At 38.7% G+C, this 71519-nt stretch overlaps 3 protein-coding genes across 14 annotated transcripts; 1 reads left to right on the top strand and 2 right to left on the bottom strand.

The window, feature by feature from the left end:
• Window positions 1-26966: 26966 nt before the first annotated feature.
• Window positions 26967-39120, bottom strand: mfsd8l1 (major facilitator superfamily domain containing 8-like 1). 4 transcript variants are annotated; one of them, XR_014888641.1, is made up of 13 exons: window positions 38688-39120; window positions 34603-34788; window positions 34359-34421; window positions 33069-33188; window positions 32879-32958; window positions 32436-32766; window positions 32061-32134; window positions 31685-31898; window positions 31294-31416; window positions 30993-31123; window positions 29044-29158; window positions 28704-28906; window positions 26967-28655 (listed from the first exon to the last, which is right to left on the bottom strand). XR_014888641.1 is itself a non-coding variant. In XM_085247467.1 (12 exons), the coding sequence occupies exons 1-11, from the start codon at window positions 38761-38763 to the stop codon at window positions 29078-29080; spliced, it is 1479 nt and encodes a 492-aa protein (XP_085103593.1). In that variant the 5' UTR covers window positions 38764-39120; the 3' UTR covers window positions 26967-28906; window positions 29044-29077. The 4 variants fall into 4 exon arrangements, 3 of the variants coding, with proteins under 3 accessions (XP_085103593.1, XP_085103595.1, XP_085103596.1); XM_085247467.1 differs by having other exon boundaries at window positions 26967-28906; XM_085247469.1 differs by having other exon boundaries at window positions 26967-28901.
• A 1416-nt stretch (window positions 39121-40536) lies between these two features.
• On the bottom strand, window positions 40537-43972 carry polr2h (RNA polymerase II, I and III subunit H). Of its 2 annotated transcripts, none has more exons than XM_085246416.1 (6): window positions 43865-43972; window positions 42295-42387; window positions 41882-41965; window positions 41333-41426; window positions 41084-41167; window positions 40537-40861 (listed from the first exon to the last, which is right to left on the bottom strand). In XM_085246416.1, exons 2-6 carry the CDS (start codon window positions 42365-42367, stop codon window positions 40744-40746), a joined length of 453 nt encoding a protein of 150 aa, XP_085102542.1. In that variant the 5' UTR covers window positions 42368-42387; window positions 43865-43972; the 3' UTR covers window positions 40537-40743. The 2 variants fall into 2 exon arrangements, with proteins under 2 accessions (XP_085102542.1, XP_085102541.1); XM_085246415.1 differs by lacking the exon at window positions 43865-43972 and adding an exon at window positions 42818-43127.
• armc9 (armadillo repeat containing 9) lies at window positions 43325-70136 on the top strand. Of its 8 annotated transcripts, none has more exons than XM_085246409.1 (26): window positions 43325-43514; window positions 43742-43939; window positions 44143-44268; window positions 44481-44651; window positions 46503-46658; window positions 46774-46866; window positions 48268-48289; window positions 48820-48977; window positions 49288-49386; window positions 50073-50108; window positions 53078-53112; window positions 53214-53325; window positions 53626-53718; window positions 54747-54837; window positions 55053-55176; window positions 55310-55449; window positions 56903-56979; window positions 57479-57553; window positions 58187-58277; window positions 58513-58565; window positions 59237-59335; window positions 60170-60285; window positions 60987-61147; window positions 61905-62010; window positions 64828-65053; window positions 68977-70136. In XM_085246409.1, exons 2-26 carry the CDS (start codon window positions 43865-43867, stop codon window positions 69022-69024), a joined length of 2583 nt encoding a protein of 860 aa, XP_085102535.1. In that variant the 5' UTR covers window positions 43325-43514; window positions 43742-43864; the 3' UTR covers window positions 69025-70136. The 8 variants fall into 8 exon arrangements, with proteins under 8 accessions (XP_085102535.1, XP_085102534.1, XP_085102537.1 ...); XM_085246408.1 differs by having other exon boundaries at window positions 43326-43514; window positions 43776-43939; window positions 48265-48289; XM_085246411.1 differs by having other exon boundaries at window positions 43326-43514; window positions 48265-48289; window positions 64866-65053.
• Window positions 70137-71519: the final 1383 nt, after the last annotated feature.

Below are 71519 nucleotides of genomic sequence, written 5' to 3'. Positions count from 1 at the left end.
TGTGTGTGGGTGTGTGTGTGTGTGTGTGTGTGTGTGTGTGTGTGTGTGTGTGTGTCAGCATGAAATGCACTCAGTTTCACCTCTCACCTCACCAGCTGAACCTTGTAACCTTTTCCACCAGACAGAAGGCCAGCACGTACACCACTGAAACTATATGTGTAATATATTGAATAAATGTTTTAATCAAATGATTCTACTTAAAACTTAATAAAAGAATATGAACAAATAAAAGATAATAAAGAATGACCTAATATAAGTGTTTTGTAAGCATGTATTGCAATTCCGTCCACAGCTCCAGTCGACCTCACACTGGATTGGCCAGACATATCGCTGGCCAAAGCTCTTGACCTTCAATTAATGGACTTAGCCACAACTCTTTAAAATGCACAAACTGCAAGGTGTATAAAAATAGTTATAACTGCATCTGGAATACAAGGTTAATATGATAACAGTATGCATAAACATTTTAAGGCCATCTTAAAGCTATCAGTTACATTGTTACGGCAATGATCATACTGCAGATTATATTGTACTGATAAATTACTTTTGTTCAATCCCACAGTATCACCTGACATTTTGACTGTAAAAATCTAGTAGCTTCTCCACAGATGAACCACCAAAGCCCCTGTGTCGATGTATTTTCTGCTGTCAAAGACCTGCACTGGTAGAGTATAATCAATAGAATGAACAAAGCTCCTACTGTGAGGGTTTCTTACCACAAGGAAGAAGAATCTGTGTTCTTTAATGTCTGTGAGGTCTAGAAAGCCAGACCACCTAGAGCCTGACCCACACAGCATGCAGACAACTTTAATCTTTTACTACTACCGAGACATAAAGATAGAATCAATCTGGACTCTAAAATGGAGTGTTCAGGACAGAAGATTTAAGGTGTTTTATCCTCCCTGCTGAGGTTCAGAGTTAAATGTCTGTTTCCTTGATCTCCCTAAAGTGCTTTATAGACCCCTTTTTTTATTGCTTCCACAAATTGTTTCCAATAGGTTAGCCGGTCAGAGATGTTCATGCATAAAACTGTCCCCTCGTCATCTTTATTCATTGGCTGTCTCACTATTTGGTTGCTTTGTGGAGGCTTTAAATGCCTCTTCAAAGAAGTCGTGTTTTCTTTCAACGAAAACGGTTCCAACTGATGCGTTGAGATGCAGTGGCAATTGAAGGTTCAAAGACACAAGCTTTTCACCCACACAAAAAAGTCACGAATATCTGAGATTGGAATGTGAAGTAAAAACATTCCTCTTTGACCTGACAAATAATACTGCACCATCATTCAGCGAGACACTCGGGACCTATACACAGTGGCTTTTCTTTTCTTTCTACCTGTATAATTTAAAAAATGGAAAGATTTTCATGACTTTGTAAAGAAAAGAATTGTTTAACCTGTTCAAAAAATGTCCTATTGTGCTGTGTTCTTTTGATGGGTTCACCCTTCTGCTCCAGCAGAAAAACCAAAGAGGGAATATAAAATACATTTTCGTTTCTTTTTATAATCAATAGAGAACAAAAATCTGAAAGTTTTAAATCACAGTTATTAATTAATTAAATTCAAATGCATGTATACAACAATTACAAGAGTGTAGCATCTGTTTGGTCTGTTGAAGGTGAGAAGCTTGAGCACTTTCTAAGTGAAGAGCTAAAGCAATTTCCTGAGAGGAAAGCTTCAAGACCTGACGTGGGATTTTTTGGGTTTGTTTTGGGTTTTTTTCCACAGTTTGTTAGGTTTTTAACTCGGGGATATACTCCACAGAGATCTCACAGATCTCATACAGCTGTCAAACTGCTGTCTCCTGGCCATATTTATGCTGGTGTAATTACTAAAGCCAGATGACAAGTTGCTGACAGATGGTGGATAGATGGGCTGTGCCCTTGAGTTTGGACTGCGCCCACATGGCTGGTTCATCAAAAACATAATAATACAGTAGGTGGATGTTGCAGAGTCACACATACGAGTTCCAAACCCAAGGACACAGGAGCGTCTGGAGGTCTGTTCTGAAATTGGATGGTAATTACACATGAAACGCGGAAGAAAAATGCAACTTTAAATGTTCACACCGTTTTTCCTCCCCGGGAGAAACATACTGCCGTAAGTGCCATAAATATATTGGCACATAAGTATTTTTGACAGCAAGTTCCCTCTTCTGGGAGCACTTCAGTTAATGCCTGTTGGGCGAGAAAAAGGAGGACTTTTCAGATGTTGCTGCCATCAATCCACAGCATAGTTTTCATCTGAGAGAAGAGATGGTGGGGGGAGCCATAACGTTATGTCATCTGTCAATAAAATACTTTCTTGCTCCCAGAGCAACCATGCAGCGCCATCCGGTTTTCAGCAGATTGAAATGTGTATCGTCTTTCCCATAATTCAAAAAGTATGTGGTGGCGAACACGTCACTTCAGCTATGTTTAACGGAGACGAAGGATAGGCACAGGCACACACAGCAGCGTTTGCTGTCTGGTGAGAAAAAGAAAAGCTCATTTGTAGATCCTCATTGCAATCGTGTAGTCGGGTTTGCCTTGCATTAGGCCACAATTACCCACCCTGGGTTCACTGCAGGAACTAGGCCATAAACCCTTCATAATTCTGTCAGTGCCGTATTATTTCAGCTGCTACGGCCACTCGCAGCAGAGCCAGGAGGACAGTTGATGTTGGCGTTCAAGAACAACGAAAGAGTGCATTAAAAAAATTGCAAAGTATGGTGCCAAACAACTTCACCAGCTCATCACCATCTGTTTTGCCCTTGCATAACTCGGATTGTCCAGCATGGAAACTTAAGGCTTTTTAACATGCGGTTGCCTAGCTGCGACGGTTTTGCGATGTCACAACCAAAAACAAAATGTGCTCTTGTGTTTTTCGCAGCTGCCAAGACTTTGTTGACAGCCAGTGAAGGAACACAGAGCAAATCCAAACACGGCAACCGAGCAATTTCGTACATTTAGTCACTCGAGTCACCTAATAATGCGCCCACATTGTCTTTCACACTGATTTCCAGACGCTCTAAATACAATTTAAGAGGATGGAAAATATATATATATATATATATATATATATATATATTGCTTTTGGTATTATGAGCATCTAATGGAGAATATACGGCTCTGTCAAGCATGGCAGCATCAAGCCTATAATCTGTGATTTGTTGCGTTATACAGATAAAGACTGAATCGGCCGTTTGATTATATTACCTCCTGGAAGTCGAGGAGATGAATTTTTTACGAGTGCACATTAGTTTGCCTTTTATTTATTTGCAGGCAAGCACAACAAAAATATTTACTGGAGGCCTTTTCATCTCCAGCCTTTTTTCACCAACAGCTGAATAATAGTTGGTTTGATTGGTATTAAAGATTGAGGATTTTGTAGCTGTTTACAGAGAAACACAATTATAATGTCAGAGCAACACTGAGTTTGAAAAATTAGAGATAGTTAGCAGAGGACATGCAGTCATTCAGTCTGTGTGAATGAGTGTGTGTGTGTGGGGGGGCCAGGCCACGTACCCGTCTTCCTGTCTCCAGAAGGATTTAATCTAGTCCCTCAGGCCTTGCGCTCAAAGGCAATGACTGACAACTGGCAGAGGGTGTGAGAGATATGCATGACTCGGTGTACTGTAAGTCTGCAAGTGTGAGTGTGTGTGTGGTGATTCGGCATAGCTCTGAATGCTATTTGATTTACTGTGTCTGTTGCATCGATATGTGCATTTGCAGAGTATGAATGAGCATTCAGCCATACATGAACATGATTTAAATGTGTACTTGCATGATGAGTGGTTAACACCCAGCTGCAGCGTTCCTGCATAACCATATTAATCTAGAGTGCAAGTCGCCCTTGTTGAATGCCTTGTATGCTTTACAGCTCGCATTGAGATGCCAGGCAAAGGAGCTCATGTAGAATTACAGTTTCTCACACAGAGTGAAATGTTCATTTTCAATTTGAGGGAGGTTAGAGACAGTTTTGAGAAATTGGCAACACGTCATTAATAAAATAGTAGAAATAAAAAAACCAGTAATAATGGAAGTTAATAAACCAGTTACCCCCAGTACATAACAGCATATAATCATGTGACCACCATTCCATCCTTACTGTAGACTGTGTGATGACAACTGAGCAATCTCCATAACAGATAGCCCATCTGCAGTTAGACCGTGAAATGCTTTTTGACAGCTCTGGAAAAAGCCAGCATGTGAACTGTGATTTAAGATTATTTCTGTGAACACTGCTTTAATTTGCCTGGGATATTATTTTACTGTAAGTTTCTGTAACTTAATTTGCTGATTTATTTACCTAATGTACCACTTCAGGAGAATGTATTTGCAGTTTCTTCAAAATCTGATTGAGATTGATCTGCAAGCATGGCTACCACACGTTGTAATCAAATGTTTATATATTTCAAATGAAAACCTGCTGGATACGCTTGTCACTTGAAGGCTGAATAAAGATTTGCTTTTCATATTGAGGCCATGCTGTTAATTATAACAGTGTACAGCTGCAGGTTACTGTTGGCTACAAGAGCGTTATCAAGCTTTGAGGCTGTGAATGGTTGCACTGTATGAACAGTAGTCTCATATGTCAATCTTCAGGGGGGCTACTGTTGCAGCGCTAAGCCTTGTCATTGTTACAGTTGCTACTGTTGGATAGGGGACACACTTGTACTGCTGGGAGCTGCTGTATATGTGTATGCTTGTGCGTGTCTCTTTCTACCTTATGCCTGTGTGCATACCAGTGTGTCCTCGGTCATCTGTGTGCTTTCCATTGTGAGACTGTGTAAGTGTGTGTATTTTGGCATAAGATTAGATACTGTGCCGACGACAACAGGACCACAGTTTGGTGCCAAGACATACAGTGCCCCCTAATTCCTCCGTAATCCAGTCTGTCTCCATGCAGGTGATCCCTGTGTGTCTTAGTGCGAGTGCATCCGTACATTCCCAGTGGCACTCTGGTGACAACAGCAAACTGTGGCTACTTACTTAATGCTTTGGAAACTCATTTTCCCATCAGTCTGTCACTCTTCCCAGTAACCAGCAGGCAAAGCCTGTCATAGCCCTGGTTGATCGTTATCATACCCTTTGTCTTTCACAGAGGATCATTAGGGCTATTAAATATCAAAACAAGGCTACTTTGGTACTACCATCACTCAATCTGTCAGCTTTTAGTGTATTACAAGGGCGGTATTGCTATGTAGACTTTGTAAATGTCTTGCTAACTATAACTTTGTTTGGGTAATTAGGCACTTTTTAGACAAAGTGTGATTTTTCCATTGACGAAATGTCTTTGTCCTTGCAGTTTTGGCCCAGCTGACCTTAAAGTTAGATTTATCACAAATTAATAGTGGTCACGTCTAATGGAAGACATGCATTAAGCCTTTTTTAAACATACCACTGTGTCAAATAAACAGCATATTGTTACTGATCGTCACTAAAAATCACTTCAGAGTACATCCTAAATGAGTACATCCTGACTCCACCACCGGTGTGGCTTGTCGTCTGCCAGTTGGATGATCCGTGGATTGATCCCCAGCTCCTCCAGTCTACGTGTCAAAGTATCCTTGGACAAGATATTGAAACCTGAGTTGCCCCGACGCATCTATCTGAGTGTGCATGTAAATGTTAGTGTAGGCACAGATAAAAGCACGTGTGTCTGTGAATGAGTAGGAAAGCACCATATAAGACCACATATAATATGCATTATAAGTTACTTTTACTTTAAAGATCACAAAATAGCTCTTTTAAACTATATATGATTAACATTTCTACATGCACAGTTTCATCATCTCTTTATCATTATGCATTTCTCCTCCTCCTCTTCATCTGCATCTTCCACCACTGCTCTCTCCACCCTTACTTCCACCTCATCCACTTCCTCCTCACCTCAAGCCTCATCTGATGACCTAAAGTCAGAGCTCTAACATATGAAAACCAGCATAAACTAAATCAACAGAAGAGTTATTGTCAGCAGATTGGAAATGTGATTTTCCCATCTCTGGACAGCTCCCCGAATGGCCCAGAGGAAGAAGCCGTTTGTCAGTCTGGAGCTGAGGGACCTGATTGACCTGAGGTGTCTTACAGAGTGCAGCGGGTCAAACAGGTGGTGGGCAGGCTGCAAGAGGTTACCTATGATGGCACTGGTTTTCCTGAGACAGGAGGATCAGACGACTGTCTCTAGGGGTGGCAGAGGGCAGCCAATGATTTTTTGGGCGGTGTTAATTACCCTCTGCACAGCCTTCTTGTTCTCAGTAGTGGCCCCTGTGTACCAAACACCCAGGCAGTAGGAGAACACTGAGGAGTGGCAGAAGGCCAGCAGCAGCTTCTGGGTGTTGGTGTCGTGGGTTCAGGCGAGATAGGCGGAGACATGGGTGCCCAGAAACCTGAAGGTGGAGACAGATTCCACCCGTTCTCCATTTCTAAGGAGAGGGGAGTGAAACTGTGTGTGCCTCCTGAAGTCCATTATGGGCTCTTTTGTTTTAAGGACGTTCAGCTTCAGGTTATTTTCTGAGCACCAGCGAGACAAATTCTCTACTTTCGCTCTGTATGATAATTACAGATGAATGACAGCCAGAGTCATTTGTCCTACAGCAGCCACCATAGCTAGTATTATGCACTTGAATTGCAAGGGGATATTAAACAAAATTCAGCTGACTGCAGTCTACTGACAGTCACATTACAGGGCTTATTTGACCGACTGTCGAAACCCAATACATTTTCAGTTTTGAGTTTGTTGCATATTTTGTTTTTACACTCATAGGCGGTATTTTTTCTTCAGAATTTCAAAAAGAAAACAAATAAGCATATTTGCCAATATGCTGCAGCACTAATAAATCAAATTAAAACTGACTAACACTCAGTATCACTGTTGCATCAAGCAGAACGTGCAGCATTACCTGAGGTTTCTCCCTTTCAAAAACAAGTCCAGATGTGGATTGGAGAAGCTGTGATTCATGAATGTATTGGGTGAAATACATGCGCTAGAACATATGTTCATACTCCAGCAAGCTCACACACACATCTGTTCATTTTGCTCTCGTAGAAATGCCCAGGACACCAACAATATCTTTCCACTCACAGACTTTAACATGCCCACTGCATTTGTCAGTCATCCAGTCAACTCTACCAGGTGTCAATCACCATCCTTGCTGACCAGCCATCACTGTGTGCAGTCAGAACGAATACTGGCCCCCCTGCTGCACTCCAGCCTGAACTCCTCACCCTAACCATAATGCACTTGGCCTCCCTCCAGCCTCCCTTCGCCCTCCCAGCTTTTACCTTTCGCTCTCTATTCACAACACCAGCATTTATGGACTCCCAGGTCCATCACTCAGGGTACTTTATGTACCCGCACCCCCCGCTCTTAATGCCCCCACCGTACAGCATCCCCTCATCCTTGTGTAGGCTCTTATCCAACTATTTCTGGTATTTAACCTGAGTGACAGTGTTTAATAACATGTTCAAGAATAAAAGGGCATTATTAAAAGGGTGAAGGGGGAGGGGGCTGCTAAAAGGCCAGTTTGTAGGGCGGCCAGGTGAGCAAGCGTGTTTGCACGATGGGCACTCATTCGACGGTGCACATGGGTCAACCTCGTAGCATTGTGCGCTGGCTTGGATTGTGGTACACAAGAAGGTACCAGAGCTTGTTCAATAATTAGACAGCAATTATCTCAACCCCACCCCCACCCCGGTGTGTTTTGTTTGACAAGCTCAACATTGATAATGTATGGAGTAATAAGCACGCTCCAAGTGCAATTTGGTGTGTAATTCTACGTGAAGTTAGCATTAACTGAACATCACAAAAGGCATTACCGGCATGTCTAGGAATGTGTGGTGCACGACCGATCCTGGCCAATGATAAGGCGCCATCTGTTACCCATGAGTGTAACTGGTGAGCTGTCCACATACACAAATGCAAATGCACACCAGTCACTTTCAAAGCCCTTCTTTTTCTCTGTTATTATAACATCTTTGGGCACCAGGCGCTGCCCTTTCTTCTTCTCTTCGGTTTCTACTGGGGATTACTGGAAGTAATGGGGGTGAAGGGATGGCTATAAACTCCCAACTCCGCTCTTTCTCTTTCGTTGAATTTAGAGACGCAGGGCCTCATAACAGCAGTTCTCCTCACCTCCATGCAGTTATAATTGAATTGGATGTGCTAGCAGGGAAGAGGGAGAGACTTACACTGGGGGGTGGGGGGGGAGAAGAAGTGACAAGAAAAACAGAAAGATCAGGTTATACCATTATTACCTTCATGGTCCCTCAACCAGTCCCTGGTTGTTGTACTTGGAAGAGACTCAGAGTGCAAGAGGACTGCCATGGGGTACGTGACAAAAAGGAAAGACGACTCAGGCTAACCAAAATGGCTGCAGGATTGTATTTCACGCGAAAGCTTTTAAAAAGTGGCACTGCAATTACTCTTACAAGACTATGGTTTAATTAAAGAGCAAGTGAAATGAACGTCGGTCAAAACAAATGAAAACGATACATTTCCACAAGTCCCCTTTTTCCTACTTGTCTGCCATGGAGTGGGGAAAATGTCCATTCAAATTAAAGTTAAAGACTCGTACTTTTCGGTTATCTGATAGTGGGCTAGAATTAAAAGCTGGCCAAATCAGTTGGGGCCAGTCACTGTTGCAAATAACCATATAGCTCATAGCTCTTTAAAACTGTTCGATTGCAGATATTAGGAGCAAAATGTAACATTAAAACAAATCCCAGTTTCTTCTTTTCTGCGTGCAGTGACGAGGCAGATATAGTGTTGCACTGGGCAACAGTCACCATCTCAGTCGATATTGAATCACCAACAGAGTTGGTTTTCTCTCTCTCTTCAACTCTTTTGAAATGGTTGGGAAAAAATCATAAGACATTACAACAAAAAATCTGACAAAACATCCAAACGCTACAGTTTGGAATAAATTTAATGGAACAAAAGATCTCTATCTGACTTTGAACAAGAAGAAATCTTTTGTCTGTTTTCTGTCTTTAGTTTTTGGATGCGTGGATTCCCCATCCTGTTTGTCCAAAAAGTCTTCTGCTCCTTAAATTTTTACATCTGTCTTGAAGCATACGTCAGCCCATCTCAGCCCTTCCCAGTTCAACTGTAAATCACTTTCAAGTCCTCTCCCATTACTTGGAGCTTCACATTCTGCTCCCCAGGGTGGTGGCTGCCATCACCTACTGACAGTGGAACGATAAGTAAACGGAGGCGGAGCAACAGGAAACTCAGTGAAAACTGAGTTAGGGGAAGTAGTGGGAAACAGCAGCAAAGCTGCAGGAAAGCAGTAAGAGGTCTCCACATTGATAGGAAGATGCCTGGAGAATACTAGCAGGGGGTGTAATGAGCGAAATCTGAGATGAGATAGTTAACAAGAAAGTTGTCAGGTCTACTCATCCAACTAACTCGAGAGCTCTGCAGAATGAATAAGTATTGCGCTCTGCTCTCACGAATGAATGCTAAGTTATTTATGACTGCTATCAGCCAGCATGGACTGCAACACTGCTAGAACTTTTCATGACCTGCAAAGTATTTTGATATAATGTAGACTCTCTTTTTGCCTCAGTATTTTTTTAGTTTTAAATTGTTGTCAGGTTTTCTATTTTCTAATTAGTTTTCTATTTTATTTTGACATTTTGTATTTAATTCAGTTCGGTTTCAGTTAGTTTCCAGAGCAGCCTTCCCCATTTCAGTTTATTTATTCCTTTTTTTTAGTCTTTTTTAGTTTTTAGTGTATGGAGGGAATATGTGAGAGCTAATGTTTAGGAAAACAAGTATTACAATAAAAAAAAACATAATTTTTTGAAAGCAGTTGATTCTCAGTCTTGTAGACATCTGGAGTCTCAACAAACACATTAATCAAAGCCTTTGCAGGCAAGATGTGATAAAACTGTATTAACCTAACAAAAACATCCACATAAAGAAATAACATTTCTACTATATTTTAATTTTATTTTAGGTTTCCCAAGTTCATTTCAGTTGGTTTTAATGTCTTACAAGACAGTAGTTTTTATTTTTATTTAGATTAACTAAAATGTTTTTGTCACATCCAATTTTAGTTTTTAGTTTTAGTTTTATTTAACTATAATGACCTTTATTATTTATGGCACCAATGGGATATGCTTACATTGAAACAATACAAAGGCAAGCGCATGTTGATTATGTTATGGGCCTCTCCATACAGTATTATATCACAAATTTACTAAAACTTCACTGAAAACCTTTCACTATTATCCCTTAGATATCAGCGTAGCACTCTCCCCAACCAACCAGTCATGGACCAAGCACTGGAAATCAGAACTAGTGCAAATAGACTTTGGGCTTGCCCTGGATCTGCTGCTACTTTCATGCTACTTGACAAGATTTGGTATAATAGCACAGCTGTGTGTCCAGTCCTGAGCCCTGCACTCACCTTCACAGGCCCCTTATGATAAACAAACATGGATTCCTGGTGAACTTGTCAGGTTAAATAAGGGGTTAACCAAAGAGGGGTGGGCAGAAGCTGTCAGACTATTGGCAGGAAACCCCTTGTGGCTTGCTCATATCCAATGGCAGGGTCCCAGGAGTTTACCGTGTGCTGTCGTGAGCATACTATCACTCCACTAGCTTAATGGTCACAAATCATCCTTTAGCCACTGACAACACGCTAGGTAAGTGTTTTGTGGGTCAAGGACGTCTCTCGGGGAAGACAGATGCGTTACGTGAGCATACACATGTCCCCATGTTCTGTTCTTTTTCCCCTCTTCATTCTCGTTTCCTTGCTACTGCCATCACTTCTGCGCAACATTGCAGTCCACCCCAGGCCCCAGCCACTGCCCTCCACTGTCTGCCAGCTCATGCCGAGGCGATAAAGTCAAAACAAACTGCAGTGCCTTGCCAAAGCAAATTCGGTGGCACGAAGTCGTCCTTCATTTCACAAAAACACACCGAAAACACGAGGCACACTTACAGAGCGCATTAGTGCCAACAAGTACGAGTGTGCGTGCCTGAATTTTATGTTTATATTTTGTGTGAGAGTCTGTGTATGCGGGTTTCTATGTCTGGGGGCTATGAATGCAGGAAATATGGCAGACCCCCTGCTCCCTAATCCCCATGTCGACCCCGCCTCCGTTAACCACAGCTTTCCCTCCACACCGGTTGGTTTCTTCCCGTCACACTGCAGCTATCTCAGCTGTCCTGTTTCTTCACTGTCAAGGTGCTAACAGACCATGAAAGGTGTCAATATGGAGGTCCTCTGATCAGAGTTTGGCTTGCACATGAAAGCTCCCATACGTGTGTGCTTGGAACTCGCGCTGGCCCCTAGCGCTGTGCGCGATGGCAGGCCTATGACTCTGAGGGGAATCTGATGGTTGGCCAAACAGCTTGACACACTCAGGTTCTCAGCGACCCGCTCTCTGTGCAGATGTAAGCAATACATCGACTCCAGCCAGCACAGCGCCAATCCAAACCTGTGAATCTGATACCAATTAGTGGGGGTCTAATCATGTGCCTCGCAGTCCTGGCTTTTGTTAGGATACGAAATAAAACGATGGAAGAAAAGTACAGGAGAGAGCCAAAAGTGAGATGCAAAAGACAGAATCCCCTCCATAAAGTGAACAGAGAAAAGAGGGGCCAAGGAATTGTTTAGAGAAGTGATCTGGCAGCAAAAAGGCTTCAATAGTCTTAATTTAATCTGTGAGGGAAATGTTCCCTGGCCTTCACGTCTAGGAATGAGTAGAGATATCACGGTGGACACATCTGAAATGTGGGGGATGTGGGGGACTTTGTGTTTGCTGCACTGCTGGCGGCATGTTAGCATGATTAGCCACACCCAAAATCTCACCAAACACTTGTGTAAGCGCCGGCCGACTCATGCAAACACACACTCAGAGACATAGGCTCGCGGCGCTCACACGCATACAGATGCATCATTGTCATTGTTCTCTTCTTGCAGGTGGAGCGTTGGCATTTAACCAGTCAGCAATGCCCCGCTGAGCTCCCAGCAGATTTGCAGTTCATCAGAGGGTCATATCTCTCTCACTCTCTGCTCTATTCATTCATTACTCTGCTCTTAACAGCAGCTTCTGCTAAACTGAGGTAATATACTGCCCCCTAGTGGAAGTTGTCTGTCATAGTTTTTTTTTAAAAAATAGCATCAGTTTGCCCTGCAAATCTTTCAGCTAATTTGAACCAATAACCTCTCTGTGAACTCGATGTCACTCAGAGTTCATAGTGTCTGCGTTAACAGCTAACTTCTTTTTTATTCCCTGATAAAAAAGCTTAAACACTCTAAATGAGACGAGAGTTTCTGTTTGTTAGCTTGAAGCATCCTATCCAGTTGGTGGTGATGTCAGTGGACGGTGTTTTCTTAGCTGAAGGGTTGAAGCTCAGAGAAAAATAAAAGCTATTTTATCTATGTGAAGAAAATGTAAGGGAGTAATTGTTTCCTTATCTACCTTCTAACCTCAGTGGTCATTCTGGGTGTCCTCTCTCATTTCCACCAACAGTACAGCTGAAATGTTTTTTTCATAATCGTAAAGAGACGTTTACTGTTTCTTTATTCCTTTAACATAAAAATAAAAAGTTATATTAGAAGAAAATATGACTGCTTTTGTCCAGTCAAGATAAATGTCTACATACTGTCTACATGTGAACCGCTACCAGTAAATTCATGATAGATTAAAATAAACTAAATAAATTAATATTTGTATATTTGTGTCAAGTGGGGACAGGGAGAGTAGACCCATGCACAAGCCTTTGTTTAGGGACTGTAATTACTGCTTAATTCTTAACAGCATTATTTTTTATTAATGTAAACATAGTCCACGAAATTAAGAAAATCTATTTACCTATATTTAATTTATGGATTATTATTATTAGGGAAAACTGTTTGCTTCAAATATTTGTGGAATACAAAGCCTGAAGTACATTTTACATTATTTTATTACAATATGAAGTTGAATATTGACCTATGGATGCAAAATGTAAATGGAATATAATGTAAAAATATCACATCATGATTTTATTTAATGTTTGCTGGAAAGTTTGGAAAGCACATAACGAGCACATGGATTCTTGAGCTATGAGCAAAAGTGTGTTTTGAGAGATTCCAGCGACCTTTATTTTTGACCATCATAATCTAATTTGAAGAAATTCCCTCAAAGTGTCCCTGAGACACCACATTCATGGAAATGAAACGGACAAAAAAATATAGTCTAAAGCCTCCGGTCACGGATTTTACCAGCGCTGAGGTTTAAGAAGTAAACTGTATAAAATATACAACAGAGACTCTGAACAGGTCTTTGAAAGTGCAGAAAAGAAAAATAATCTCAACTTGAAAATATCTGGTGGTAAATTTGCTTCTATTTTTTTTTACTTCCTAAAGGCTGACCATGGCAAAGTGCAGCTGTCAGCTTGTAAAATGTAACAGAAAGAAGACTGAAAGCAGTCTGAAGAACTTTACTTTAGGGAATACACGACTTTCTACTGAAGGTCATGAATTATTTTGTCACTTTTTACAGAGAAATTTCTCCTTTTAAATCTTCCTTGAAACTTTAATTAACAAGTCTAGAGATCAGTTTGATTTGTGGGTCTTAGTCAGCATAACTTTTTAATTTGTGTTTTTCATGCCAGCAGTAAAACAAGCAAAGCGGTCTTATTCAAATAAGGTTTTTAGAGTTATTATATTTGGAGATTTTATGTGTTGTCTATGCTTTTTTTCTTCTTCTTTTGCCTTTTTTATTTATTAGAAAGTGCTTTTTTAAACCATGCGAATGCTTTATTTTGAAAGAGCATTTGTTATTCATTTTTTTATCATTTTATTTTAAAAGGGAGTCATTTAACAGAAATTGCAACTGTGTTCCCTGCTGCCCTTAAAATAAATAAACAAATATATTGAACATAAACAAAAAGAATAATGATTCAAACTAAACACTTTGGTTCAAATAAAATAAAGAAACGTCACAAGAAAACAGAAGTCTGTTGATGTTTTAAATCAGCACGCTGCAATGTTATTCTTTTTTTATTATTGTTGTGATGCTTGAGCTGAGCCAGAACACAAAATTTTCATTTTTACTATCGTTGAATTTGCAGGAAAATGTATTTTTGGAATATAATTTGCTGTGTCCAGCCTCCTGGTATCACTTCTGCTCTGTGGAACATCAGCCTGGGCTGTTTGTCAATGTTGATTATTGTTTTCTTTCTCTTGACATATCCACATGACCGCCAGCAAGATGGACTTGATGAAGGGGAATGGAGGGAAGATGCTGATGAGCATGCTCAGTACATGCATATAATGCAGTGGAGGGGCACGCACTGGGGAAAAAAACAAAAAAAAAATGGGCCATTGCCTCTCAGCGGCCTCCTTGACAGCATGTTCACTTAAGAACTAGCCTGCTTTTGTATACACTTGTAAGTTAATGAGACCAAATCCTTTGTTTAGCCCACAGTGGATACACAGCTACGATTGTTTTTAAATAGATCCCCACCCCCACCCCCGTCCCTCTTATACGTCTGTTGGCTTATACCCTCCAGTACATCAAGTCTAGGCAGTCCGCCTTCCACGTCTGTGCTACTGAAACATCATACAACAGTGTCAAAGTTGTCATCTATTCTGGGCTCTAAGAGCCTGTTAGGGAAGCTGTCTCTGCTTGTCTTGAGGGACTGACAAATAGATTTGGCATAACTGCCCCCCTTAGCCATCTTTGTACGTACTGAGAAACAGAATATACATCAAGGCGCAACAGCGCGGTGAATGTGCTGCGAAACCAAGCCAACTCACTTGGTCGTTTGTGATGCTGCACATAAGCAGGAGTTTGTCAGATCTTGTGTTGATCTGTGTTATGTGCTGAAAAAAGTAAGAGACAGCCGGGCAGAAGCTCAAGAGCCCAGCGAGCAGAATGGCAGAGGTCAGGAAAAGGTTGCACAGGCTCTGCTGACTTTTACTGTGAGTCTGAAGGCCCGGAGGAGTTCCTCGGTGGACATCCAGATGTAACTGGGGCACACAGTCATGCATTAGAGGCACAGTGAGCCCAGTTTTGTGGGGGTTTGTGTGTGAGTGTGTGTCCTGAGTTGCCACTTTCACCTTGGCACTGCTGCCCACTGATCCCAGACCTAAATGCTGGCATCCATTTTTATTCATTTTGGCATGTAAGGGTTTAGCTCCATGTGTTTTACATTTAACTAGAAAGGCTATACAGCATCAGGTCAATCAGAGAAATTACTGTTATTTAATAATTTGCTGTGGCTGTTATGAATTTCTTTATGTGTATAAAGGGTCAGGTGTCATGAAAAATGCACAGCAAATTGGAGCTTGAACAGTTTGATGTTAAAATATTAAAATATTGATATGATGTACAAGAAGAAATTTTAGAAATTTTAGTTTCAACACACATTATATTTGGCATAACTGCACTAATATTCCTTTAGGAATATTAGACCATAACTACTTATACTGTATTGTTTTTTCTTTTAAACCTTGATATTAACTCAAATTCATTCTTTGTACTTTTAATTTTAAAACTATTAAACTTTGTGTGATATTAAACAAAAAAATCACTTGATCCAGTGGCCACTCACTGCCTACTTACTATCAAAACCATTTAAAAAAAGAAGTGTATGCTCAGAAACCTTGCTAATTCTAATGTCCAATATGCTATTTTATTTAAAGACTACTGCTATTATTTTTTTATATGTAAATAACTGGATACTAGATCAGTAATTTAAATATTTGCAATTTAATTAGTGGATTTAATTATACAGAAAGGATAGAAGATATAATGTTCAAAAGTACACATGCCCATTGTTTCTTATATTTGTAAATAGGTTTTTTAAAATGTTCAAAACTCATCAAAATAAACCAAAAACTTGTAACTTTGCTATTGCTTCTCGAGAGGAAGTAATAACCTCGACCAAATTAAATTAAATTGCATTAATTTAACATATAAACAATTTATCCTGTCAGTAAAAAGATATCGTCAGTTTCAGAGATGTGCTGCTTTACTGGAGGACACCTCGTCTCCATTCATCTGCATTTAGCTGATGAAGACACAACTGAATCTAAATATTTCCAAGAAGTAAGAATTGCATGTTGCTCTACAGAAGAAATGTATTTTCCCCAACATTGTGGATTTATTATCAGTGTACTTTTAATTGCACTTCTGACACTGCTTGTAGTTAAACTGTAGTATCAATAACACAGATACCAAACGCTACACAATATGTTTTTGTAAAAATTTACGTTCTAGCTATGGTATTTACATCTGTGCACTACCAGGTGATCAGACTGTGCAGACATACTGGATCCTTTACACATCTCTGATTTTTATATTTAGGGTCCAATTTATTTAATGGTTGAGAAACAAACAGAAATAATTCTGTTTTTTACTGTTTTTGCTAAAATTGTAGCAGTGGCGTTTTTAATTAACTTTAATTGTCTAATAGTGTTTTAGGAAGGCCAATAAAAGGAGCATTGGAATAGTCAGCTCTGCAAGAAAGAAAGACATAATAATTGATCTTTTATCCATTTAGAAGGAGTTATGTGTCCCAGCAGTCTCCAAACTGACTCTGCTCTAACAGTGGGAAGATGGATGGGCTATTCATTGATATATTTAGTAATTAATGTTAGGTTAAAAAAAGTGGCTTATACGTCGTCACATAAAGACGGTGGATAAATACAAGAATGGTTAAAACTAAGGATTATTCCTAAAATAAAGTTGGAGAGTTGATACGTGAGGCCTGTTTGAGTGCTAAAATAAGTTAGCGGCTGCAGTGCATCACGGCTAACAGACTAGCTAGCTATGAACCATGAGGGTTTTCAGTTAAGTCAGACTGTGTCAATTGCTGTTGTCAAAAGACTCTCTAAATAAGATTTTACTGCTATCAGCTGCACAGTCTCTTCCCAGCTGTCTTATTGGCCTTGGGCTTAAGGAAGGGTGAGGTTGCGTTGCACCATTTGAGAATTAAAAGTTATTAAAAAAAACATCTGTGCTTTAAACTCCCCCTCTTTTTGTCAGTCTACCAAAGTGTTACATGGAATTTTTACAAAAACATATTGTGTAGCGTTTGGTATCTGTGTTATTGATACTACAGTTTAACTACAAGCAGTGTCAGAAGTGCAATTAAAAGTACACTGATAATAAATCCACAATGTTGGGGAAAATACATTTCTTCTGTAGAGCAACATGCAATTCTTACTTCTTGGAAATATTTAGATTCAGTTGTGTCTTCATCAGCTAAATGCAGATGAATGGAGACGAGGTGTCCTCCAGTAAAGCAGCACATCTCTGAAACTGACGATATCTTTTTACTGACAGGATAAATTGTTTATATGTTAAATTAATGCAATTTAATTTAATTTGGTCGAGGTTATTACTTCCTCTCGAGAAGCAATAGCAAAGTTACAAGTTTTTGGTTTATTTTGATGAGTTTTGAACATTTTAAAAAACCTATTTACAAATATAAGAAACAATGGGCATGTGTACTTTTGAACATTATATCTTCTATCCTTTCTGTATAATTAAATCCACTAATTAAATTGCAAATATTTAAATTACTGATCTAGTATCCAGTTATTTACATATAAAAAAATAATAGCAGTAGTCTTTAAATAAAATAGCATATTGGACATTAGAATTAGCAAGGTTTCTGAGCATACACTTCTTTTTTTAAATGGTTTTGATAGTAAGTAGGCAGTGAGTGGCCACTGGATCAAGTGATTTTTTTGTTTAATATCACACAAAGTTTAATAGTTTTAAAATTAAAAGTACAAAGAATGAATTTGAGTTAATATCAAGGTTTAAAAGAAAAAACAATACAGTATAAGTAGTTATGGTCTAATATTCCTAAAGGAATATTAGTGCAGTTATGCCAAATATAATGTGTGTTGAAACTAAAATTTCTAAAATTTCTTCTTGTACATCATATCAATATTTTAATATTTTAAAATATACATATGTATGTGTATATATATATATATATATATATACATACATATGTATGTATATATATATATATATATATATATATATATATATATATATATATATATATACATACATATGTATGTATATATATATATATATACACAGCAAATTCAAAAGTGTTAAATGTTTTGGTGTTAATAGTCTTCTTGCAAAAGTAGAGTTAATTTTACTCTAAGCAGAGTCACATTTTTTTAATGTAACTCTGAGGTGTAAAATGATAGTAGTTAAAATCGAGTGTTAAAAATGAGTGTTTCTCTGTCAAATCTGGAGGTGTTACAATGGAAACATTAACTCTTGACCTCTTAACTCTGAACTCCTACAGGGGCTATGACACCAACAGAGTAAATTCACAGACTCCGCCCCCAGCACGACTCCAATCGAAGCTGAAGTGAAGCCGTTTCAGAACATTTTGCTCTACATATTTGAGTTGTTTGCCATGCTTGGTAAGTCATTTTTTCAAAGATTGTTTCAATTATTATTATGAGCTTTTACTTCTGTGGCTCTTTGGAGTTGAGACAAAGCTGTGTGAAAGGCATTAGCCATGTTGCTCGGTGATAGCATAATATTCTGTTTTAGCTAGCTGAAAGGTATTGTTTGCCGGCAAATACCACAGCCTTGAAAAAAGCTTGCATGTGAATTTTCAGTCAAACTTTTGGTCAAATACACCTAAAACAATGTCTAGAATGTGAAATGTTGGTATAATGGTGCTACTTGAAGCCTGAAAACGATCGCCCATAAAAACAAAAACAAAAAACGAGCAAACAGCAGTAGCTGACGTCCTGACTGGATTCTACGTTAGCATCGATCCCTCCAGAGTTTTGTGCACACGGTTTAGGTAAAAATGAAAAAGGTTGAGGTTTTACATTTAGTTCAGTATTACCTGTTGCCTGTGTCCTTGTCTTTTGGGAAAATACTTTACACAAGTAATGGCTCAAAGAGGATTCCTTTTTTTTTTTACTGTGCTGCAATTGTTTACTGGATTATTTGTGCCATTAATTAGTGTCAACTAATTTTTATTCAATCTCTGCACAGGATATGCTTGTGAAGATGGAATATGGGGGAGAGCAGAAGTGCGTTGAAGTTCCACAAAGGGATGAATGAAGGACATGCATATTGTATTGAAGAAATAAGTGATGAGAATGCTGTTATTTGCATTTACCATGTCAGACCTTTTGATAAACAAAATTCTAATGAAAGTGAGAACATGTATACTGTTACATCTTTCAGAAAATGTTTTGAAATTGTGGTGCACAGTTCAGAATAAATGTTTTTCAAAAACCATTGCATCTTTTTAGTAAATGTTTATTTCCAAAAGAAATTTCTAGAAGTTCAGAACAGTAAAATTCCCACTTTTTAGAATGAATTAGAAGATAACTCTTACGTAGTTAAACTAAAATACTCTTTGAGAGTTAATATATAAACTCTTAACACCAAGTGTTAAATTATCAACTCCAGACAGATTTGGTGTTTAACACTAAATCAGAGTTAACGTACCAACTCTCCAAAAAGAGTTAAATTAACACTCTCTGGTGTGGACCCATATAGACACTTTAATAGTGTTGAAATCAAATCTGACAGTGTTAATTTGGACATGCTGGATTTGCTGTGTATATATATATATATATATATATATATATATATATATATATTGTTATAATTATTATAATAATAATAATTATTATTATTATTATATTATATAATTCAGTTACACAAACAAATCAAGAAAGCAGGAACCTTCCAAAGATGTTAAAAAACTTTGACATGGTGGAAGAAGATTTGGATTGCAAAGGACAGACAACGCAGAGATGCAGCACATGAATCACACATCAAGGGCCAAACAGTGGAGTGAAAGTTGGAAAAACAATGTGAATCACAAAAGCAGTGTTGTGACAGTTTGGGTGGAAAGCATCAATGACTTCACAGATCAGCCAACTAAATGAGACTTTATGTCAAAGTCTCTCTAAATCCCTACTTGTTTGTTTGTGTCTCAAACCACTGCACTCAATTTCTGGGGCAAAATCATTATGGACCATGAAAATTGGAGAAAAAGATTAAGTTGGGAATCAAGTTTCAGGAATTATTAAATTCAGGAGGGGTAGAGGCATTTATCCATGTCTGATGTTGAAGAGAGGTTTTTGAGAGGCCACAGCCGGGTGGTGTTATACCGTGCGATTGTGTGGCATTTGTCTTGGCACTGCTCTGATGTGACTCTCAGCAACACTTGAGAGCAACACTCTGGCTTTAATTGTTTTTGATTTGATCGGACATTAATTGGCTTTACAGTGACATGTAAATCTAGCAGGACTGACTGCTCTTTGACATCAGCCGTGTCACAAATATGCCCATCACCATCACACCTCAGCGTAGTGGTATGAAGGTGGACGAAAGCTGTGAGTGGACAGCCGAGAAAAAAACAAGGGAGGGGGGTGAAAAGGAGAGAAAGAAGGAGGGAGTCCCATGGCTAGGTCAGGAGTTCAGAGCTGGAGTTTGTCACCTGCTCTCCCTGGCATGCAATCCTGCTCAGGAAAAGTCTAAAGCTCCACCGTCCCCTACAAACCCCCAAATCTGTCTCCAACTACCCTCCACTAATTGGATTTAATGAGCGATTTAACAGCGCAGCACTGCCCAATCAAATCAAACTGCTACTGTCTACCGTGCTTAATCCTGGGTCACTCCTTTGTCAAGCTTGTTTCCAAGACCCTCCTTTCTGCTGCCTCCTGCCTCACACATTCTCTCTCTCTCCCCGTCCTGTCTCTTTCTCTTAACACCCACCCAGTCTAACACGGAAAAGGCTGAGAAACCTCCCTTGTTAAAAAACAGCTCCAACAAAGATCTCACAAGACTTGGTTGCATTTTGAAAGTGATGTGCTTGACAGTTTGCTCTTGAGCTCAGGGTGCGATCACACCTGCAGGTCAAAAAGAATCTGATCTCTGGCCTTGCAACTGCAGTTTAGGGCTTTGACCATGTCCACACGAATACATTTTCGTTTGAAAACGCATCTTTTTCCTCTCTGTTTTGGCCAAGCAAAACACAGCATTTTTAAAACACTCACCAAAGCGGATACATTTGAAAACGCCGTTTTCGCGTTACAGTGTGGACAGCGAACCCAGAGCCTTTTAGAAAACGATGACACGTTTTAGTCATGTGATGCAGTCATGTGACCAATTAAACTAAGATAGCAGAGGACATTATACAGCAGTTGTTTTGTCTGCGCTCAATTTTGACAGCCCTATTAAAGATTAATATCAGTTTATACATGCTTCAGATAGCTTTTCTTCAAATTCTTTAACTCTCACTCACTTTTGCAGCTTTGTACCTTTGTGTTACTCGCAGCAACAACTCCACCTCATTGTTAGTCCATTTAAATAAACTTTTCCTCGACATTTTGCGGCGATGTTTCAAAGAACCGGTAAGTAAATAGACGGCAGACAGAAATGAGGCAGGTCGAATCGTCTTGTGTTTCACGCATGCGCAGTACTGGAACGTAAGCGTTTTCGCCCGTTTCAATGTGGACGCACAACTCTGTGAGAACGACTGAAAATGATAGTGTGGACACGGAGTGTTTTCAGACGAAAACACCGTTTTCAAATTTATCCGGGCTAGTGTAGATGTAGCCACAGTTATCTTTGATCAGCTCTGCACTATTTTGTGAGCGCTTTTTAAACATTGCTTAATATGAGCAATAATCCAGACTTTGTTTCTTTTGGTTTCATGGGTAATAAACGGACACCTTAAATATTTGTTATATGAGTTTGCAATCCCTCCATTTATTTACCTCTATCACGTCAACTGAAAATTTAAACTGACACAAATCCACAAAATCCTCTCTGAAAACATAGTTTTCCTGTAAGAATATTTACAATATGTTGAACAGTGAAACTTACTGTAAAGAAGTTTAACTACACATCCCAACAGTATGTCCTAAATTTTTGCCCCCTTCATATTTGCCATCCAGTAGATCAGACTGGTGTCTTTGCTGGGTGTCAGCCCCAGGGCCCATTTTGGCCCTGGGGCTGTATATTTGACACCTCTGATTTAAGTAGTGTGGTAAAAGACACTGGGGAACTAGGAAGCGTCCATGCGTTGCAGATAAGACAATAGGAGCCTCCGTGAAAGCAGAGGTTCATTTAGGACAGATCTGTCACTGCAGCTGCAAAGCTGCTTCTCAACTTAAATTGCCAAAAGCAGCTTAATCATTGGGTCAAAGGGGAAAGGGCCACGAGCTAAGCAACGCAGGCTTCTGCAGAGGCTGGTATGGGTTTCAACATGTTATTATTTTCTTAAAGCATCCCCATCACAACACAGTGAATACCACAATGTAACCTCCTTTGAACGTATATTGTTTAATGTGCCTTGACTGTTTGAACTGCCACTGGCACTGGTGCATTTCTGTATACAGAAAAAATGATGTGCAAATGCATCTGGATATGCAAAGTAATAATTTCAGGCTCATTTATGAGAAATTCTTCAAAGGCTATTCAGCTGAAAAGCATATAATAGGCCATTATCCATGAGTCAGAAATGAACAAATAAGAAAGGTTCGTGCTAAAGTTCAAATCTGACCGGGCTCTGAATGAAATAATTATTTGACATGCTATATACAAATATGTTAAATGAAATGAGGGATGATGATAATGTTGCTTGAGAACAGGGTTCATCTGAATTTCAAGTATGTTAAAGGTCCAAGCATAAGTCTGTTTTGCCTTGGAGACTTGAGCAAACTAATTTATGTAGAAAAGCAAACAAGGCATGTATTTCTCTGTTTATTTCTATTCTATATGTATGTCCCCATCTTTAAATTATGCACCATTTCATGCTCTGTAGCATAAATCTAAACTGCCTTCTCTGTGAAATCATGATCTGAGTGGGTGTTCTACAGTAAACAGTGCCTTTACAGTAGACCGTCGCAGGGGCACAGAACGTCACACCAATACATGCTTTATTGCTGGAGTCTGTATTGTAACTGATACTCAATTGCACTGAAACAGAAAGATATTCATAGGCATATATCTGTTCTATCTGAAATCTAAAGGTTTCCAGCCAGTTCCATCTCTACAATCGCTGTTTTTTTGCTCTTCATCCTTTTTCCTGGCTCCAGTTCTCATCCACCCTCCCCAAAGTTTGCTCAATTCCCTCTAGGTTCAACGGCAGGGCACTAGGTCATGGTACTCGCTGGATTTTCACACTGTTCTCTCTACTGAACACCACATCAAGTTAATCAGGGTTAACAATTGTGGCGGTGCCTTGCTGAGCAGGGCTCCCATCGGCTTAGCGTGGCCTGGCTCTGGAGATACAGATGGGCTAGTAATCTCTCTCCTCTCAAGGCAGAGGGGACACATGAGGGCGGAGGCAGCTGGACGGCTGAGTGCGGATGTGGGCTAGAACAAAATTAAGACAGTAACACGTGTTAGATAAAATTAGAGATAAAAATTTTGTGACTTTAAGATATGAAAATATCTCCTAAAAGCAGGTATGTAAAATCTGAGTAATGGGGTTACTGAACAGATAACAATCTCTATAATAATGTAAGCTAGCTTTCTAAATTTGAAATAAAACAAAATATTTCAGAACATAATAATAGGCAAAGACATTTTGTTCTCTCTCTGTTAGGCAGCTCCTTTTGTCCCCAAGGTATTTCATCTCTGTGCACTGGTGCTTTGCCAGCAAAAACAACTTTAAAGGTCCATTTACCAATGTCTCCCTTCAACAAATAAGCTAATTTATATTCCTCCAGAATAGAGCTGTCAACAAAATTAATTTAAAACTAAAATTTGCACGTGAGAACTTGAAATTCAATGACATGCATCCTGGAAATAAAAGTGAGGAGCACAGCGCTTCAATGGCAAGGCAACATTAACATTCTTTTCATAGATTGTGAAAACTCACCCCTCTCAAACGGTGCAAAATGTAACACGAGTATTCTTAATCCCACGTGTGCTACTTTATTCTCATCAGCCACATAGGTCAAGACTAGTGGGATGTCAGAGGTCAAAAAAGACCAAATCCAAAGTAAGTGTATGATGCTTTAAGATCAAAGAGAGGGGGGAGAATAAAAATCTCAGAACTGAGGATGACTGAAGCGTGACCTATTTGGCAATAGCAGCTGGCTCCCTTGCACAACACATCCCTGGGTGCCCCCGCTATAGGCTACGCAGACTTAATTATTCATTCACTTAGAAGGAGCATTACACAACCCTGCATCCCTGATAAAACCAGTGGGGAAGAAAAAGTCTGCCTGTCAGACGGCCCCGGGTGACGGATCTGGAGTTAAATCTTCTCCAGGAGTTCAATTTCAGACAGCAACTAAACACAACTCTACTCCTCGCATAACCTTTTGAACTAAAGAAGCGACTCTAAAGCCCAGCTCCGGCATGAGATTTTATGCGCATTTTACCCTTTGTTATGGAAGACTCTTGTCACAGCCCATCCTTTTTACCCACAACTCGAGCCCTTTCAAGCCGCTCACTTTTTTCCACAAACTGTCTTGCGTTTGCAACATCGCACCTCTTCGGAAGGACACATGTATTATTAAAACGGGATTCAAGTGCTATCCCTGCAGGGACACTCAGAGACTTTCACAGGTTTCTGTCAGTGCCATCATTTTGATTTAACTGTGGCTCCAACTTATTTTTTTTCACAAACATTAGGAATCTGTGACACCAGTGCACAAAGTCAATATTTCATGCACTTGGCAACTCAAAGGCTAAGTTTAAGCTTTAAAGCACTTCTCTTCATTTATTACCCATGTCACCTCGCTTCATGAAAGTCTTAAAATCTCGTCGAAGGTATTATTCTTGAAAGTCGTGTAAAGTGCAAGTGAAACGACAAGAAAAAGAAGATGTGGCGGGAAAGTGGATGGTGATACGGCGGTAATGCTTTGTCCGCTCTCACACATGTAAAATATGTATGCCAGGGTCTCGCAAGGCCCCCAGAGTCACAGAGCATCATCCCTACACCATCTTCACTCAGTTTGTGGATGTCGATTAGTGATCAAGCCTGTGGAATTGTACTAAGAACAACAACAAAAAAGAACAACACAGACAAAGTCCTACCAAACTTTACATGCCCTCGTTGCCCCAGTCAAGAAAATACAGTTCACCAAAAGTTCATGTGTCCATTATCATCTGTGAATTTGGTTATATGTCTGCGACTGGTAGTGAAAGAGGAGGAGCGGGCAAGCCAAATTTACCCCGACAATTGTTGATACGACACACGACGTGCTCTACACTTCTGACCCTGATATGCAGGGTCGTTGCTCGGTCAGTGTGCCGCTGCAGGCTAACTGTGTTTGGGGATTGTGTGTGTGGTGAGTGGAGTTGGAAAAAAAAAAGGATAACCCTAAAATATCTCTGTTACTGGCGCTGTGTCGTAACATTTCCGAGCCAGCCCCGCCCAACATCAAAATGGGTTCAACTAGAGTTCACAACATATGGCCACACCTCCTCGCCATCGCGTCATCAACCTTCTGCTTGATGACGCGATGGCGAGGAGGTGTGGCCATATGTTGTGAACTCTAGTTGTCGTCATGAGCAAGGCCTCACCTACACGCTTGTTTCTTGGTTCTTCTTGTGCCAAGGTCACAGCAGCCCCCAGTGGGGTGACATTCGCGTCATATCAACAGTGTAAAATGTCCTGATTTAGAGCAAGTTTTGTCTTGAATGGACCAACAAAGAAGGCCTGCTATTAGTTTACAACAAAATGAATTTGTTTGCAGTAATTTTAAATAATTATTAAAAAGTAAATTAATAAATAAATACAAATATTTCATAAACTGCAAAATTCTACGGAAATATGAAGGCAACAAAAGAGTTGTGAAATATGTATTACAGTTTTCTCACTAAAACACACACACTCAAATTATAATACCAAAAATATGGACAGGAAGATGAATAATATCACCATTTTATTATCAGTTAATGTACATTTCTAAATATGTGCCTTCATTATAGGCACAGATTTAGGAATGACAAGGAAATAGGGTAAATGTCATATATATTTTACATTATTTTTTAAAACTGTTACAAAACTATATGAATAATTTTTTATTTAACATTTACAAATTAAATGTACTGGTAAAATAATTTTATAGTATATTAAATGCACAAGAAAATAAATGGTGTGAAGAAAGTAGAATCTTAATGTACTATTTATTTTGTATTACATGACCTTCTAATCTCATGTCTTTTAATTTATTTTTGTTTCATTACAACTTATTTTTGGCATATGTGTATTTAATATTAGTTTTGATTTGTATATGTTTTTGTCTTTGTAATGGTGTGCCTTCTTGACCAGGACAACTATAAAAAAAACATTTTAATTTCAAGGGTAAATAAATAAATAAAATTGATACAAATGTTTAAATTTAAAAAAAGATTAATTTCATATGAACCTCAAATATTTTTTTATTAGTAGACTTATTTGTTCTGAAACCTGACAAGCTGAAATAAAAATGCAGATAAAATTATATTTTACGCAGTATTATTTAATCAGAAAGTCAATTTATAAAGAAGTCAAACAAGTAATATTCAATAGGTTTTTTACAGAATAATGTAATTTTAACAACCTCACAGATTTTTTTTTTTTTTTTTTTTTAAAACAGTGCTTCCAATTAGAAATCAACTCAAGCATTTTCCACTAAACCATTAATTTGAGATACCAACACTGTTGGCTTCATTGCCTCCAAATGATGATGATGATGTAACCTACTAAAATTCAGTGAAACTGTTTAATTAAAATATAGAGATTAAACTACAAGATACTATTTTTAAAAAAATCTTTCTTTGACTTTTAAACGATAGAAAACAAATGACCTTGACAAAATACTGTTATTGCAATTAATGTACATTTTAAATAATAGAAAACTAAATAAATATGTATATAAACATTATTTTCTTGTCATATATTATATTGCAAACATAAGTAATGTCTTATAAAACCAATTCTTTTGATCTACTCTCAAAATGACTGTGTGACTATACCCAAACTCATCACTTATTAGGAGAATTATAAACACAAGCTCACATAGTGAAGTTCATCTTTTTTATTTAAAGACAATGGTACAAATTAGGTCATGTACATTTTGCGAGGCAACAAAACAAAATAAATAAATAATGAAAAATAAATATGAAATAAAGAATACTCGGTTCATAACATCGCTTTGGTGAGTTTAGTGTAAAATGTGAAGAAATTATTACGAGACAAACAACATAAATGCTTGCAAAAAGTGTAGTGCCTGTTTTAGCACTGCCTTGTACCTAAAGCAACTCTAACAGTGCTGATGTTCATTAAAACACACACACACAAAAAAAAACCCAGCTTCTAACAGTGGACTCAACTCCTTGTGATCACATACCAGTCATGCAGCAATAAGAATGAAATATTTCAAAGACTAAGAGCGCCCACCAGTGTTGAAAATATATATGAAATCAGCATCATGATATTAGCAATGTGTACTTCGTAGTTCTTTCCAATGAAAAAAAGATTCTTTGTATTAGTTGTTGTAATTATTTCTGATTATTTAGTGTTTAATTATTGTCTCACTTACTGTGACATTTAAAAAAAAAACATATCGGCAATGTGTTTAAGCGCTTGTTAAATTAATAAATACAATATGAGAAGAATGTAAAACAGTGTCATCAAAAGCTGAATATTTCATTTGATCAACTGTAATTAAATTACTGTAAATTTAAAAAAAATAAAATAAAATAAAAATAAAGTTCTAAATCCTTCTGCTATTTCAGACAAAAGGGCCTGCCTTTAAAATCTCTGTACTGTACTGTTTTGGTATTAATAACATATTAATATTCTTTATCACAACAGAAGGTCAATAGGTCAAGGTATCATTATGTTTCAGTAGGAAACATTTAGACAGTGATATTTTTTCAGTTATAATTTTTTACAACAGATTTGAAATGAAATTGAAGCCTTTAAAGCTTTTATTTTTTTGAGTAATTACAGCGATTTTCATTTACAGTCCCCTGTCTTCAGAGGCACCACATAATTGTAAAAATTGTTGTAATCATAATTAAAATAAAAATCATCATTTTAGATTTTGGCCTTTCTATTCTTGAAGCCGATAAAGTCTACCCTTGTGAAGTCTTCCACTTACAGACTAGCCAGTCAATGACAGTGACACACGTGCGCTGATCTACCGCCAATGTCTTCTGTGGCTCACCAGTATCTTTATTTTCATATATCCATCATACTGTTGATTTCGCAAATCCTAATGTTGCTGTTATCTCTACAATAGAGTTGTTTTTGCAGCCTATCCAACATTTATCTCTGTTGATTCCAAGTTCACATGCATAGTTCAAAATCCAAATGCTGCATTTGAAATCAACTTAGGAGCTTTTAACTGTTTAACTGATGCAAAAAATAATGAAAGAATAGTTTACACCTGTCCATGAAAAAGGTCAATTGAGCAAATTACCTTTAGTCCCCCGGAAAAAACAAAAAAGGGGGCAAAAGCTTAAGAAGCTGTAATTCCTAAACCCTAAAAACACCCTCAAAAAAATTCAGGGAGTCAGCGAATTAATCCCACAATGGTCACAAAACTTTAAACACCTTGAATAATGCAAATCATGTCAGTGCTTAATATATATTCATATATGTCCTCTGATGCAAATGTAAAACATTTGGAATATTCATCAAATTAACAGTTAGCATGATGTGTGATCACAGCACAGGTAGGATCCAACATGTACCAACATCCTACCTGTGCTGAAGCACAGGTAGGATGTTGGTACAAACCTCTTTATCCAACTCTTGCATGAACAGCAGAACTCTGTATATTTCCATAGGAAATATAGTGAACTAAACAGCATCAGATCAGCCTCTGCACAGACAAATCCAACCCCTACAGAATGAGCTTTGTGCTTCTGGTGCGTGACACTACTCTAAATGATGGTCTGCAGAAAGTGAGACTGATGAGGGACAGAAAGTACAGATCGCGAAGCTCACACTGTTCTTAAAAAGAGAGAGAGACAGAAGAAGACAATATGTAAGACTTTTATTTACTTTCTAACATCTGATTACTATACTACCAAAGTGAATTGAAATTAATCGCATCAAGACATACATTATGGTTGTAAATAAAACTGTACCTCCTTCAACCACTTTTCCTCTAACAGCCACTTGCTAATTAAAGTTTTCCGAATTGTCCATTTGCTCCTGTGCAGCAGGTTCCACCAGTCGGCTGTATGAGTAGACCAGCATCATCTGCAATGGACAAAAAACGTTTGTTAAAGAAACGTTTATTCTCATGTTGAAGTGGAAGGTGACTGAGAGAAAGATTGTCTGTTAGTTGGTGTTGTGGCGTGGGTGTGGTCTCTGGCCGGGTGCAGAGGAGGGGTGACGCAGTGAGCTCCCGGGGCGGCGCAGGGGTGGGGTGAACAGGTGTGTTGGGATGTGAGTGTGATTATGTCTCTTTATATGTTGTCAGTGACAGGCAGAGGGGGAGTGTCTGTGTCCCAGTGAAAACAAAAACCACAGTGTAATCACATTCGAAAATAAAGTAGTGCTGTCATTACGTCCGTGTCCTGTCTATGCTTAACGGGTCCAACGCTACACGTGTCATTATCATTTAGCAGTTGCTAAGCTGAGTTCAATATTTAGTTCAATTCAATTTTTTTTATACAGCGCCAAATCACAACAGTCGCCTCAAGGCGCTTTACATTGTAAGTTAAAGACCCTACAATAATACATACAGAGAAAAACCCAACAATCATATGACCCCCTATGAGCAAGCACTTTGGCGACAGTGGGAAGGAAAAACTCCCTTTTAACAGGAAGAAACCTCCGGCAGAACCAGGCTCAGGGAGGTGCTGAGACCGGTTGGGATAAGAGAAGGAAGACAGGATAGAAGACATGCTGTGGAGGAGAGCCAGAGATTAATCACAAGTATGATTTAATGCACAGAGGTTGATTAACACATAGTGAGTGAGAAAGGTGACAGAAGAAGAAATACTCAATGCATCATGGGAATCCCCCAGCAGCATATTGCAGCATAACTAAGGGAGGGTTCAGGGTCACCTGATCCAGCCCTAACTATATTCTTTATCAAAAAGGAAAGTTTGAAGCCTAATCTTAAAAGTAGAGATAGTGTCTGTGTCCTGAATTGGACACAGACACGTCTGGAGTTTTACAGACGTGATTTGAAGCGGGAATGTTTCATTCGGGTTCATTTGGTAGTATCTGTAAAAGTTTAAATATTTTTAAGAACTGAACATTTGATGCTGTGATAACTGAGAAACTACATCGGATGTGTCAGGGAGGTAGAGCTCCACGTTTTTTGTTGGTTTTTTTTACAGAGAAAATAATGAAAGAAAGGTCTGTGAAGAACTGATGGAGTAAATTTGGTTGTTTTTGCCTTGTTTTGTCTTGTTTGCTTCTAAACATTTGGGTTTCATAACAAGTGAGCCTGTACTTCATTAAAAGGATATTGTTGTGCTTGCTTGTTAGCTAATCCAGTTGCTGCTGGCTAGACATGTCAACATGCATCTCCTTTTCTTAACATAAAACCTATTTTTAGGTTTTTATTTGTTCTAAACAGATACTCACTGATGAGAAACATCACTTTTGACATAAAACAGAAATGCACATTTGCACACTTTGTGAGTCCCAATTTTAGAAACTGGTTTATTTTATACACATTAGTGCAAGAACAAAGGTTTGCGTAAAAAGGGAATGTGGTGATTAATCATTATGTTCTCAAGTAGGTAGCAATATTCATTCCTAACAAATGAAAAGTAGAGAGAAGTATTTAGGCAAAATAAAGCAATACAAAAGCACAAATGCGTATTATGTATTATTTTTATTTGTAATATTTTATGTAGGAAAAGAAGAGAAGTACATAACCTAAATCTACCCAAATGTACTATTTACACTGTATAAAGAAAATTTCAAAAGCAAAAATACTGCAAATGAGTTTTCATTTTATTTTTTCAGGTTATGCCCTCGATATAAATATGATTCCTCTCAGCCAACAAAGGTCCGTTTACACTTAACCTCTGACAGGATGCCTTATGGTTTTGTCATTGTAATTGTTGCTTACCGTTAGCAGGACCAGCAGTACAGTCATCATCCCCATCATGACATACATGTTCTCGGTAAGGCCTCCAGCCCATAGTGGGCCCAGAATGGTGGCTAGACCCCCCACTGAACGACGTATTCCCTGACTGAAACCTGTAAAATGCCCCACACAGCACAAAACACATCAAAGGGCTTACTTCTATGGTTATTATAAGGCCTTAAAATGTGCAGTCAGTTTCACTGATATACTAATTTTTTCCCTCGAAACGACCCCAGAACCCTGTCATGCCTTTGCTTGTCCAGTAGATGGTGCAGATTCTCACCTTGTGTTTTCTCAGCTGTAATTTTGGAAAACAGAGAAACCTGCGCAACAGACACAAACGGCAAACCCAAAATCTGCAGAAATACCCCAATGATGAACTCTGTCAGCTGCCATGCAAAGCCACCTAGAGAAAACACAAAACGCCAAAGGAAGGAAAAAGGTGAATAATATATATGACACATTTCGAAGATGGATTTCAGGAAAGCTTTTTTAAGGATTAAATATTACATATGTGTAAAAAGAAAGCATTACTTTGACTGTGTCTCAGTGAGAGATCAAGGACCTAGTTCTATATGTGAAAATGCTCCGTCCAGATGAACAGCATTCATGAGAGTTAGATGCTAAAGCAAAAAAACAATCAAAAAAAATTATAATTTCAAGTTGAGTCTAACCTAGCGGCTTAGCCAAGAAGATGAGGCACCAGATACAGGAGATGTTGCACATGCACAGACCAGTGGCGAGGATCACCCGTTCCGTCACATGGCGGCTCAGCCAGCGCACAAACAGGAAGCCGGCAATCACCACTACACCACCAAGAAAGTACATCACGCTGTTCTCCAGCTCCCCAAAGCTGAAATATTTCTGCGTCAGAGGGGTCACCATGGTCTGAGGACACAGCCCGTTAAATCCTTTAGTCTCATTATGTTTGTTGGCAAGATAAAACTTAGTTTGTATGCTCTCACAGGGTTTAAAATGATTTTAAAAAAAATCAAGAAATGATATACTGAAAACAGATCATTTAATTTGTATGAGAGTTTCAATCTGCACCTCCAGGGCTGTCTGATTGAAAAAGGTGACAAACTGGGCAGCCAGCAGCACAATCACCTCTTCTCTCAGGAACTCTGATACAAAGAAACCGAAACATGTAGACAAAACATGAAAACACTGGAAAGAGACATTGGTCAACAGCAAAGTCAGAAAGAAAGGGGACAAAAATCTATTTCATAACCAGGAAGTTCAGAAACAACAACAACAAACAAACTGTGCTACTTCACTTGTAAGAGATATATTTTGCACATTCCAAGGCTCATAAAACTAAGACGCTTTGTAGCAAGAAGGCAATCCAATCTGTTTAAGAAGAGGATAGAAGAAGAGATGAACAAACAGGCAAGGCACCCAGCAATAATCATGTGAATCACTGACCTCGAGATATGCTGAAATTCTTAAAGACACCTGAAGACTCTGCTGGTGAAACAGGAGAATGAGGTGAAGGATTCGGATTCAGCGTAGTGTTCCTGGGTGGACTGGAAGCCACGACAGAGCCGTAGGACCCCATCAGCTCCTGAGACACTATTAGGGGCTTTCCCTCTTCATCGCTCTCTTCTACGTCTTCCACAAGGCTTTTCTCATTCTCTTCCTCTTGGTTCTTTCGCATCATACTATCCCTGGCTTTCCTTTTCTCAACGGGTGGTAGGTCCACAGTCAGGAAAACAACCACGAATTGAAGGAGAATCCACAGCAGACACATAAACAGCTGCAAGGGATGGATGAACAAGATCACTGCTCTCCACAGATGGCCGCAAAGAAATGCATAAAAAATGTAAAACACCTTATTATAATGCATACTGACATGTTATAAATCTTACCCCGGGTGCAGTGTATTTATTGATTACAAAAGGACCCAGGTGGAAATCACACAACCTCAGAAAGATGTTAAATGCTGGACCTGTGTTAAACAAAGGATACTACATGAACATTATCCACCTAAAACCATTAAGATTTATAATAACTAAACAATCTTTAATATTTGTCGCAAGAAAGCAAACAAGCACTGACCAATCACAAGTCCAGCCTGCCGACATGCCATGAAAGCAGCAAATACAGTGGCACGGTCCTCTGGGGCCGTGCTTCTGGTTAAGAAGCCAAAGATAGACGAGCTAACGCCTGCACCGATGCCTGGGAAACAAACAAACCAACTAAAAACCAAAAACATCAACTTTGGCTTCTCTTTTCCAGGTAAAACTGTTTTTTGTAAAGTGGGAAAAAAGATAAGATATCATGTTTCACTAACAGTCAAGTGACAGGAGTGATTTAGAAACAACAAAGAAAAACACGTGTTTTTTATTTAAGATGGCATTCAGTTATCCTAAATGGTCACAGATGGCATATTGTGTTAACAGTTGCAAGTTTTAAATGTTAAAAGCATAATTAATTGAAAAAAATGTTTTGTTTTTTTCACTTCTGTTGGGACAGGTGAAATGTATTTGGCTTATTGAGTAATCAGAACTTTGGGTGTTTCAGCCTCAAACTGGCCAAGAAAAATTTTTTGAAGGCTTTGAGGAACTGCAAGAAATGAAGATAAAACAGCAAAAAACGATAAACCAGACAACAAGTTTCTACTCTGACAAACAGACACCTTACACGTCTTCATCTTATCTTAACAGCTCTATTAAGTGACTCCCACGAATGTCTTGGTGATGTTAAGTGAGGGATTTGTATGGGATAAAGGAATGCTATCACTTTTTGCAGTACAAGCCGTGCCATTGAATGTTCATTTATTGGAGCCACATGGAGCCAATTTCCTCCAACAATGGAACAATGACCCAAAACACAGCTCCAAATAAGAACTGTGAACATGAACTATTTAGACAAGAAGGAAACAGTTAGCATTCTTGAAATTTCTCCAGATTACTCCAACAAAGTGACAGCAGTTATGCAACTATTATGTCCAACCTCGACAAAGTCTTAACAATGTCTCATATCCAGTTCATAACACACTCAGTTGCTGCAAACTCAGCAGTATATTTCACCAAACATACCTTAAGACTCAATTTAAAGTAGCTTGTAAACCGATCGCAGGTTGAACTTTGAAACACTATTAGTGACCTACAAGTTAAGGATTTATGAGTGTCAATGGAAACTATCACAAAGGCAGGGACTATATTTTGCAGTAAATAATGTATCCCAGTATTTTCTAATCACTGAAGTACTTTCAGTCTGAAACTTTTATAATCAAGTTTTTTAAACTGTTCTAAACTAACATGCTTTTCAGTATGACTAACATATTTGTAGTCATTAAATCCACAAAATGATTCTCAGTTCTACGTTTACTTATTATAGACTCACCTGCTACCAGTCTGCTTGACAGCAGAAGCCACTTTGAGTATCCCATCAAGTACATAAAATTACCTGTAAAAAAAGATAAAAAGTAAATATGGAATCGACTTAAACAATTGTCATAAGATTTGAATAAAAAAAATATGTTTGGTTTCTTGTACAAAAGAAGTACCCAGTATAACTGGGGTTCAAACGTGAATCCTATTTGAAGGATTGCTGAGTGTTACAAAATATGCAAGACCTGTGGACTCACCAACTATCTCAAAGATGTTGGCAAACAATATGATCTTCTTTGTTGATCGGGTTCTGTCGGACCAGTGGCCAAACAGTGGTCCAGACAGTAGGCCACTCAGACTGAATGCTGACAGGACCAATCCCAGAAAGTAAGGTGCTGCATCCAGAGTCTGCAAGAAACGCCATATTGTGGGCAAAATTACAGCTGTGGATAGAGAAGAGAGTTTGTTTTTTATTTTACTATTAAGAAATCATACATATTCGATTCATCACAGTCTGAAAACTAAAAGACAAAAGATGGATACAGCACGCTGTTATTGCTTACAGCTTTATTTATCACACAGGCAAAGGATAATGCTGACCAAATGTAATCCAAAATTCAATTACTGGGTCAGATGGCACACAATAAAGCACGCTCTCTGAGAATTCCAGAGAAAATTACTACTCAAATTTTTGTCGTTCAGGGATATGGCCCTGACAGACAACTGTGTGTGGAAGTGACAAAACTAAAAGCTCCAAAACTGAATGTTTCTTTTTCATAAACTTTAGGAATTTATCATTTATTTGTATATTTATATATTGCTCATTAGGAAAGAGCAAAACCTCTGTATCTGTAGATAATTCAATAATCTCTCTTTTTCATTGACCTTGTCTATAAACAGCCTCTATAGAGCACCACAGTGGAGTCAAATAAACAAGATTTGATTGAAGTACAGACTTAATTTAGTTCAAGGTATTAAAAAAAAAAACACTGAATTAACTTTTTAACAATTACAGCCAATTTATGTACCTAATGTACCATTTTTAGATGCAAAAAGGTAAATAGAAACTGATTGACTGATAAGCAGTTTCACGGCCAGGTGAGGCCTGTACCCTCGTTACATCAGGACAAACTAAGCTGATAAAATAAAAATCTGGTTCATTCTTTAAAAGAATGAATGAATTGATTAGCTCAAAAAACACCAAAAAGGCCTGAAAGACCACAGAAGGGGAGGTAGGTCGGTGTTTGTTAAAGTCTACAATCAAGAGACACTTTCTGATTGTTAATACAAATACAAATGTACAACAAACCAGTGGTTATGTTCAAAAACAAGAAGGTCAGATTAGACTTTACCAGAAAACATTTAAAGGGGCCTACACATTTCTGAAAAAAATGTCTTCTAACTTGTAATAGAATCATGGGAAGAAAAAAGATGGAGAAGGAGAGAAAGAGCTCAAGGTCCAAAGCATATGACATTATCTGTAAATCATGGTGGAGGCAATATTATAGCATGTGGAACTAGGTCAGTCGTGCTTACTGATGATGTGACTGCTGATAGAAGTAGCAGTAGCACATTCAGCAAAATGTCGCAAAACTGATTGGACAGCGGCTGACAGTGCAAATGGATAGTGAAACAAAGCATACTGCAATACCAAACCAAGAGCTTCTGAAGGGAAAGAAATGCCATATTCCTCAGTGGCCAAGTCAGTCATCTGATCTCACCCCAACAGAACATGGTTGTACAAAACTGGAGGTAGAAAGATCCACAACAAGGCCTGTCAGAGCATCTTGAGGAAGGAAACACAGCGTTTTGTGATGTGTATGGTTTCTACACTCCAGGAAGCATTTTCATTCAAATATATGTATGATTACGTGATGTTAAAAATAATGTTTCTCTTCTCAATTAATCATTAGCCTTTGAAAACAGATGACTAAACATGGCTGTAATTCTTAAAAGGTTAATGAATTATTTTGGTAAAACCCTTGAATTAAAGTATGCACTTCAGTCACATCATGAATGTTTGATTTAAAATCCACTACAGTGGAGCAGAGACCAAAAACGTATTGACCTAATTGTGTAAAGCGATTTGCTTGATGCACAATGCTTTATAGCTGATACCTGGTTGGCTGGTCGGTTTTCCAGGCTCTTCACAACTACTCATCCGGTTAGTTAGCGGCATTCTTTGCTCACATTGGTGTAGTTGCTTTAATTATTTGTCCCAAATTTGAGAATTATTTACTCTACATGGCAGTTATTTCACATCAGCTATGCGTTAATTTACCCTTTTTGCAAGAGTTTAGTTAAGTTCATTGACTTTGATTTGTGGTGGCCACATTGCTCCTAACCTGTTCTTATGTATACACGTCTTAAAGGCGGACATTTTTAAACACATTTGGATTATGCAATGGTTTCACAAGGCACACCTGCATTCATGTCTGTTGTCAGTTGTTCTTTTGACTGTATTTTTAAAGTGACTGTTACCGAGTTGTGATAATGGCTTAAGCAATGTTTGCATAAAGACAGTGATGTCCAACCAGTTAAATTCAGTTTGATTTTTCTTTATATAGCACGAAATTTAAAAAACAAAACAGTCAACTCAATACACTTTATATTGCAGTAATAATACATAATGGAAAACCCTTAAAATCAGGTGACCCTGTATGAGCAAGCATAAAAACTTCCTTTTAACAAGAAGATTTCTCCAGAAGCATCAGCCTTAGGGAGGGGTGGCAAGGTGCCGAGACCAGTTGGGGGTGAGGGGAAGAAGACGTGCAGTTGAATATACAGTGTCAAACTGTAGTGTAGATGACCCTATTTTACATTACTCACTCTTAAATAAACACAGGTGGGTTGTACTGGAAATCTGCACTCTTAGATCTAAAACATTAATTCAACTACAAGTAAAACCACTCATGTTAAAAGATGAACCAACTGTGTTTTAAGTACTGTTCAGTTTCCTGTGATCAAGCAAACCTAGCTAGTGTTTCCCTTGAAAATTTGAAGTCCAAGTGTAAAATAACTGCTTAAGATTTTAGGTTAACTTAACCTTGTAACTCTTTGGGAGTTGCCCAATATTGTTGCAAAGTAAAACAAAAATCTTTTCTACCTGAGATTTTCCTTTAATCACTAATTTCCTTGTTTGTTTTCACTGTCACGTGGGGTGCTATCAAGCGCTCCAATCATGCTGGACTGAGTCACTTATATACATTTGGGTCACAGGTCCTCCCACGCTTAGCCTGGTTGTACTCAATGGTTCTGTGCTATGGTCTTATCAGGTGAAACACAGTTATTATTTCCACAGGAACAGTTTTCTTACACATTTTGCTAAGTCCTGTGCTTTGTTGGAGATTGTTCAAGTAGTTCAATTTTTAGGAACTAACTCATCAATGGAGGCTGACACACGTTGATCTTACTCACAGATCAGCCTGGGGTTCTCTCATTACTGCGCACACAAGGGAACATAAATGTACGGTGATGCAATGATATCGCAATATTTTTACACCACATAAAGATTTACACTGGTATTATCGCCTTACCTTTGAATTTGCCCAATTCTACCTCAATCTTGCATCTGTGGATGCTGAATTTCCTATTTTCTGATTTACACTTGTCACCAGCAAATAGTGAAAACAATTTGCTGTTACAGAATCATAAAATTGAAACAAACCTTAAATTTGTACTTAATTTCACTTCATTTAAAGCTCACAATTGTATTGATTGAAGCCTGGATTTATAATCTATTCTTTTACAGTTTTCTGTGTGTGTCTTTATAACCGGTTAAGCTTATGGTACTTATAATGCAGTGTGTAACACAGAACAGATTTTTTTGTTTGTTAAATGCCAATGCGGTAAATAAACACAATGTAACATATTATTATTATTATCATCATCTCCACCTCTTATAATAATTAGATTTTTATATATTCTATGCAATACATATACATCTTATATATTGGGATACTTATAAACATTTATGTTATCACAAATGCGCTTTAAATGCACTGTAGAGATGACCTTCATTGAAAATGATTATGTGAAATGAATTATTTCCGATGTTTTTTCTTTTTAATGTTTATTATATTTGCATATTGTTAAATAGACTATAGTAAACATGATATGAAGAGGATATGAATATATATAAAATAAAGAAATGACCTATTTTTAAAAATCTTTTTTACTCTTTATACTCATGCGTCATTGCACCGGTGTTGTGCCACAGCGTTATAATTAAAACAGTCCATTTTGTCCACTTAAAATATCTTTATAGAACAGTTTTGTTGTACTTGTTACAATTTCTTTGTCATTGTCATCTACCCATGTTTACCCCAATAACAAGTCTTACCATATTCCACCCCGCTGAGAAGAAAAATAAGTCCAATGGTGATATATGTCAGCTTCTTTTCCCGTCTGCTATCCATTACGCCTCACTGCTGAATTCTTCTCTCTGTAAGACTTTAAACATACATGTCCCTTCTCGTCTCCCTACCAAACACAGCCGACATAATCCCGAGAGCAGTGCTTCCAATTACAGAGAACAGCTGCAGAATGCTTCAAGAGCACACTGTTCCCACTACCTGAACAGCGTTTGCAAGGCTAATATCACTTATCACTACGCGTTATCTCATATCGTATGGAAAACTCGTGTTTTCGTCGTGAAAACACGAGTCCAGTCCATGCATATATAAAATGTCTGTAATTAAACCAGCCGGGTAAATGCTCCGCAATGATTGATGCTAGCCGTAGCTTACTAAACACTCGCCCTCAAACTGCCAAAAGCGAGGCAGAGGGGAAACAACCAATCACAGCAGCGCGTAGTTTAAAGCCATCCTACACAACTTCCGGTTGCCCGCACATTGACAGTCGCAACCGCTGAAACTTCAACTGCTTTCATAGATTGAATAATATACGCACACATTGGAGTATAAGGGTTTTTTTTCTTCTTCTTTCTGTTGCAAGACCATTTAACAAGATACACGATGGTAGTGCTGTGCGATACTGCAAATTTTGGTATCGATCTGATACAAAGAACTGCACTTCTTGTTTATACGTGCTTTATTAGACAAGCGTCACTATTGCAAAAAAATAAAACCTTTTGAACCCCTTGGACTGAATCTGGATATTCGCTAATGAGTGTGGATTCAATCATGCTGATTAATGCAGTTTAGGAGTAGGAGAGAGCATAGGCAGGGTGAAGTGGGTGGAGATGAGTGTAAGGGGTGATTTGTGACAGGAGCAAGGGTGAAAAAGAAGGTTTGTAAGACGAGAGTGAGACCTGCTATGATGTATAATTTGGACAGTAAGACTAAACTAAAAACCCTAAACCTGGAGCTGGAAATGCTAAAATTTTCATAGAAAGTGGACAAGCTAGAAAATGAGTGTATCAGAGGGAGAGCTCACGTCAAGTGTTTTGGAGATAAAGTTGGAGAGACAAGGGATGATGATGAGGAATAGTGGATTTGTTGGACAAAGGATGTTGAAAATGGAGATACCAAGCAGGAGGAAAAGCGGAAGACCTCAGAGAAGTTACATCACTAAACTCTAGTCTGAGTCAGACAAAAATGTTCCCCATCTTGTGACTTCCATTAGAAGAAAAACCCGCTTTCCATACAAAAAGCTGCCTGTGTACACTTGATTAAATTTTCTGTCTCTCGTGTGTTCACATTTTAGTTTGTTGGCATGTAGAACATTTCCCATCACACTGTGAAGTCCCACACATGAGGTAGGATTACCTCATGTTTGTTGCTAAATCTTCCTTTTAGGGAGAGATTTAATCTTTGGGCATTAATCATGTGTGTTGCTGCTTTTACACATGCTTAAGGTTTTGCTTGTGGTTGTGGATCCCTTGTTGCCTCATGTGCAGAGTCAGAATGACATCAGCTAACATGCATTGTTGCAGTTGTGAGTAGGCTGAGGATAAATGGCCCATTTGGGGTCTGCAGGAGGAATAAATGGAGCCAAAAACTGCAAACAGATTTATTGGAACTGTAATTACAAACCTGAAAGTTCACCGTTCTGAACTACTTTATTCAATTAGCACTGTTTCTTTATAGAACCATCTTCCATCCTAATTATAGCAGCACACATGATGCCTGTGTAATAATGTTAGACTCACCCTTCTTGCAGAGTACAAGGATAATTAAATGTTTGTTTGAGAGCAGTTGCTAAGATATAAGGAAGAATAAACATGCCAATGTGTATAAAAGAAGTCTTTATTTACAGTTTGTCTGCAGGTGGAGTCGGTAGCAGTTCTTATGTGCCACAGTGTTTAGTCTTTAGTCCATCCTGATGGAGGAATGAGAATCATCAAAATAAAAAAGTTTCCGACAGCCTCCTTGTAGATGCTCCATATAAATTTAAGGTTGACTGGTGAACCATGGGTGGGTGACCACAGGTTTGTTTTAGAAGGCCAGCTTCTTCATGAGCAGGTAGACCCTAGAGTCCACTTCAAAGCCGTGAAGATTGTTGGCATCTCCCTGTAGCCTCATGAGGAGGCCTCCATAAGACACATAAGCAGAGCTGAAACAAGAAAAACACACAAGAAATTGGAATAGCACAAACCAACGGCAGAGTCTGGAAAAGTTATCACACAGGCAGATTCAAATGTGATTTCATTTCCATAAATAGTTTCACAGAAAGGTCATCTTCTCTGTTAGAAACACAGTTTTGTTCCAGCGGATTATCAATTTCAGTAAATATATGACATATAGTCATTTTGAGAAAACTAAGCACTTCACTTACAGACGTGTGGCAGCTTCTGTTGAAGTTTCATCGCCCTCAATCTTGTAAACTTTCCCATACATCACATAATCAAACTGGTCTGCTCTGGAAATTTAAACAAAGTGGAATGAGTGTGAAAGTCATTTTGTAAATTAAAAGCGTAAGAAGTATTAACAATGTTATTATTGTTAAATATGCCAATAAAACAGCAATTTTCTTTTTGCTAAAGTTCCACAAATTACAACTTTAAATTGGAAGCAGCTGTCTTACCTAGACGGTCTGTCATCCTGAGGATTGTACTCTCCATCGTCTGGTGTTCCATCTTCATATAACGTGCTGGCAATTACCAGTCTAAACTTGTCACCTTAATGAAAGAGATATATTACAACAAACTAGCTTTATGAAATTGTGCATTTGGACACTTTGGGTTACAGATACAATTCTGACACATGGTTCTTCAAGGCTTTTTACTCATAGAGCTGGGTTCCTTTGGGTTGAGTAAATGTTATTATACAGCTATTACACGACTCACCTGCACGTGAACAAGTCAAATATTGAGGGAGTCAGGGGATACATTAACGAGCAATCATATTTTTTTATGTATTACAGTATAATCTTTACTTTTGAAGAGTGCCAGTTTATTCTGATAAAATATTCTAAATAGCTGACATAGTCATTTGCTATAATTATGCTGTATATAGGACCGGTTTACACCATTGTATTTGATACATATTAACTAACAAATGACTTCCAATTTAAAACAAAACAAAACAAAAACACAAAGACACACAGGGACAAAAAAAGAATGTTTTTTCTTACCAAGATCAACAGGATAGATCTGAATGTTCACATCCAAGATGAGGTCCATCTTGAACGATTCACTTTCACAATGCAGACGAGATACTGCAGATTAACAGTTGAAGAGTTTCTATTAGATAATTTATTGTTTGTTTGTTTTTTTAATTAAATGGTGTTAACGAAGATCAACAATAACTAAAATAATGCCTCTTGTTGATAATCAAAGTTAGACTGGTTCATGATTGGCCAGAAGTTGTGTGTTTGGATACTTGAAAGGTTTAATACTTAATATCAGATCCCTTTCACTAAGAAGAACTGCACTTGGGTTATAAATTAAACTTTATCTATATCGAGATCAAATTAGAGATCAAACATGCAATTATCTGTTGGTTGGTGTTATAATTTCACTTTTTTAATGATAATATTTCACACACCTCTGTCAAACTTCTTGCCATCTGGATCGATATCTTTTACATCAAAAATATCCTCAAAAAGAATTCCAGCCATCTCTCTCCGAGTCTGTCAGTCTGTAAAAATAAGGGAAAATAAAGACAAAAACACAAAATGAAGCCACTTTTATTAGACTGAAACCATTACTGAAACTTAAAACACACCCTGCCAGTACAAGAAACACACTTCACTGAAATTCACAGAAACTTGTGTTTGCTTGTCTTATTGTTCCCCCCCGTCTATTCTGTGCACAACTGCAGCTGAAAAATCTTAACCACTAATCATACATTAATGAAACAACTGTGTATCACAACGTAAAAAAAAAACTTCAAACCTTAATAATTCGTGCTTTTGTTTTTGACCATTTAACAGTAATCTAACACCCGTTGTTGCCGAATCAGTTAGCGAAAGTATTAAGGTCTTGGCAAAGCTTTTTCAACTTTAGCATCTCTCATTCATGCTAATTGCTAGCCTTAGCATATTGGCCAAACGATTCCAAAAACGTACCTCAAGTTTTGATATTATACTGTAAGTTCAATGGCGTCGCGCTCACTTGGGTTTTCACTCTGCGACGGGGAGTATTTAATTTTGCGCTAGATGTCTTAGTTAGTCAAAATTTCATTCATTATTATCCCAAACAGACTGTACCGCGCAGGAACAATGTGCTCAACCTTTGACATAGAAAGTGCTTCCGGTTTGAAATACGGAAAGAAAGAATATAAATGTAAATATATAACGAAATTAGATAAAGACAGATAGACGAATTTTTTCAGCCACAGACAAAAAAAAAACGTATAATAAAAAAAAAATACCTGCCTATCTGCTCTTTCTCTACGTTAATATTCGAAACAAATATATAGGTTTTCCAGCTAGTTTAAAAAATAAATGGTCTCATGAGATACCTTATTGTTGTTATAAAGTTAAAAAGAGCAAAAGAAAATCACAATAATCTGCAAAGAATACGTAAGAACCAAATAGCATCCTTTCGGCAATGTTTACGACATTTGCCTCTACTTTCCAGTCTATTCGGTTGCTAGGTGTTTTTTAGCGTCCTGTCTGTGTACTGTTGCTAGCTAATGGCTATCTAACTAATATAAGTTGCAACTGAAGACCACAAATCCTCACAAAAATGGACGGTTCTACGCGTGAGCGCCTCGGAAGTGTCAATGAAATGTATTCACCAAGTACCTGATATACGAACGAGGTAATGATGTTAATGCGCTCTCTTTATGTCGCATAACGTTAATTGATGAGTTAGCTTATTAGCTAGCTTGTGACATCTTGACGCTGTCTCTGATGTCTTACTGTGATGAAAATAATTCACTTTTAAGGCAAATGTGCTTGAATTTTAGATTATAAAGTAAAATCGCCATCAGTTGTATCTTTGTTGATGTTTTTCTCTTTCTGTGTGTGTGTGTGTGTGTGTGTTAGTTGCTCAAACCATTGTGCTGTCCAATTCAAACAGACCGCAAAATACTAACTCGGAGCGAAAACGTTATTGAATGAAAGTGGGACTCTTTGCTGCCGGATATTTTAAAGCTTTTCGGTACTCACATGAGTTCCAAGGAGGCAGCCAATATGGGGGACATCTCGGCAAATGAAACCGATCTTCTTGGGATGATTAAGGAGGTAGCACGTTTCTTCTGTAAACTGCCATATGCAAATCGCAGTGAGCATTAATAGAAATGAAGTAATCGCAATGCACAACTTTCATATATAGCGTTTCTACAATAAATTATGCATAGATGATTGAAAGCATACTTACATTCTGCTCTGATTGAGGTGGTATGTCACGTGTGTTTATTTGTATTTTTTTGTTCGTTTCTTTGTAGTACCTCAAATTTGAAGAATTTGAAGAAACTCTTCACAGTTTTGAGAAGGAGTGCAAAAGCAAAGGCAGACTCCTCTCAAAGCCTCGAGGGAATACTCTCAAAGACTCAAAGACACGTGTAATTCAGGTACATGTTGATTTTTCATGGAGGAGTGATGGTAAAAAGTGCAAAAGACTATTTGATTAGAAAATGCTAATTAACATGTAAATATTGCAACCTCAAAGCAAAGTTCAAATTGATGTATTTGTCTGTATTAATTGTAAAGATCTGTAATAGTCATGTACATTGAGACTCAATTATTACTGTGTGATAAACCACAAAAAATGTGACTTTTGTAGAAAGACCTTCTCAGCTCATTTGATGATGGAGACCACAGGGTGTTCTTTGAACTGTGGACAGAGAATATTCCCCACAGAGTTAAAGACACTGATGCTGAGGCCCAGGGACTGGAGTTCTACCTTTACATCCACTTTACAATCTACCCACTGAGGAGGCACCCTGTAGGACATGTATGTATTTACATGTGTATTTACAAGTGTATGTGTCTGTTAATACTTATTTCATTATGTGCTATTTTTCATATGTCCACTAAGCTGCGCCAGAGTCTTATTTTCGCCCTTCTGTGGCAACAATTTTGTGAGTCAATTGGAGTTTGAGTTCATTTATTTATACAGATTTGTAAAAAACCTTATGCTTCTTTTAGCAAAACATGCAATCATAATTGAAGATGTATTGCGTCTTCTTAAGTGACCCCTTAAGCCAGGGGTGTCCAAACTTTTTTCACTGAGGGCCACATACATAAAAATATAGGAGGGGCTGGGCCACTTACTAGAAATTAGGTATATAACCTTAACTTTACTGTATTAAAGTTAGAAAAATCACTTAAAAGTGGTCAAATGTGTTATATTGTTGAATATAATTAAAGACAAAACTGCCTTCATCACAGCTTTCCATAAATTGATGTTTATTGATTTATTCAGAAAAAGCTTTGGTAGCTCATTCTCAGAACAGCAGCCTCAGATTTCTTCTTAGACAGAAGATTTACAGTCCAGAGAAAAAACAATAAAGGGGAAAATGGGACGGGTACATTTCAAGTTTATTATTTAAGTTATTAGGCTTAGCAAAACATCTATTAACGTCCGTTTGAAACGATGGACGATGGCCTGGACTTAATAACAGGAGTCCATATAATTTTAGTAAATTATTCTGGTGAGTATCAGCTGCGCTGGGTATGTAAATCGGGCCATCCAGCTGCAGTGCTGATCGTACGCCACTCCTGGCAAAAATCCAGACAAATGTCACTTGATCAAGGAGCAAATCTGCATCAGATGAGATCAGCTGACTACGTCTGCGTGCGCTGTGCATATAAAGAAAGTGGTGCGCAAAAGCAGGGTAGTGACATAATTGATGCGCATTATTGATATTTGAAGCATGTGTACCTACACATGCATGCTTATTAACACACGGGTACTGTGGAATATATTTTTACTCACATAAAGCGCTCGTGCTCTCGTCCACTCCCCGCAAAAAAATTAGCAGCTGTGCGGTGTCTGTGGCATCGGTGTAAAAATCAAAAGCACAGCTTTATCAGACAGTTGCAGTTTAATGTTGGCTGACGAGTCTTCAATTTGTCGCACAACTGTATTTCTGGACATGCTGACGTTGTTGAAGTTCTGCACTTTTTCCGGATAGGCCTACATTATTTCGGTGACTTTAACGAGGCCGTGTTTTATGAGGTCTCCATCTGAAAAAGGCTTGCCATGTCTTGAGCGACCTCATAGCTGGCCATTGGAGCCTTTTCCTGGACAATTTGAGCACGCAAAAAAATACTGTTGCTGTCCCTGCAGCATAGCTACCATTTGCTTTAATTTCTGCTCTCGCTCAGCACCAGTGTAAGATGCATAGGCCTGATGTTTGGTTTCATAATGACGTCGTACATTATACTCTTTCATAACTGCCACAGTTTCAGTGCAGATCAAACAGACATACTTCCCCTTGAATTCTTTGAAGAAATATTCACTCTCCCACCGTGTCTGAAATTTTCTGCACTCACTTTCTACCTTTTGCTTCTTTGGTTCTGCCATGTTTAGTAACTTGGGGATAAGTTTTTCTGTGATTTGCCTTTTTGGTGGAGCAACTGCCTTGATCAACAGCAGCTCCCCCTGGTGTTAAAACTAAGAAGTGCAATACACTCAAGAAGTGCGGGCCATATTCTATTCTATTTATAAAATTACTTGCGGGCCAATTAAAAATGGACCGAGTTTGGACACCCCAGCCTTAAGCTTACCTGATTTAGTTATTTAGTTTTTTAAATTTTGTTCATGAATTGTTTTTGATGGACATCTCAAATCTACCTCAAGGACCGTGCTGAGTTTGAAGAGAGGGTTTCCTTCTTCAGGCAGTACCTGGAAACTCGAGGAGGAGCTCTGAGCCAGACCACAGAGTTTCTGCCTTACTACGCTTTGCCTTTTGTTCCCAACCCCACTGTCCACCCTTCTTTCAAAGAACTGTTCCAGGTATTACACTTATAGAATATTACCTTGCTTTTAACCATCTAGTACAGTTACTAAGTCACACTGTGAGAATGAACATCACCATACTTCATATTTAACTTCTGTTTCATGTTTTTAGGATTCCTGGATGCCAAAATTGAGAGATAAGCTGGAGCAGTTCCTGTCAGTGATACTTAAGCCATCTAACAGCCCAAGGCTGATGACTTTATATGTATCCTTCTACTGTGCCTCACTAATGAGCCGTTGCTGGGAAAACCATCAGAGTACAGATGTACAAATGGATTTGTCTGTCTTGTTTTGATTTCACTGAGATGGCATTAGCGACAAATCTGAAACTAATAGAAAATTAACACAATTCATATTTTCATTCATTGCACAAACCCACGTGACAGGTAAACGGTTGTCAAGTAAAACGTAACTTTTGTCAATTAAATTCTCAATTCCAGCTTTTTACATTAACAGATTACTAGGTTAGGTAGTTTAACAGCCTTCAGTGAAACTTATAAAACTTAGCAAACAGTAAAAATCTAGCAATTTCGTTGAAGGCAAGGTATGATGTGTAGAAAATAAACCCACTGAGGAGCAAAAAAACTTGCCTTCTTTAGCTGGACTGCACATTTAAATGTAGAATACATATATGTTCTGTAGGTGAATAAGGAATTCTTTAACAACCAGTCTCTTGTAACATGTTTGATCATGTGACAACCTGAGAGACGTACCACGAAGAGAGATTGACGGGATAGTGAGTTATGTTGAATTAAAAGTCAGTTTCGATTAAAAAATATTCTGGAATTGCCAAAATTTTACTTACTTACTACTTACTGTAAAGTTCCAGTAATTCAACCTGTGAACTTTTTTGAGAGCACAGTCGGAAACACAAAACCCAGCCTAAAAGAGAAAGTTGATAACAACCGTCATGACAACCATTGTCCCCAACTGGGGTTTTAGATTTTATCAAGTTAGCTAATGCACAGAAAGAAACAAAGTTATCCTAACCTCCTCAGAGTAGAAGGGCAGGCAAAGGTAATGGAATTATTGGGATACTGGAAACCCACCATATAGACTTTGCTCAGTACATATTTGTGAAACTAAACTAGCCAACTTTCAAAGCTTTGTAAAATAAAAAGCTATGGGCTGAAAAAAAATGTTTCTAGTGTATACAAAATTAACACGGTTACCAAAAGTGGGAACATTTGAGCATCAGTGTTTTTTGGCTCAGCCAATTAATAACATTTACATGTGCTTACATGACATTTATAGGGTACTTAAGTGAAAGTAGGAACACAACCAATTGTCGTTGTTTGTTGTCTGCTACCTGGGGTGCATGCACATCTGGTATGTTGTAATATAAAGTCTGTGCTGCTTTCAGGAAAACAGATGTCCGCGTGGACCACGCTCAGCATCTCATGATGAAATTTGCGTGACTTGGACTCAAACCGACAGAGAAAGCATAACTGAGGCTTCAGATATTAATTAGTTCCATCTGCAGTCCTTTTACTAATTATTTCATTTGTATGTAATTCCTGATGAAACCATTAACAAGGGAATAAATACAGGAGAAATGTTTGATTTGTCTCTAAGTATGTGATCTTTAACCAGCTTCATGCAGAAGGAGGGTGGAAGGAGTACTAAAGGTAATTACCCCATCACAGAGTCTACCTTTTCGTGCATTGCAGTTTGCAGTTCTTCACCCCAACAGCTGTTTCTTATTGCCAGTTATTCAGTTTTCTTTCTTTCAACTTTTCATAATCTCAAAGGGAACAAAGGCTCACGGCCACACCTGCTCATTAATCAGTAGTGGTCAACTAATACTACAGATAAAGAAGTCATATCAGCGTCACCCATTATACATCTGTTTGCCAAGGGTTTTTTGCTTGATTCATTTGTATAATGTGGAAAGTATTATTTACGTAATAACACTTACAGAACTCTCACTAATGGATAAAAAACATTATGTTAAATATTGATAAAGGTTAGTAGAAAAGTCAATGATGAGATTGGTGTTGGAGAGGTTGATTAAAAATGGCATTTCAGAATATTGTTTAATTTTTAAATGAATTTCTTGACATCTGAAAGGATAACAGGCATTTTCACCTAATGCATGTAAGCCAGTGTTGGTTTCTGCAGTCTCCGTCTTTTTCTGTTTGTTTGGGTGAATGCACAGAGGCCACGCAGCAGTTACAGCTCCAGCTGGCTGAATCAGATCGCCGCATCACCAGCTACGTACGGAAGTTCAACAAGATGCAAGCTGACTACCATAACCTGATTGGAATCACTGCTGAGTTGGTCGACTCATTGGAGGCCACAGTCAGCGGAAAGATGGTAGGGCAGGCTAATTGTGGGACAAACAAGCACACATTCTGTCAGACATGCAACAGATACGGAGTCCATAAGTGTGGCACAAGTTAGAAAAGAATGTGTGCACACAGGACAAAAAACCCCAAATTTGCATATTCAAAGTCCAGTGGTGTGCATGCGAGCGCCAACAAGAAATCTTTTGATGCGCAAAATGGATTGAAAATATATATGAAAAGATTTTAATATTTGGAAAACTAGAATACACTTGTAGTACCCTGCTCTTCTCGCACAAACAGTATTTTAAAGCTCAGGGGAACGTGCCTTGTTTTTGCAGATCTCCCCAGAGTACCTGCAGAATGTGTGTGTTCGCCTGTTCAGCAGCCAGATGAGACAGAGTGTGATGCAGAGCACAGACTTCACCAGGCCAGGCACTGTGAGTTGCAGCACACAGTCTTAGCTCTATTCCTTCCCTCTTCTTCACGCCTCAGAATAGTAACAACAACACCTGGCCCCAACTTAATGTGATTTTATTGAAGCATAGAGTATGCATAGCAGACGGTGAGGAGATAAGTGCACTTAAGGAGTGTTTACATTATGTACAAAAAGACATCTTTGTTCCTTTTATGTAAGCTGTCTAGTCATTCTGTTGTGTGCATCCTAGAATGAGTGCTTCCTGGATCCTGGAGTTGAATCAATACAGTCATTGTTGGAAAGTCAAGTGTACACAACACAAATTTCCAATAAGCAGTCACAGACATTTACGTAATCATCTGCCTTGGAAATGTAACTGTGTTTCTCCCATAAAGACGACATTTAAAGGTGTCGAGATGGGTCAGAGTTACATTAAATCTTAAATCCTTGCTGCTGTTATTAAGCCTCTTTTTCTGCCTCTTTTGTGCCACCGATAATCAAAAGGCTGTAGAAAAGCTCCCAACCGACCTAAAAAACTGTCCACAGCTTGACAATCATGCTTGCTGTTAGCGGCCTTCATTGTGGTTTTGACCTCTGGCTTGTGAAATCTTGTTTCTTTCTATTTGAACTGAACAACATTTTTTTCTGTGTTTTGTGTGTGTGGTTTTTTTTTTTTTTTTTGCTTGTGTGATGCTTTTGTCCCCAAAGGGATATTACTCTATGAGTCCCTATGATGATGGCTATGTAAGTTTCATATATTTTCATCTTTACATTTTCTTATTGCTCAGGTCCCCAGTTCTCATCTAGCTTCTGCCTCGGTGTCTCCCTTTTCCCTCCTGTTGTTGTCTTTATGTCCTTCATGACCTCCTAACATATTTCTTCATCACACCCTCCTGACTATATGTGCATTCCCGCTAGATTGTCCCAGTTTAAACGTATGTTTGGCTTTATTTGCAGTAAGGACGATGACAGTCATTGTTCCTCAACTCTCATTTTAGCCTTTAGCTCTCAACTTATCTCTCAGTTTCATTTTTCTTCTCTTATGCTTATTGTTATTTTTTGTTTTGTTTTTTAGATTATAGCCATATAAAATGACAGAACAAGAATGGCCATCACAGGGTGCTTTGATTTAAAAGAATTACTCGCATGCTCGGGTTCTCAAACAGGACAGATTATATTACAGCTATTTGAAAGGCAGCAACAAGAACACTTCATGTAGGATTCTTAACAACCTTAAAAACAGGCACCCAGGGTCAACATATCAAATTTGCTGTTTTTAGGTATAGTTAAACATTAAAAAATGAGCAGCCATAGCTAGTAAACTTTACTTTAAACCACTGTTACGTAGCAGTTTAAAGCTAAGCAGGTCAACATACCTGCTTAGCTTCATAAATTATTTTTGAGGATAGTATTTTTTCTCATTTAGGCTTGCTAGTTTAATGTAAGTGAGTGCAAGGCCATAATTTATCCTCAGTATCAGAGTCTTTGTCTTTGTACATTATCAATCTTTCTTTTATTGCTGTTTGGACCAAGGCATAAAGCCTTGTAGTTAGACAATAGCATCAACAGTCCATGATTTTGGTTGTAACCACAGTGTAAAAACAGATTGAAAAGATGAAAAAACATAAAAAGCATTTCACTTTTATTCAAAGAATATAAAAACTAATCAGGACTCAAAATTTAGATAAAACTTGGACATAAAGTCTTGCTGCAAGCAAGTCTCCCCATTCTGCAGCTATCTTGGTAAAGACTCCAGCCAGTTATTTGGGCAGGTTGAATGACTAAATGAAGGGGGAGAGAGTCATTTTTATTTTCAAGGATCAAAAAAGAACATCTAAAAACTGTGCTAATTCAGTTTAGGGTCGCAGCTTACATTGTTGGTTTAAATATACAGGGTGGGCCATTTATATGGATACACCATAATAACATGGGAATGGTTGGTGATATTAAAGTCCTGTTTGTGGCACATCAGTATATTTGAGGGGGCAAACTCCTCAAGATGGGTGGTGACCATGGTGGCCATTTAGAAGTCGGCCATCTTAGATCTTTTATTTTTCCAATAGGAAGAGGGTCATGTGACACATAAAACTTATTGGTAATGTCACAAGAAAAACAATGGTGTGCTTGGATTCAACGTAACTTTATTCTTTCATGAGTTATTTACAAGTTTCTGACCACTTATAAAATGTGTTCAATGTTCTGCCCATTGTGTTGGATTGTCAATGCAACCCTCTCCCACTCTTCACACACTGATAGCAACACCGCAGAAGAAATGTCAGCACAGGCATCCAGTATCCGTAGTTTCAGGTGCTGCACATCTCGTATCTTCACACCATAGACAATTGCCCCTCACATATACTAATGTGCCACAAACAGGACGTTAACATCACCAACCATTCCCATTTTATTACGGTGTATCCATATAAATGGCCCACCCTGTAGTTGACTTTCCTGCCACCACACAGTCGAAATTAGTCGTTTTAAAATTTAGCTTGTATGCGCTTCAATGCAAACACTAGATTTCAGGTTCAACATATAATTGGCTCTTTGGTGGGATTGACTGAACACCTCCATCTTTGTCTTTGCAGAAACCTGGATTTCTGTTCTGTCAGAAAGAAAGAAAGAAAGAAAGTGTACTTTATTGGTCCCCGTGGGGAAAATCCCTCTCTGCATTTAACCCATTCACTCAGTGAAGCAGTGGGCAGCCACTGGGCGCCCGGGGAGCAGTGTGTAGGGACGGTACCTTGCTCAGGGGTACCTCAGGATAGTTGTTCAGGGGAATCAAACCCCCGACCTTCCGATCATGGGGCCACCACTCTACCTACTGAGCTATCCCTGCCCTGACAACAGTCAGCCGTCTGCTGTTGTCAGAAGTACCTTTGTTTAGCTTTATGGTTCTCTTCTTACTAAGCAGCATATTTGATTGTCGCTTTAAATATGACCTTCTGGTTGCTTGGTGCGCCAGTGTCAAATGTCCCAGAACAACATATTATCATGCGTACATGGGCACCAAATGTTTAGGGGGAAAGGAACTTGGGAAAGAAGCCAGGTATCACTGTTCTGTTCTTTTTCTTTGTTTGTTTTAGTGTGCCAGACAAGGCGATACCTCTGTTTACACGGATCAGTGTTCTCCTCCTCCTCCTCCTTAGATTTGATTTCAGGGGTTTTCAAAATACCCTCAGAGTAAAAACTTTAATAGTCAGTTTCACCTTACTTTACGCACAACAACAACACCTCGGTGATCAAGTTTTTGTTTCTTCTCCTGGGTCAAAGTGGGGGTCTTTCACTTGTTAGATGTCAGTCGCTACACTCTGGAGCCATCTAAAAAAAACCACAGATGGACTAATGTGTGACAAATGCAGAAGTATTAGCCTACCCTTTCTGGTACTGTTTCTTGGCCTCTTACTGCATAGATAATATTGCCAAACACTGTAATACTGTATGTCCCAGTACTCAGCATGTACCACACGCATGATGATGTATGCATGTCTTAAAAACTACTAATGACATATTTACACATTAGCTAACTTGATTATCTTAGATTGGATGGACCAGATGGTAAGAGTAACATATGGTTAATGTTGCATGTGGTATGTTTTGCACACTTTAAAGTGATAAATAAAGTCAGATTGTAAAAAAAATACCCTGCATTAAAGATCCTCCTTTTTTTCTTCTCATTATCTCTGTTTTTTTTCCTCTGCCTTCTCTTGTAGGCTTCCTCTATGCTACGAGCGTCCATTGCACCACAGTAAGTCTTCATTTGGAAGAAATCATTTTTGTACCAATCATACAGTTTCATTAAACCCAAATAAAACAAGGCTGCTATCTCGTTTCTCTTTAAATCACCAGGAGACCAAAGGATGTGCCAATGTTGCCCTCGTTAGACTATGAGAAGCTTAAGAAAGACCTCATCGAAGGCTCAGAGAGACTTCAGTCTCTGCTACTTCAGGCAATGCGATGGGTGAGAGTATTCTGTTTATTATCTCCAGCCTTCTCCTTAGTGATAAGATGTCTCGTATTTATCTGATCATCAGCCTTCCTTGTGACTTTGTTTGGCTCCAACACTCGCTTATAACTTAAGATCAGTGTATTTATCCATCTTCATCCTCAGAGAGTAGAATGCGTTAAGTACAGTTTTAATTTGGGGCGTCCAGAAACTTGGGCAGTTTGTGAACCTGGACAAAAGAAGAGTGGCACTTATATTTACTTGGACTAGACTTTTGAGTGCTGATTGTTGGATCTGTTTCTAATGTCTTTTTAGAGACTCACCCGCTCACTCCCTGGTGAACAGAGAGATACTGTGCTTCAGGCTTACATCAGCAATGATCTTCTGGAGTGCTACAGTACTAAAGAGGTGGGGTTATAGCTTCACTATCATGCATGTTAACACTACAAAATTCATTCAGAGGGCCTGTTAATTAACTTGTGAACGTGCAAATTGAAAAACACGCCGTAAATAAAAGAATCGTAGAAATGTGGTGCTTCCAGACAATTTTAAACCAACACTTAGAACATAACTCGCTCCCAAAAAGGTTATGTTATCCTTACAAGGTGACTTTCATGACAAAGCTGGAGGATAGGGAAAAGGCAATCAAACTTGTAAACACATTTTTTGACAGATTTCTAAAATATCACAGTCTTCTTGTTTTTATGACAGACTGTCTAATCTGTCAATTTGTTTAGCTCTGTAGGTCATATATTTAAATTTAGAGGAAGAAAATCATTGTTTATGATCTTAACATTATCAAATATTTAGTAATTATTTTATATTAAGAGATCATTTGAACCCAATGGTGAGTCATTTAGAAATGGTTCCCAGTCTCAGAATAAGCACTTTCCTCTGAGAAGCTCAGATTGTGTCCCAAACTTTACCCTCGTGAAAGACTTTTGACACACTTTGTTCTTTTTTTTCTTTTCTCTCGTCATTTTCTTTTCACCTAGCCTTTAGCTTCAGGTGCTATGCTGAATACAATCTCTTTAGAGTGAATAACCCTTTCATAAATGCTTTCAATCTTTGTACTCCTGTGTATGTTTCAAGGTTTTCTAGGTATATCTAAGTGACTCTGCAATCATTTAAGGTGACTGTTGTTGAGATTTAGTGCTATATAAATAAAATTAAATTCTATAGCAACGCTGGAAGACTCTGCATTTAACTGAGGTGTTGGTCAGCGTACATAAATATGATGCCTTTCATTTTAAAGTGTTGCAAAAATGAACATTAAGGAAGGACACATTTAAAAAGATGCTACTTCTCAAATAAGTTACATTGTGTTTTATGTTTAAATTCATAGTCCTTGTCTCTAAGAAATTTCACTCTTCAAAAAATGGTGAGTGGAAAAACTCACAGTGCACAACTTGCCCTACATTTGTTTGTTTCCTTAGAAAACTGTGCTTCATTTAATGAGATCAACAAACGAGATTGTCCGTCAATACATGGCTCGTCTCATCAATGCATTTGCTTCCCTTGCAGAGGGTAAGTTTAAAGCTGCCATTAGAGCTCATTAGGCATCATCATTTACTTTGTAAGTTGATTCCTGATGGTTTGACCTTACTGGCTTTCCGTTTTGAAGAAAAACTATTAATGATGCTCCACAAAGCTAAACAGTAACTGTAGACAGCATTTTGTAAAAAGGAGACTTTAGAATGGCTGTGAATGCTTTCAAGATGTTCCTTTGATATTTATTACAGGTCGTGTTTACCTCTCCCAAATCCCCATTCTTCTGAAACATCTGACAGAAACACTCAGAAAGGAAGAAAAAGAATCTCTTACTCGCGAAAATGTCCTTGTGGCTCTGCAGAAACTCAGCCTCAGGTAGTTTTTAAAATTACTAAGGTTTTCTAAATCCTTTCTTATCTTGATTAATGTTTTTTAAATGAATATGTCACAATTTTTGTCCTTTTGACAAGCATGAATATTTGACCTTACATCATGTCTCGCCTGTTAGGAGGAGTCAGCAGACAGCCATGATTGCAGATGATCTGATTGGCTGGCTAGTGGATGAGCTCCAGGACTCAGACTGCCTCAGTGACTACAACCTGGAGTATTCTGCAGCTTTGCTTATGAACCTGTGTTTGCGAACAAAGGGTAAACATAAAAACATGTAGAACATAAATGTAGCTCAATAATGCGAACACCAGACGGGCGGCATGGACACCGGCGTTTGTGAATGCGATAACACAAGAATGAGGTGACGTAGGAGCTTCAAACTGATACCACAGATGCACTTACTAAAAATCCGATGTATCAACAAGTTCCACTTTCAGTGACCGCATCACGTTCTGTAAAAATCTTGTGAACGTGATAACTTGAGAACATGGAGATGTAGGATTTTGAAATTGATAGGTGTGTCTGCTAGGAGGCTGAGAGGCAGCTCTGGCCATTGGCAAATATATTTTTATTTTGCCAAGAAAATGGGAAATGGGTACTGTTTGTGAATGACATCAGTAACCAACTAAAGACTGAACTGAAGAAATAGGAACAAATTATGCTAATAACTAAATCCCTCAAAGTAGAATTTACAGTTGCCAAGTTGACTTTATGCGTGAATGGTTCATAGGTCAGTGTTTAAGTGGCTTCACCAACAAATCAAAAAATCGCAAGGTATAAAGACTGGTCTTTATACCTTACTATAAAGTAAATAAAATAACAATCTCACTCTGTGGAAGCAAAAATGTGATAAACAAATAAAGGAAGGTGAGAGGGAGAGCTGGCTCAAGGCTTTTACAGGGCATTAAAGAATAAACACATTTCTTTTTAAGCCTTACTGTAGGAAACCTTTTTCTGATCAGTTGACTTTTGACCCAGGCTTACAATTTCCTTATTGTCTTTCATCCATGTTAAACAATAATTGGCTTTATTTTATTTACGCTATGCTACTATGCTATATTTACTTTAAGACTGGTGTTGATTTTCTGTGTGCTTTTTTGTGTCTTTGTTTTTTTTCACTGTCCGTGAATAATTTCCAAGTCAAATAAGTCTTCTCAAACACACCATGGGTTATACTATAACGTTCATTCATAGAGCTTATTAATAGTCCATGCTATCATGAAAATCAGAACGACCTTGTTTCACGCCACAACGAGTCAAGGTCTAGGTTTGTTCCTGTTCTTTCTTTCTTTTCTTTTTTTTTTTTTTTGCTGATACACTAAGGTTAATTATTGCCTAAGTTTGCATTGAAAGCAAACGTTTAGCTTTTCGGTCCTTCTGAATACATGTTTTCACTGCACTCTTGTTTTTACAATTATTTGTCTTCCATTTACGTCATATCTAGGATGTATCGCTTTCAGACGCTCCCTCTTTCCTTTTCTTTTTTCCCAAAACATGTTTTTATTATATGCTGTACTTCTGTTCAATGTAGAATGCCACAATGAAATACTGTCCCACATTTGATTTATCAGTAATTGTATTGTCTTACACGGATAAGTACTGGGAAGTCATTAACCGGATTTATATGTATTAAATCAAATAAGAGTCCCATCATATTGCACACAGAAAAAGCGTTGCTAAATTTGTGTGCTGGATGGTTGTCTTTTTACAGGAAAAAGGAAGTGTGCAGAAAATGCCAAGCATGTGCTAAAAGTTTTGACTGATCTCCTTGGACATGAGAACCACGAGGTGATATACACATCTACCAACACACAGCACAGAAGTTGCATGCACAGTGGTTGCAGTGTGCAAGCAAAACAGATTTCTCGTGGTTGAAACTGATACAGGCTACACAACAAACAGTGTGTACTGCATGCAATAGGTGGAAAGTGCAGAATTAATGCCATTAAAGGATAGAAAATGACACGAGTTGCTAGCATATCATAAACTAAAACCGCCAACATTCATAAATTAACAGTCTCTCTACTGTTATGTTACACTGTGTAATTATGTCCCTTGAAATGTCTTGCAGTCTTGGCATGAGTGAGCCATGACTGCAGGAACATCAATAAAACATAGAAAGCACAGAGTTCATTGATTTTACTTATGTTAGCGGTCAGGTTGTTAAAAAAAAAAAAAGAAGCTTATCCACAGCACAAACATTAGTTCCTCTTTGTGGGCACACATCTCTAATTGCTGTATTTGAGACCATAGAGATAGAGGTTGTGTTTGTCTGTGTCACTTTCAGATTTGGCCATATGTGAATGGAGCTCTTTACAGCATCCTGTGCATTCCCTCTGTGCGACAGGAAGCAAGAGAGATGGTGAGATAGCAGTTTGCATTTTGCAGTTTGCATGTCTCTTCCTCTTCACTTTCCTCGGTAAAGAACAGGTGTTCATTTAATAGGCAGAGAAAGTTGTAAATGGAAGTGTAGTTAAAATGTGGAGTTGCAATCACAAAAAGTATAAAAGATGGACGCAGCTTCCAGGTCTGCAAACTGAAGTCAATGCGATCAGCGAGACCTTTAAAACATACTTTCTTTTAAAGTGGGGAACCCTGGGTCAGCACACCTTAATCAACCTTAATCGTTTTATCATTTCAAAAATGAGGATTATCTAGTGTATTGACTAACAAATTTTAGCTAATTAGTTAGCCATTTTTTTCATCAGAACCAATTATAAAAGGCCAAAATGGACACGGATGCAATCTCAGTGTTTTTAAATTAGTTTTCAGAAAGCAACGAGTGACATCACAGTGTCACCTAGGTATGTTCATCTTTCACATGCCTTGGCCAAATATGCTCTGGCCAAATATATATATATATATATATATATATATATATATATATATATATATATATATATATATATATATATATATATATATATATACTGTAATTTTATACTTGCATACAAATTTTTTGAATGTTTTGTGTGTCTTTCCCTCATGTGTGAAGAGCGTTGAAGAGATTCTCCGCTGCTACATCAAAGAGGAGAACCCAAACCTTAACAGACAGATTGAATTCATCATTAAACAGCTAAACTCAGGTTAGTGAAATTTACTGTTAAACACGTAGATGATAAACTGGTAGTCCAAAAGTAAGCGACTCAAGCAATGCAGGAAAAACAAAGTATGTAAATATGAAACTTGTTATCTTACATTTCCTGTTTCAGATCCCCAGTTTTCATAACATTAGTTATCATTTGAAACTATAGTTTTTTTATGAAGTATAATTTTGGAAAATCTGCTGGCTTTTTAATCCTCCCCCCCCCCCCCCCCCAGCTGAAGAGGAAGGACCAGAGTCTGATGATGAGGAGGAAGAGGATGACAATGACGTAAGGCTGGTGTTTTCCATCATCATATTAAATGCCTGTTTACAAATTAATTCAACAAAACCACTGAACCATAAATAACTGGCTCATATCAAAAGAACTAAACAAAGAAAATAAAGTATGAGGGGGAATGATGGACTTAAAAAGTTAAAATGTAAATGAATTACAGGAGTTTCCTGGGGTGTGTGTGTATAAGCACATATTCCATTCTCTTCCTGTTCCCATGAGAGTTCCTTGAGTGTGAGTGCCCTTGCCCTGTAATCTCAAATTAGGTGTTTTTTTGTTTATATTTTTTGTTTTTTTTATAGCTGCTATCCGTTTCCCTGCCCACAATGGTGAACTGATACGTACTGTACATACCTGTTTCTGAGTGGCAGTCTCAAAACTACAGAATACACTGGTCCCTTGTCAGAGCCTTGTGGAATGGTACCAAGCATTGTATTAATTTTTAAAATTAAAACTTAATGGGTGAGAGTTAATTTTTAGTCAGTCTGAGGAAGTTACGCTTTGCCAATGTAACCCGGTAAAAATCGACCTGCAGCAACCCTGTGGGTGTTTTATATAATGCTGCTTAATGCTTAAACATAAATTAAGTGCATGTGCGGACAATATGCATTTTTGACACTGCACACAAATTCTTTCTCAAGTGATTTATTGTCTTTGCATTGTGACAGGAAGATTTAATGGAGATCGACATTGATAAAGAGGAAGTTCTTCAGCCACAGCACAGGGAACTGTCTGGGGAAAGCCTGCTCACCACTGAGTACCTGGGAGTAAGAGCAAAACACACATTTTCACCATAAACATATTGTTTGTAGCTAAGAAGACGCAGAGTTCAAATTTTGACACTAATCAAGAATAATATAATTTCAACTTTAAGTTATTTTATTTTCAACTTTAATTTATATATTTATCTTTATCTTATTCTCCCAGTTAAATTTACCCTTCATTCTAATTTGTGTTGTACAGTTATTTCATTTTTAACCTTAATTTATATTTTATTCCTTCCTAGTTAAATTTACCCTTTTTAATTTTTCATATTTATTTCCTATCTTATTCATAGCCTTTCCTTTTTTGTTCTCTTTAGGTCACGAGCAGTTGTCCAAGCATTTCACTAAATATCGTACTGTGTATGACTGTGTACGTGACAAATAAAATTTGAATTTGAATGTATTACGGGCAAGTTGCAAAGTAGCTTGTAAATTTTGTTTATTGCACCAATAACAGGATATGACATTATCACAGCGTGCACTGAACTTTAGACGGTGCATAGGTCTGTGCATTCACAGAATTGTAATTATTTGGCTATTTAGTTCATAAATGCTAGCATGAAATATATTTTACCTCATGATTAGATAAGGTACCGCACACATCGCTGCCTCTTTGTGGTGATGGCTTTTGATATCTCAGGTGCTGGCCTGTTAGTTTTTTAGGGATCTGTTTTATGTGGCTATGAGTTCATGACCGGCCAATACGCCGGACAGAACACAGTCAGGTTTACAGTGAGAAAAAGTTACGTGTAATCTCTCTTTTCCCTGTTAACACTTTTTTCCATGATGGAAATTTGTTTGGTATGTTACTGTTTTATTGTGTGTGTGGCTGTGTAGATCATGACCAACATGACAAAAGTGAAAAGGAAGCCAACCCCTCTACCACAGCCAGCTGCTGATGAGCCGCTACAGCGGCCAGTCACCCCTAGTTCTCATCGTAATATCGGCGTGGGGTAAGTTAAATTACCAAACGGTGTCATAAGATCCAAACTGAAGTTCACTCTTAAGCTAAAACAGTTCTTTGTGGTGTCTGTGGGACCATAAAATGTGTAAGACATGAGAAACTGTGCAGCGGCAGCCTCTCTTTAAGTGATTTACAAACCACCATAAACATTGGTCCTTAGATCTCAGATACCGGTCTTCAGGCCTCATTTCTTTAAAGGCTGATCACTTCACAGTAGTCCATAGATTTTATGAGCTGACTAATCTGTAGCTTGTGTAGATAATTGTGCCACCATTTGTTTAGGATACATAGATAACGACGTTCCTCTTGCCGCTAAAACTCTGAAAATACAAAAATGTTTCAAATGTATTTTGATGTTTTTCTTTGCAAAGCGTAAACTTTGAAGAGATGAGTCAGCCGCAGTAGACTAGAACTGGAGTGCCTGCATACCATTGCTGTAAAGCATCTTGTTTGGTCTTGACAAGGTAATTTCCTTGTTCTGAGCACCAACCTAGAGAAACAGGCCTAACCTTGTATTTAACAGTTTAAATAATTAACTGTTAGAGAGCTGTACAAATATGGAGAACTAGCACTGATGAAAGTCAGTGGAATCATCAAAATAAATTGTTTTTTCAAGTTAAAAGCCATCTTGCTTACACCAACATCCTCATGGAAGTTCTTAATGTGAGATTGTGTTCGTGTTATGTGTAGTGATTATCGACCCGCCAGTCGGGGAGGCGAGACCAGCAGAGACACAGAATACAGACAGAAGAGCGGGGAAGGAAGCCTGCCACACTCTCGATACAACTCACGACCTCCTACACGCTCCGGCAGTCGGCCGAGCACCACAGACTCCCTACGCCAAAGCATCGGTGGGTGACTCAACTTTCAGAGTTTCAGATGTAATTTAGGAGTAGCGGTAGAATTTCAAAAGAGTAAAATAATAACTCTTTGACCGTGTCTAACAGCCGTGGCTGTAAATCAGATGTTTGCGCTCAGATTACTCACACTTAGTAGAAGCTCTGTGCATTTTTGTGGAAAAATCTTTAATTTCCCTTCTACCTGCTGCTTTTTATTTGGTGTGTTAGATGTATTTGATGTGGTGCCCAGTGTCCACAAGCAACAAAAGATAGTTCCAGAGAATGAAGTTCCTGCAACTTCCTCACAAACCATAAGGGATAAAGACTTAGCAGAATAGAATAGGATAGAATAGAATAGAATAGCCTTTTATTGTCACTGTACATGTACAGTGAAACTGTGGGTGCTTGAAATACAAATATAAATAGTACGACAGCAGGAATGAATAGTAGACAAGAGGAGTATATACAAAACAGGAGGGAGGCACACATTAGAGGACAGATTGCAAAGTGCTCAGTCTGAGTATGTGTGTGAGTGGCCGGAGTGATGAGAGTTACTCAGACCATGGCTCAGATCGGTGGGTGGGCACCAGAAGGCTAATGACCTTAGTTTGATGGTATCAAGTGTGCTTGTGTGTTTGATAGTGTTCAGCTGTCCATCTACTTTTTTTTTAGTTTTTTAAAGTTATGACCTTTGTTTCCATTTGAAGGTCTGACATTTTGGTTGATTCTAAAATTGGTCTTTTGACACTCTTAATTTATTCCCACTCAGACTCAGAGTGTGGGCAGTTGTCCCAGGAGTCAGAATTGGACAGGCAGTATGAAGGTAGAGCCAGAAAAGGATGTTCCCAGGAGGACCACAACGGACACTCTGCCAGGTATACTGACACACAAATGTAAACTGAGCGCGCTCATGTTCATATTTTATGTATAACATGGCTGTTTGTGTTGAATTTTACTGCAGTTCTTTGAATAAAAAGGCAACAGTTTAACGACAGTCAAAGTTAATCAGGTTGAGGTTTTTGATCAGAGTTTGAATGTAAACAGTCACAGAGAGACTATAAAAACTGTTTAGACTCATTTTTTTTCTAGTGCAATCATACATGGAAATACAGTATGAAAGGCAAAAACAGACCATCTTTCTTCTTCAACTGAGAGTGAACTCTCCTTTTTGTAATCGCTCTAAGCAGACTTCAGGAATAGTTGTCCAAGCATCCGAAAGGACATTTCAAAGCTATTCTCGGGATAATCCCAGACTGCTTCATTAATGTTGAGTTTCGATCTCTGAGGAGGCCAATCCATGACTTAATATTCATTTCTGTTATGTGTTTTTTCTATCCAGATGTGCTTTTAACATTTTGGCAGTGTTTTTATTATTATTGTCATGCTAAAAAATGAAGCTGTTGCTAATCGGATGCTTTCTAGATGGTAAAATCTGACTGTGCTTTTCTGAGTTCATAATTCCATCTGTTTTAATAAGATCATCCAACACAGCTGGATGAACCCCAAACCATGGCGCAGCCAAGCAGAAGATGTTCACTGTTGTTCCTTTCTTCTGACCTCCTCTGCACATATCGATGGAAATATGAACAGTTTCACTTTGGATTTTCACTCTATCAGATTTGTTTACACTGATTTTTCCCAAAAAGCTGTTAGCTCTCTGCAGATGATGTTTGTGCTGCTAAAATCCTATTTTTAATATTTTACTTTTTATTCTCTTTGATTGATCGATTGAAAATGACAGAAAGAGCAGCCAATAAAATAACAGATAACAAGATGATTAAAAAAAAACAAAAAACATTTAAACTTTTGCAGTTTCAACATAACAAAAAAAAAAATCACTCAAAAAGCAAACATTTGCACTGTCATTTAAAAAAAGTTATTGAGCCAACAATAACATGTTAAAATATTCTTGGCTTAATTTTTCCTGAGAACTAGAACCAGACCTGATCTGATGCTGTTAAGGAATGAGCACAAAAAACAACCACCACATAACTGCAGAGATTCCTGTAAGAGTGTGTGTGTGTGTGTGTGTGTGTGTGTGTGTGTGTGTGTGCGTGCGTGTGTGTGTGTGTGTGTGTGTGTGTGTGTGTGTGTGTGTGTGTGTGTGTAAAGATTTGGCAAGAATGTTGCTGAACACCGATAGGTGACTCAGCACTGCCAAGCTGGTCTGTGAGACTGTGACATGCGTTTAAACGAGCAGTGCCCACAAAGAGACCCATTCAATCGAACCTCCCCTGCTTCTCTTCTCCTTTAAATCCCAGAGGAACTTGACTCCTGAAACCCACCCACAATAATGAGTCCCAGGAAACTGCTTCAGTAGTCCCTCGCCTCCCCCACACCTCACCCCCCAGGAACGTAAAACACCTCTACAATACAGCCTGGTTGAGTCTGACTTCGGTAGCCTCGTTTCACCCCAGTTTGGAAAGCAAGACTTTTATAGTGAGATGAAATGGCCATTCATATTGAGCTGAAGAGAATCTTAGCAACACGGTGGTTTGGCAAATGCCAAAAGAGCAGATGTGTGTGTTTGCAATTGTTTTTAGACTAATGAACTGATTCCCTAAGACAGAGTAACACCTGCTGGAGAGTCAGGCTGTCTTCCACTCACACTTTGTCAGAAATCGGGACTCAGACTCGAGACTTGTTAAAAAGAATTTTAGGGACTGATGAAAAGTTATGTAAAATGTGTACCCATTTCATTTTGCTTCTGAACAGAGCTCAACATGCAAGGATAGCACCTCCACCCATTTTTACGGGAATACAATACACTGTAACTGTCATGATTAGGCACAAGAAACTCAAAACACTGGGTCACCGACCCAGGACCGTGACAGTAACGCTTAGTTATACCAGATTTTATCAGAGATATTGGAGCCAATGTGACTACCCTGAACAGAAACCAGAATGAAATCGATCCATTTGATAAGTGTGAGCTTGCTCAACAGGATGTAGGTCGCTTAGCTCTTTCCTGATAAGAACATTAGAGGAGGTTGTGACTGGACGCTGAAGACATTTATTCACTCGTGACCCTGTTTCTCAGACACCATAAAGAAGGTGCACAAAGAAAATTAGGTATAAAAAAAAAAGAAAATGTCTAATTTGAATGGAAGGAAGGCATTTTAAATATGTTCTAATGTTATATTAGTGTTTAACACTGATTGTCTAAAAATGACTAAACGATTGTCTTGTCTGTTGTCCAAATAGACCTAAAAATTAATAATTGCTCCTCAATTATTAAAAACTTTTCTTATTTTTATGGAAACCACCATGACCCTACGTGTGTTTAGGCTTTAGAGAAAGGGAAAACAGGAAAGTTAACACTAATGAGGATTTACTGATGCATGTCCAGTCAGAACGTGCCCTGTTGTAATATTCATACATATAAAGTATGACAGAGAAAAACTCTGTCATGCCATGTGTGACTTTATTGCTGTGCCTATCTCCCATTTTCCTTGCAAAATATACAGAAATGAGGGGTTGCAAGACTTTTGCACAGTCTTACAGATCACGTTCCTAACTTAACTGTTAAATATTCCCATCCTACCAGTTTCAGGGTTTTTTTCTGTTTTATCCTTCTTTGTATGATTATCATGGTATTTATAGTGACTCATTTAATTGGCAGATTGTTGTTAATGCTTTCTTTCTTTCTTTCTTTCTTTCTTTCTTTCTTTTTTTTTTTTTACCAAAAACAGATTATATTCTTTTTTGTTTTTGTTTTTGTCCCTGTCAGCAGAAATGATTATATCCCTGCAATTGCAAGTAAGCCCAAGATTCCCCGTTCACCTGACACAGCAACCAACCAGAACAGTGCTCACCGGGGTAGAGGCCTGGCCCTGGCTCCCCAGTTCTCACAGTCTGAGCCGCAGCAGAGCAGCCGGCCTGTCTCTGCCAGCTCCACAGGAGGAGGCGGGAATGGAAGTAAGCGTATGCTAAGAGCGGGAAATCAACACCAGTCTGGCAGATTTTGGCCCCATCTGGTTACTTCATCTACTCTGCCAACCACTCTAGATGGTGGCCAGCACTGATTTGAATGTTCAGTGACTCTCAGAAAAGAGTTGCTGTAGATGCACTTTAAGCAATAGTATATTGCATTTTTAAAACCGATACAGATATGTGGCGATTAAAAAATCTGACATATCAGCCCAGATTTTTTTTTTCTTGCAAACACAGGAATCATAACCATATTTCCCTAACATTTATTATCTGTACTTATTTTCCACCCTTAGTAAGATAAGCTGACAAAAAGAATCGGTCAGTTTTTGTTAGCCAATCTGCAGTCCTAACCCTGCAGTGCAATCTGAAACAAATTCCCAACATCAATACTTACAGCATGGTTGAATGGTGTTCCTGTCTTCTCTTTATTACTAAAATGTTTACTTATCGGCTGTTATAAATATCAATACCAGTATACTTGCAGATGGCTGATATCGACCAGTATATCAGCACAACACTACTTATTTGAGTCTTATTGAGCATGCATTTTCAGTTTATGATGGAAAACAGTACTTGGAGATGTGCAAAGCAGCCGGAATTTGTATCTGTATTTGTATTTGTTGAGGAGGGAAAAGTATTTGTATTTTTATTCGAGTAAAATTCAAAATAAGCGTAAAAATCCATTTTTTTTGCGTTACACTTCTAACAAACGTTATAGTGTAAGTATTCTTTAATTATATACATTATAATAATTATGGATATGCAATATTAGTTGATGTTTTACCATAAATCCAGCAATAAACATGTCACAAGGAACGTCATTGAAAAGAAAATAACATAAGAGCCATTGGCTGTTATGTTATTTATGTTATTGCCAGATGGCTCAGCAGCAGCAATACTCTTTTATTCGGTTCCGCAAATCCATGTGGGGAGTTTCAGCTACGTTAATAAGTGACAACTACACAAGGATTGTTTTAACCTTTTAACGATCTTCACAAAAGTTATATACTGCCTCTGGAACTCAGTTAAGGTACAAAAAAAATCCATCCATCCATCCATCTTCTTCTGCTTTATCGGGGCTGGGTCGCGGGGGCAGCAGCCTAAGCAGAGAAGCCCAGACCTCCCTCTCCCCAGTCACCTCCTCCAGCTTAGCCGGAGGAACACCAAGGTGTTCCCAGGGCAGCCGAGAGATATAATCTCTCCAGCGTGTCCTGGGTCTGCCCTGGGACATGCCCGGAACACCTCACCCAGGAGGCGCCCAGGAGGCATCCTTGTCAGATGCCCGAACCACCTCAGCTGGCTCCCTTCAATGTGGAGCAGCAGCGGCTCTACTCTGAGCCCCTCCCGGATGGCTGAACTTCTCACCATCTATCTCTAAGGGAGAGGCCAGCCACCCTTCGGAGGAAGCTCATTTCCGCTGCTTGTATCTGCGATCTCGTTCTTTCGGTCACTACCCACAGCTCGTGGCCATAGGTGAGGGTAGGGACGTAGATCGACTGGTAAATTGAGAGCTTCGCTTTTACACTCGGCTCCCTCTTCACCACAACGGACCGGTGCAGCGTCCGCATCACTGCGGCTGCAGCACCAATCCGTCTGTCGATCTCCGGCTCCCTTCTCCCATCACTCGCGAACAAGAACCCGAGATACTTGAACTCCTCCACTTGGAGCAGGAACTCATCCCCGACCCGGAGTGGGCACTCCACCCTTTTCCGGCTGAGAACCATGGCCTCAGATTTGGAGGTGCAAAAAAATCGATTCAACAAAATCCTGATGCAGTTCACTGTTTTTTGGCTCAGCAGAGCCGTCTCTGTTGCTGTGTGGAGCAGCCTGTGTCACTCACCTCTTCGACACGTCACTCACTCATCCGGTCATGTTCTGCGGTCTCATAAGGAAACTCAGCTTTTTGATTTAAAGTTTTTCCTTGTTTCCGAATACAAATATTTTTTAAAGTATTTGTTCGAAATAATTATTCGTAAAAAACACGTTATTTGTGCCTTATATAAATGATGAAAGCATTAACCGGTGACTGTCATGGAGTTGTAGCACCCCACACAACCAAACATGTAGAGCATTGTGAATTATTTACTGCTTGATTAAATCTCTGCCACACAATCACCAAATATTTGTGTAACATCAGTTTTACATTTCATATATCAACACAACCATGCATGTCAGGAAACTCCTGGGTGTGTGGGTGTTCCCAGGCCTGAAAATCCAGTTTTTCATGCCATACTTACTTACCAAGACAACAGCAACACAATGGCTAAAGGAAATTAACTGTAAAAATGTTGCACTGGTTCCCAGCAACTTTTGCTTCAGTTCCACTAAGGATATTCACTTGCCACTCTTTCATTTCTTACCAGTCTCTGCCAGAAGTCTCTATATAATAAAATATGCCCCTTTTTTAAGACTTTCCTTATAAATCTGCATTAATGTTTTTCCCGTTATGGCCAGCGACACAAAGTAGTCTGAATCATAAGTCGGCTTATCATGCAGAACGTAACAATGGCTATAAACAAAAAACACAGTAAGCACTTATTGGGAAAATGAAAATTGGGAAAATCTAATTGAGTTAGCTTTTATTGGAGGCACTGCACTGTCAGGCCTGATATTGGGTCCATTTTTATTTGCTGTCAACTTCATGTCTTACACACAGAACTGGAGTCAGCGCAGAGATGATCTGGTGCTCTTAGTTGGCCGATAACATCTCTCCATGCTCTCATGCATCCTAATTGCATTTCATGAGCGATTACCTCCGGCTCTTCCGATGGGTGCCCTTACCACGAAGTTTGTAATGGCACCTATTAGCTACTCAAAGCCACCGCATCCTTCTGTGAGTGTGTTGTACTTCTGAGGTCTGGCGAATATCAGATGTTTGTCACTTAATCACATCTCATCTTGAAGGGCAATAAGCAAACAGACATGCTATATAAAATAACCTGTATTGTATAGTAAGCTTTTTGGCATGTTTCAAGCTATTGTCGGGGGGGGGTGGTTCAGTGATCTGTGTAATAACAAGCACACATTTGAGCAAGATTCCCCTCAGGCTAATGGCTTTTTTGTTTGTTTTGTTTTTTCTAGCATACATATCTGCTGTGACTGAGTGAAAGGCTCCCTTGGGTAAAGAAAAGATGTTTGTGTGGCTTAACAGGCCACCCACTTAGCAAGTAGAGACAAGGATAGGAGTTTCTGCTGAGCCATAATGTTAAGAGCAGAGTTCTTACAATTTTATGATTTCTAATAAGTTTTTATTTTTGCTTAGTTTGGGATTTTTATTTTTAATTCACTTTAGTTTCAGTTGGTTTCCAGAGCCGGTTTGTCCATTTCAGTTCAGTTTTTATTGGTTTTAGTCTTTTTAATTACTGTTGTATGGCCGGCAGGTGTCAGAGGAAATATTTAGAGCAATCACAGTAGATAATACAATAAAAACCTTGAACGTTTTGAAAGCAGTTGACTCACAGTCTTTGAGTCTCAGTAAGTGTGTCCATCAAAGCCTCATCAGGCAAGTTGTAACAAAATGATATTAAACTAACAACTAAAACGTCCACTGTGTCCCTTTCATTTTGGTTAACTCAAATAAAGTGTTTATTTTTAGTTAACCATAATAACCTCGGTTACGTGTTTGGAAAATGTCCTAGCCAATTGAGAACCAGAGAAGCTGAAGAAGCAGCACTGTCCTTTTTATTTTTTAAATAGGTCTGGATTAAATCTTTCATTTAAATATGCTATTTCTTACACAGTGACAGGAGCTTAACAACTACGTTTTGTATACATTGGTGACAAAGCAGCTTAATTTTGTTCTCATTTTATTGATGAATTAAGTCTGATTGTCCTCCGCTTTCTCTCCCTCTTACCCCCTTTCATCAACCTATCAACCTTTCTTCCTTCCCCTCTCCCTCTGTCTTCAGGCAGGCAATCAAAGAGGAGGTGAGGAGGGAGCTGTCACCACGAGGTAGCACTATCTTCCCAGGAGCATCGGGCTTCCTGTAACATCATCCAACCAGGTTACGATCAGGGTCAAACAGAGACGGTCGAGGCTTAGTGGCAAGAGGAGGAGCAGGACTGGGTGGAACAATGTCTATGATTGTGGTTCTGCATTTAGGGTTTCGGCTTCAGCGCAGACTACTTCTGTAACCTGATATGACGTTAGACAATAAACACAACCCACAGTCATGCGACTCTGGGCACCTGACAGTCTCTGTTGGCCCTGAGTTTCTGCAGTTTCTACTCAAGGTGATACAAAATGTGTGCGACACCCTCCAACTACGGCAGAATTTATTTGTAACAAGATTCAGGTGTTTTAACTCCGAAGTCTAGTATCGCTCTGAGTTGGGGCAGAATATGATAACGCTCCTCTCTCTTGCTCTCACTCAATCCTACTTGCTTACTTGGCATGTTCATTACTTGAGTGGGGATTGCCCAAGATGCCTCTTTTTGTGGATAACTTTCATCATTTCGGACATGAGCTCAAGATTTTAGATCAAACACAGCCAGGGCTGTGAGAGGGAGGAGGATTGGAGCTTAAAAATTACAGCAGAGACATTTTTATCTCTTAAACGCGATTGCAAAGAGCAGTACAAGAGCCGGTACTGAAAGTTCTCATCTCGAATTTGTAAATCAATAATCGTCGTGAATTTCACAATGTGCTGTATTGATTTTTAACTATGGTGGAAGATGTCTGTCCACATGAATAAATTATTATACGAGCTGTATTTCAAATGTAAAACATTGCCACAAATGCATAGCTCTTTGTGGCAGCTCCTGTTTCGCAGATGCGAAAAAAGATTGTACAAGAAAGAGCTAGAGCCCTAGTATGACTGTGCATGTTTTTAAATGATATCCAGAACTTTTTACTTTCAACACACAGGTAGCATGTACACTATAATTGAGGGGGGAAAAAACAACTTGAATTTGTGTTAATGTCGTAAATTCAGCTTTAGTTGCTTGTCTATTTGCACCGTTTGCAGGTGTGGTTATGTGTATTTATGGTGAGACATTTCTGTTGCAGTGCATTTTTACTGTTAATATTCTTTCAAGCTGTTATAAATAAATGTGTGACGAGTCAGCAGTTTGCAAAATCACTCCAGTGCTTCTTTTACTTGCCATTTTTTTCTCCATTGCTTTAAATTCAGTTCAGTTTATTTAAACAGCATCAGCTCACAGCAGCAGTCACCTCAATGTGCTTTATAGTGTAAGGTAAAGATGCTACAGTAATAGAGAGAAACCCCAACAATGAGACAGACCCCCTATGAGCAAGCACTTGGTGACAGTGGGAAGGAAAAAAACCCTTTTAACAGGAAGAAACCTCCAGAGATCTACCATGACTGGTTGAGGGTTAAGGGGAGGCATATGGGGAAATTGCTTCCCATCGGGCTGCTGTTATTGGCAGTCATTTATATCAAACATGTGACTGTAAGAGCTCTTGTGAGTCATTCCTGCCAGACAGTGTTCTGTTGCCTCCTGAGCTGCTGTCCTCTCCAAACCCTATTTTTAAGCCTTGTATCCGTGCCCGTACTTAAGTGAAGTATTGACTGATGGCGTTATTGTTGTCATACACTGTTGTGACGACAGCACAGGGAAGAAGTATGGGAAAACGGTACAATGGGATGGGTCCTTGCCCTCTAGGGAACATGTCATTCCTGCCCCTGAGCTACACAACTTACTAGAGTACATGACAAATAACACAGAATGAAGTCCACTTTTGTCAAGATATTGGCAGGACTTTATTTAATAACACAGATGGTCAGTCCACCTCTGGAATATAAAGGCTGTTGAAAGATAGATTTGGATGGGAATTCCTTACACCCCTTCCATGCTGTCTCCTGAGAGTTGACCGATTCAGCTGCGAATGCTGCCAGCGAGGGGGAGCACAATGCAAGGAAATGGACCGCACATGACAGACTGACGCACTGTCGCTGCCAGGTGTAACCCCGAAAGCTTCACTCCTGCTGGAACCGACCAGCTGCAATTGCAACAGAGTGGAAGCTGCTGCTCCTTATCATAACAAAAGCATGGATTAAAAAAAAAGGGGGGGGGGACTAACAGCTAAGGTTGTTCACAACAGGTTCAGTCATAATAATGAATAGTGTACTTAAAAAAAAAACATATATATATATATATATATATATATATATATAGACAAAGTTGTTTTTTTTTTTTAAATTTGTGCTCAAAAAGTCCCACTTCTGCTTCTAAACGGCCCTATATGTCATCAGGATCACCGGCACCCTCTTTAGTTGTGTTTATCAGCAGGGAGCCATGTGCACTGCTGATAAAGGAGTGACGCCAGCCAAGAAGGGACTGCATCCCAGTGTCTCCCCCACCTCCTGCTTCCTCCTGTCCCATTCCTTTGAACTACGATGACCTGGATGACTGAGAACCTTCACAGACCATTCCTTTGAACACATGCGTGAAGTCGAGCCCCGCAGCTGCTCTGCTAAAGACATGAAGC

The sequence above is a fragment of the Mchenga conophoros genome, linkage group LG15 (genome assembly GCF_057382185.1).
Source record: "Mchenga conophoros isolate Kocher_MC1m ecotype Shallow Benthic linkage group LG15, M_conophoros_male_GT1.1, whole genome shotgun sequence".
Taxonomy (NCBI): domain Eukaryota; kingdom Metazoa; phylum Chordata; class Actinopteri; order Cichliformes; family Cichlidae; genus Mchenga; species Mchenga conophoros.
The sequence above is the reverse complement of the archived record's forward strand: the minus strand, read 5'-3'. Positions and strand labels throughout refer to the sequence as shown.

Coding starts and splice junctions, on each gene's coding strand:
- polr2h (XM_085246416.1), bottom strand. CDS start 42,367: ATGGCTGGAATTCTTTTTGAGGATATTTTTGATGTAAAAGATATCGAT. Junction 41,427..41,881: donor GATCTATCCTGTTGATCTTG/GTAAGAAAAAAC, acceptor TCTTTCATTAAG/GTGACAAGTTTAGACTGGTA. Junction 40,862..41,083: donor ACAGAAGCTGCCACACGTCT/GTAAGTGAAGTG, acceptor TTCTTGTTTCAG/CTCTGCTTATGTGTCTTATG.
- armc9 (XM_085246408.1), top strand. CDS start 43,865: ATGAGTTCCAAGGAGGCAGCCAATATGGGGGACATCTCGGCAAATGAA. Junction 58,566..59,236: donor AGGAAGAGGATGACAATGAC/GTAAGGCTGGTG, acceptor GCATTGTGACAG/GAAGATTTAATGGAGATCGA. Junction 59,336..60,169: donor TCACCACTGAGTACCTGGGA/GTAAGAGCAAAA, acceptor GTGGCTGTGTAG/ATCATGACCAACATGACAAA.
- mfsd8l1 (XM_085247467.1), bottom strand. CDS start 38,763: ATGGATAGCAGACGGGAAAAGAAGCTGACATATATCACCATTGGACTT. Junction 34,422..34,602: donor CAACATCTTTGAGATAGTTG/GTGAGTCCACAG, acceptor CTTTTTTTACAG/GTAATTTTATGTACTTGATG. Junction 31,124..31,293: donor TACAGCTGAGAAAACACAAG/GTGAGAATCTGC, acceptor GGCATTTTACAG/GTTTCAGTCAGGGAATACGT.